Genomic DNA, 72,089 nt, shown 5'->3' with positions numbered 1-72,089 from the left:
AGAAGTAGATAGGGAAAGATGAAAAGATGAAAAAGATGATCCAGAAGCTAATTTTAATTTTAATTTTAACCAATCACGAAACTGGTACTATTATCCAGGTATAAACAAAATAACTACGCATTTCGTGAGTTTTACGACGCATAATGCCTTAATTATGCAAAAAATAAAACTATCGAAAACTAATTTAATTATCAGGTCAATAATTTCTTTCTAATGATATGTTTTGTATTTTAAAGAAAACTGTTGGTTATTCCCATAATTACAGATTTATTACAGTTTATCGAAAATATCGATGATGCTAAAAAGTGAAAGTTTTGATAGTTATTTGTATACCAGGAAATCAAGTAAATGCCTTAAGGGAGACATTCATAAAATTCGTAAAATTCATAAAATTTATAAATATTAACATTAAACAAAACAGCAGATGTAGGTAGCGACTAGCGACCATAGCCTAGCTAAGAAGTAGAAGATGAACTTAAGAGGAAACAGTAGCGATCAACAGGTAGCAAAAACGCGTTCCAAGATTGCGGCTGTAATTTTGAATATTTTTTCGAGATATTTGGCACACGTATTCGTAATATAATAAAGAATGGCGGTACAGAGCCCAATTTGAAAAATATATTAATATGTGGAAATTACTCTGTAATTAATAATTAAAATATTAAAAAAACGAGTCTACCGCCATTAAGAAGAACAAAAAAATACACTTTCTTCAAATCAACTTTTTTATCCGATGCCTAGATTTTGTGTCATTTTGGAACTACTAAAATTTTTTATTTCATTAGTAGTTCCAAAATGACACAAATTTAGGCATCGGATAAAAAGGTTTATGTGAAGAAAGTGTGTTTTTTTGTTCTTCTTAATGGCGGTACAGGCTCGTTTTTTTAATATTGTATTTAATTACAGAGTAATTTCCACATATTAATATATTTTTCAAATTGGGCTCTGCACCGCCATTCTTTATTATATTACGAATACGTGTGCCAAATATCTCGAAAAACTATTCAAAATTACAGCCGCAATCTTGGAACGCGTTTTCACTACCTGTTGATCGCTACTGTTTCACCTTAATGAAGTAAAACGAGAAATGGGCCAAGACTACGAAATAATAAACACAATAAAAATAAGAAAGTTACAATGTCTGAGACACGCAATGATGGGGCAGCGTTATGAACTGATAAGACTGATAATGCAGGGAAATATAAGAGGAGGAAGGAATATAGGAAGAAGGAGAGTGTCATGTTTAAAGAATTTAAGGGACTGGTTTAAATGCATTTCTATAGAACAAAGATTCAAAAGATTCAAAAATTTATTGACTACGTTTACAAAAAAAAATTTTTGGATTGTAGCAAGTCAATTTGATATATATATAGGTCTGGGTCCCGCGTATGAAAAAAAAGTTGATTAATAGGAAGCTGAAAATTTGTTAATAGCTTAAGGGTGTCTTGTCGGACATACTTTGATATATGGGAACACTGGAACAGGGGAAGTTTTAATTGTGGAACAGGTTAAAAATTTGGAACGGTCAGACCACGAAAACGGCACATGTATTTTGTCCGACAGACCAGAGTTAAACTCTCTGAACAGAGATTAAACTCTCATGTAAAAATCAGACTGCTATTTATTACCAAATGGGCGTTTTAATGAGTGGAACATGTAGAATATGTCAAATGACAGAAATTATGACAGGTGATAAATGGCAGTCTGATTTTTGCATGAGAGTTTAATCTCTGTTCGGAGAGTTTAAGTCTGTTCTGTCGGACAAAATAAATGTGCCGTTTTCGTGGTCTGACCGTTCCAAATTTTTAACCTGTTCCACAATTAAAACTGCCCCTGTTACAGCGTTCCCATATATCAAAGTTTATCCGACTAGACACCCTTAAGCTATTAACAAGTTTTCAGCTTGCTATTAATCAACTTTTTTTTCATACGCGGGATCCAGACCTAATATAAAATATATAAGATATATAAGATAATGTGTATATACAAATAACATATAGAAATATAAATACATTCACGCACATTCACAAAATGAGACATCGGAAAACACAGTGAGTAATATTCATGTCCATGATACTGCTTTAAAATGATCAAAATATTCACTAACAGAGTAAAAAGCAAATCTCAGAAGATATTTTTTCAGAATGACTTATTTATTTATTGATTGTAAGGTTTTTAAAATCCTGAGGTAGGACATTATATATGTTAAAGTCAATAGAGTTTTTTTGTGATTTACTCAAACGATATTTGACTGTTCTGATATTATTTGCACCTCTTGTGCTGTAATTATGCAAGTCAGACTGTTTAACTAAAGTATCTGCAGTTTTGTGTGTTTCCACGAGAACATTGTATAGCCATAGTGTTGGCAAGGGCATTATTTTATATTTAATAAATAATGGTTTTCAAGATTCCAAGTAACCAACTTTTGCAATTATTCTAATGGCTTTTTTTTGCAATTTAAATATTGTTAGTGCATTGCAAGAGTTTCCCCACAAAATAACGCCATAGCTTCTTAAAAAAGAATGGAAAAGAGAAAAGTAAATTGTTCTTAAGGTATCAACACTTGTAACAAGTTTTAGTTATCTAAGCAAAAATAAAGTACTTGAAAGTTTACCTTTGAGATGGTCAATATGGTTATACCAAGTCAGTGTGTTGTCAATTGTCATGCCCAGCAATTTTACAGTATTTTTTCCACACGAGCATCGAATGGATTAGATGAAATGAATAAATTTTGAGTTTTGTTGTCATTTAGTTTATTTGCTGCGAACCATGATTGAGCATTTGAATTTACATTTGTAGAAGTGGTTTCTAAAAGAGAACGATTTCTGTCAGAAAAAATAAAAGTAGTGTCGTCTGCAAATAATACTGTTTTACATGGAGCCATAAAATTGGGCAAGTCATTAACATATATAATAAATAATAGAGGGCCCAAAACAGAACCTTGTGGAACTCCATGCTTAACATGCTTAAATTCAGAGAGACAATTTCCGTATCTGCCGCTTGGTATCTATCACTTAGATACGATTTAATTAATTCTAGAGGGGTACCTCTGATACCATAAAAGTGCAGTTTTTTAAGTAAAATATCATGAGAAACACAGTCGAAGGCCTTTGAAAGATCACATAACGTTATGGCAGTTTGGCTATACTTTTCCAGGCCATCCACTATGCCACTCATCACATCTAAGAGTGCATGAGTTGTGGAACGATCTTTTCTAAACCCATATTGAGAACTTGTAAGAAAGTTATTGGTTTCAAAGTACGGTATTAGGCGTTGGTTGCTTCAGAATTTTTTCTATTATTTTACTGAATATGGAAACGATAGAAATTGGTCTATAATTGTCTACAGGATCACGATCGCCCTTTTTAAAAATAGGAACAATTTTGGAGTATTTAAATCCAGTTGGAAATATACCAATTGAAAAAATGTTATTAATGAGATGTGTTAAAGGTTCAGTAATTATTTCACAAGTATTTTTTATAAAAGAAGCGTTTAGCTCATTTGTATCCAAACAATTTGAATTTTTTTAATGAGTTAATAACCTCCGATACTTCTTGTTGAGTAGTTGGAGATAGAAAAAATGAACTCGATGGAGCTGGGAAGTTTTGATAGTTCAAGATTATGTCGTCTGATGTATTAGGAAGGGTTTTTATAATGTTCTCAGCAATTTCAACAAAAAAGTTATTGAAAGTGTCACAAGATATATTGGTTGTTATATTATGTGAACTATTTGTTTAGTTACGCTCATAGTTAATTATCTTCCAACACGTCTTGGATCTATTCTTTGAAGTTAATATTAGTTTATCATAAGCCATCTTTTTCGCGTTTTTCAACTAGGCATTATAATGATTTTTGTATTTTTTATATTCGTTGTAATGTATTGGATTTTTACTAGAATCAGCACGTATTTTATAAGAGTGCAGATAATTTCTCATATTTTTTAAGTTGTCATTGAACCAATTTACAGGACATTTTTTATTTTTAATAACCAATGTTTTTAGTGCAAAATATTGTGATTCTGCATGATTATAATTATCTATTAAAAAAGTTGCTAAGTAATCTACATCGAAATCACTATTAAAAATGTCCCAGTCTAACACTGATAAAAAGTTTCTCATTTTTAAAATACCTTCCTGTGTAAAGGCTCTACTCTAGTGCAAACACTTGATTTAAATTTATTTGATGTTCGATCACTTTGACACAATTTGCATTTGAAGCTCTTTTGTGGCGCGTTTTACTTCAAATTTAGCAAATATTATGGAAAAATCTTTTAAAATAAAACTAGAATTTTATTTTCCATCAAAATAAAAATACATTATCGCGCCACGTAATATTCATATCAGCTCTTTTGTAGTTGGAATATTTTATGCGCCACTCATTTTTACGGCGTTTAGCGGTTATTTTATTCTTGTATCAGGAGTTTTTCAAAGTTATTTATAAATTAAATGTATGAAGTTGAATGCAATGTTTGTCGAATACACGTTAAGCTTTATACATAGTGTCGCATGCAGGGATATTATGCGCCACTGGCGATAACTGCCGTTCTCTGGTAATAAGTTTTTAACGTACACCATACAAAAAACACCGCTAACTTACATTGTTATGCTTCCAATTGGATTTTTCCATTTTTTTTTTCAAAAAAATTTATTAGTTTTTTAACACTAACTTTTTTATTTTTTATATTAGAAAGTTTGTTTGTTAAAAATTTTTTTGTAGGTTTTTATAAGATCTATAAGACTATTAATATTAAATCCTTTTAAAATCCTCAGTCGCAAAAGGAGGTGACTTTGAAAGGTTTTTTAAAGGCGGTTTTTGCATGTTATTACAAGTTATAATTGTCTGTAGCTCACTCAATTTTTGTCATAGAAAAAATTTTCGTAAACCAAGTTTTTAAGAATTAAACAAGCTACATTTTCATATGTAAACATTTTTTTGCATCTCTGATTCTAATCTTTATATTCTGAAGAAAAGGACATGTTTTACCAAACTACAAAAATTCGTTATTTGCTTTTAACTCCAGTTTTTTAAAAACTAAATTTTTTAAGCCAGTCAACTTCTGTGATCTATTAAAAATACATAAATGAAAAATACAGAATAAGGTCGATGACTAATTTTAATTAGGGTGGTAATTAGGGGATTGTTTCCGATAACTTTTCGACTGAAAAAATAGGGAGTGACATTATTTTCATTATAAGTCACTTAATTTTTAACCTACAGACTTTATTTTTTATTTTTGATGATAGACCTTTTTAAACATTTAAAATTAGTTTCTATAAGTTATCCTCGAAAAATACATAGTTTTTCCGTCTTTTGACTTTGAAACTATAATATTTAGTATTTGACGAAGAAAAGCTAACATATTATAATAAAGTACAGCTCGATTACTATTGGTCTTAAAGAAAATTAAAAAAAAACACTTTGTTTCTTTTTTAAAAGGTATATATTCGTTAAGTAAAGTTGGAAGTAAATGGAACGACAACTTACTGGAGGCACATTAAAAAACCAAACGGAATCATGTCTTAAAAACAAAGGATGTAGATCTTTGAAACACACTCAGTGATCAAAAGATTAAAAGTTACTGGTTTGGACGACCACTCCTCGTACGAAAACAAACAAATGAAATAGAGAATGCGGAAAAATCCCCTTACGAATAATTCATAAATTTTTCCCAGCCCGAAATAGTGGATGTGTGAAGTAAGGGGATTTTTCCGCATTCTCTATTTCATTTGTTTGTTTTCGTACAAGTGGTCGTCCAAACCAGTAACTTTGGATCTTTTGATCACTGAGTGTGTTTCAAAGATCTACATCCTTTGTTTTTAAAACATACATTTTACTTTAAGTAATTAGGGAATTAAAACTTGAGACGGTCATTGTCAGATTGGGCGTAAATTTACGCTCCTGCTATCTCTAGGTTTCGAATGTTGTTTTTTGATTGGAATGTGTCTGAAGATATTCAACCTCTCATCTTCACTGATGAGCCCAGAGAGGTTGAAGAGGGCGAAACACATTTCTAAGAACTGGTGTTTGGATCTTTGATTCTATTCGTACGGGGATTTTTCCGCATTCTCTATTTCATTTGTTTGGAATCATGTCTATACAGAAAGAAGAAGAAGAAGAAGAAGAAGAAAAAAAAACACAAAAAATCAGGTAATAAAATCTTCACAGAATTTTTCAGAATCATTTTCATTCTTTGAAAACAATCTCCGGAGTGGAAATCGAATTGTCAAACATTAGTTAATTAAAAATGTAGTTTTCATTACACCAATAATTGAACCTTGTATACAGTGCTAGTCAAAAGTCCGTACCCCCCCTCGTATCTTTTGAACGGTTATACCCATAATAGTGAAATTTGGAGGGAGGAAATAAACGGACTTAAGCTTCTTAACTAGTCATGACAGGTGACGTAATAGTGACAGATGACGTTACAGAGCCACTGTGACCGATAATTTTAAATGGGACCTTATGGCAAGTGATACCTCGTTTGAAAGGTATTTAAAATACTTATTCAGTCATACTATTTTTTTTGGTTTAAGTTGATTTTGATTTTGGTGACTAAGTAAATAAATATAATATTGTAGTTTCGCATTTAATTAATAAAAATTCAAATGTCCGCCTATGGTTTTTTTTTGTCAAAAAAGTTGACTTTTTTAATTCTCTAGTAGTTTTTACGTCAACGTGAACCTTTTTGACAAGTAATATAGGCGGAATTTTGAATTTTAATTAATTAAATGCGAAACTACAAGTTTATATTTATTTCATTTATTCATTAAAATTAGCTTAAACTCAAACGAAATTAGTATGAATGAATAGGCATTTTCAATACCTTTCAAACAAGGTATCACTTGCCATAAGGTCCCATTTAAAATTATCGGTCACAGTGGCTCTGTAACGTCATCTGTCACTATTACGTCACCTGTCATGACTAGTTAAGAAGCTAACGTCCGTTTATGTCCTCCCTCCAAATTTCACTATTATAGGTATAACCGTTCAAAAGATACGAGGGGGGGTACGGACTTTTGACTAGCACTGTATACTATACAATATGTTATCAAACATTTGTTATTACATAATTAATATTTGGTAAATTAAATTGTTATAATAACACATAAATTATATCACATAGATACGGCACGCTCTAGAATTTTGAAGGTTACTGCAAATTACGAATTGATAGATACTACTTCATAATACATTTATGGTAGGGGAGCTCAAGCGGGGATTTTTGCAGTTACTCGAGCGCGTCAGAAAATCACATGGGGAGAGACCTTGTACGCTGCAAATGTACCCCTAGCATATATTGGCTCTTAATACAGGGGACTTTGTTACGGGGGGTTCGAAAAAAATCTATCCTTGGAAAATCTAGACCAGGACTAATCTGTAAAAAACGTGTATTTTTGGATGTGAGAGGTGGCATTCGGATTTTTGCAGATAAAGTTAGGTGACACCTTCAGTAATAATAATTGACTTATAATAATTGACTTCTCAAATATGCCCGGAACATTAATAAAAAAATTTAAATATTTAAAAATTTCGAAAAACATCGATTTTTTCTGCTTTATTAGCTTATAACTTTAAAACGGTTCGTTTTGGAACAAAGTCGAACAGAAATAAAATAAAGATAATTGAATTTTGTATGATATACGACTGGCCAAAAATGTCTTAAGAAGGTCTTTTCTGCAATATAGCAATAAATACAATTTACATATAAAGAGGTGCTCAACCTATCTAGGCTACGGTTACATTGGATGCGTACTCTGACGACTAACGAGTCGGACCTACTATTGCGTAGTCGCACAACAGAAACAAACACGGGCAAATAAATAGGAATGGTTATATTGAATAAGAATAGCCGTCAGTTTACGCACGTGTATAGACGACTAATTTCACAAAACAAACTTGTTTGTTTTTTCCTGCGGCAACGCGCGTCTGAAGACGGATCTTGAAAAATTAATTTAAGGGTATTTGAAAGAAAGGCATTATGGGACCAAACTAATAAAGATTATCACAATCGAGATAGGGTTTGTAAGATATGGATATCGCTGGCGACAGAAATGAATGAAAACAGTAAATATAGGTAGGTATAGATATTTGCATTATTTTTAATCTAATATTCTTATCTATCCAATTTAATCTATTTAAGACGTAAAAAATTATTTTCTAATAAAAATATTCTTCATCCTTGGTTTTCTTCATCCTCGGTTTTCTGAACACACAGTCGCAGTTAAACGCATGCAATCCGACCACCTAGTCGCACTACCAATGTCGTCCGTTTATGTCCGACTGATTGGTCGTCAGACTACGCGTCCAATATAACCGTAGCCTAATACACTTTACAGAATTAAAATCGGATTATTTAAGGGGCCTCAGCAATGTTTTAAAATTATAAAAAATTTTTTGGCTTATAAACAAATATCTTTGTTTAATAATAAAAAAATTAATTTTTAGCAATGCAAATAATTAAAAACAGTATAATTTGACTTTAACTTTCAAATACTGTCAGCAGAATTGCTATTTTATTTTTTAATCAAAAGTTATTCTCGTTCAAAAATAGCAATTTTTCGATTTTTTGAATGTTCCTCCGCGTTTATCTCGAAAACTATGCATCCTACGAAAAAACTTGTAAGAACATTTTTTGCTTAGAATTACCCAAGAAATACAAAAAATGTTGTATTTTGCTAAAAATCGATGTTATGTAATTCCTCAAGTTCTTTGTTTAACAATCTTATCGACATCCGGATCAACTGTTACCCAAAAAATTCGTGTTCTACGGGTCAAAATACATAAGAAAATCTTGGGTAAGTCCATCTAAATAAAAGAGCCCCTAGCACCCCCTCTTGGACACAGCACTAATTTGTTTATAAGCCAAACAATTGTTTATAACTTTAAAACATTGCTGAGACTGCTTAAATAATCCGATTCCAATTCTCTAAAGTGCACTAGATAGGTGGAGTGCTTCTTTATATGTAAAAAAATTGACAAATCTTTGTATATTCTAGTTTCTGTTGTGCAAGATTTAAAAAAAAATTAATTTTTTAAAAAAAGTTTAGATTGCAAAATTATTATGCAAAATCTAGTAAGTCAATTTTAATGAAATTTGGTGGACGGTTTTAGCACATTACAAAAATTTTCTAAGCGAATTAGGAAAGTTCCAAGTGTAACCTAAGTGGAAAAACATTGAATAAAGACAGGCTTGTTTTGCCCCCTTATTTTATATTTATTGCTATTTTGCAGCAAGGGTGTTAAATTAAGACATTTTTAACCCATCGTATCTGATAGAAAATTTATTTTTTTTTATTCCTATGTTTTATTTCTATATGACAGCAAGGGTGTTAAATTAAGACATTTTTAACCAATCGTATCTGATAGAAAATTTAATTTTTTTTATTCCTTTGTTTTATTCCTATATTAAATTGTTCCAAAATAAATCATTTTAAAGTTATAAGCAAAGAAAGTAGAAAAAAAAAACGAAATTTTTTGAAATTTTTAAATATTTTATTTTTTTCATTAATGTTCCGGGCATATTTGAGAAGGAGCACAAATCAATTATTATTAACGAAGTTATCACCTAACTTTATCCGCAAAAATCCGAATGCCACCTCTCACATCCACCTAAAAACAGATCCTTCCTGGTCTAATATGGAAATCGTCAGATTAAGATATGGTACATTCAGAGCAGTGTAGGTATATATATTTCAAAAATCTGACGATTTGAGAGGGTGGATGAGTCACAAAGTTTCACAAAAAAGCGAATATTTTGCGAAATGAACGTCAGATCGAAAAACTAAAAAATACGTGTTCAATTTTTTTCAAAAATCTTTCAAATGATACCAAACACGACCCCCACGGAGAAAGGCGGGAGTAAATTTAAAATTTTAAATGAGAACCTTACGATATTTCGCGAACTGAACATTAGATCGAAAAACTGAAAAATACATATTCAAATATTTTAAAACATCTATCGAATGACACCAAACACGGAGGTGGGGTGAGAGTTGCTTTGAAATCTTAAATAGGAGCCCCCATTCCTTATTGCAGATTTGGATTCCTTACATAAAAGTAGAGTACCTTTTCTTCAAGAAATTTTTACGAATTATGGATAGATGGCGCTATAATCGAAAAAAAAGATTGTTGGAAATGGAAAATTAAATTAAAAAATGGAAAACATACTTTTATGGTTTTAGGATGATCTTCACAACCCAAGAGACCCTCATAACGCTTTAGTAACTAGTACGTTCTTTAAAGGTAAAATATTGCAAAACCTCTAAATTTTAAAGAACCACTTGGATTGACATGAAATTTGGCATACACATAGCTAACAAGTCATAGAAAAAAAATAATATTGTGCCGATATGTGCTTTTGCCCTAGGGGTGAGTTTCACTCCTTTTTGGGGGTGAAAAATATATGTTCGAAGTAAGTCCGGAAATGGATAAAATGACTAATTCTAAGCAACTTTTGTTCTATAAAGTTTTTTCACCAAAATAATACTTTTTGAGTTATTTGCGAGTGAATATGTTAATTTTTCTTTGATTTTTTGATTGTAATTTTTGTTGGGGTTGATTTCATGTAATCGAATGAACTATCTTTCAGTAAAGTCGTCCCAGGAACGCAACTCATAAATATTGGCAATATCATTTTAAAGTCTTCTACTTTAAAATGTATCATATGTATCTGAATTGCCGATATAAATGAGTCAAATTAAATAAATTATTAGAAGAATTTTTTTACTAAGCAACAACATTTTTGTTTATATTAATAGTATTTTGTATTTTGACAACGGCACCCGATTTGGGCGTCGAAACGTTAATAAAAATCATTTTTTAATAATATTGTGGCTTACTTCCCATTCTAAATAGTTAAAATTGTAAAAATGCCACAAGAAAATAGCTTCAGAACAACGTTAATTTTTCTACAAAATAACCACGTTTTCAGACAGTTTTTCGCAAATAACTCAAAAAGTAAGTATTTGGCAGAGAAAATAATTCTTATTAAAAATGTAGCACGTAAGAAAATGAAAAGCATGGTGTATATATTAGGTCAGTATACCTAGTAGAAGCAGAGTTAATGAAAAATAGGTTTATATTCGTCAAATTCCAAATCGAATATTTTAACGTGCCATAAACAAAAAACGAAGTACCTTTTTTGGGGAAAACTCATTTTAACTTTTTTAAAGTGTTTAAAAAAATATTTATTTTTATTAAAAAAAAAAAAAAAATTAGCATCAAAAGTAAACAAGTTACGCTCAAAATAAAGTTGGTCCCTTTTTTTGGTAAGAAATCGGGAAAATCACCCCCTAATTAGCATTTCAAATGAACTTAATTGTTACCAGTTCACAAGTTTTTTACTCGCGTACGTATTGATCATATGATCTGTAAGTTTCATCGGTTCAAAGTTCTTATGTCTGAAAGAGCTGTAGTTAAAAGGGCTTGAACGAATCACTTATCACGAGTGTATGCAAATTTAGAAACACCGAATCTTAACCAATTTTTGTCTTACAGAAAAACAAACAAATACAAAATAATCAGAAAAGTAAAGTTGACTTTTTTTATTGTTTAAGATTTTTGGTATCTCTAACAATATTTAAGTTATTTTTAAAAAAAAGCATTTTTTTTCAAAATTAAGTTTTTTAAAGATTTTACTTTAAAACCAAATTTTTTCAAAAATGATCACTTTGAATCAATGAAACTTACAAATCATATAAACACAACATAAGTAAAGTAACTTGTGAAGCGGTAACGATTAATTTCATTTAAGTTGCTAATTGGGGGGTGATCTTCCTGATTTTTATTTGCAAAAACAAAAGGGACCAACTTTATTTTGAGCGTAACTTGTTACATTCGATACTAGAAATTTTTTTTATAAAAACAGAAATAAAGCTTTTTTAAACACTTTAAAAAAGTTGTAATGTGTTTTCCCAAGAATGCTTCATTATTTGGATATTTCAGATTGAATTATTCTACTTGGAATGTTTCGAATATGAACCTATTTTTCATTAGCTGTAACTATGCTTTTGCTAGGTATAGAGACCTAATATGTATGTTATAGTCAAAGCCCGAATTTCAGGCACTCCTAGGTTTGACGAGGCAATCCTCAGGTCTGACTGACGATCTTAGTCAAAGCCCGAAATAAATTACAGTTTCGGCCTTTGACTAGTCAAACTTAGGAGAGACTAAGTTGGTCAGGCAAAGGTCGAAATTTAATTTTATGAAATCGGGGTTTGACTAGTCAAATCCCGATCAGCTATTAAAATGTCGTAATTTGTTAGATAAGGTTTAATAAAACGTAATTTTTTAATTTTAATATATATTATTTTTATAATAAACCATTCTAAATGGGAAATAAGCCACAATTTAACTAAAAAAATGATTTTACTAATTTAGTAATATTTACATATTTTGTATTTTGACAACGACATCCGGTTTGGGCGTCGAAACGTTAATAAAATCATTTTTTTAGTTAAATTGTGGCTTATTTTTTCCCAATTAAAATAGTTTATTACAAAAATGCCATAAGGAAATAGCTTCAGAACAATATTATTTTTATATTGTCGTAATTAAAATAAAAAATTAGTGTTTATTCTCACATGTTGAGGCATTATGTCATTTATGCCTGGTTGCACCAACAAATCTTAAGCTCCAGCTTAGCTCAGCTCAGCTTATAGATAGGGTCGCTAAGTCTCACTTACGTTGTACCATAATTTTTGATTCTTTAAAATGCAATCCGCTTGGCAATCCATTGTAGCCAGCTGACCCAATGTTTCGTAAGCTGAGTTTAAGGCACGTCTTAGCTTAAGATCTGTTAGTGCAACCAGGCATTAGAGTTGCACAATATGTTAGGTTAGACCTTATACACTTACATAATTTTGATGAGCATTTTTTATTGCAGTAGCATTTTATAAAACTTTGTCCTCCAAATTTAGAATATTTTGTACTAATTTCTCTTAGAGACAGCTTAACGTCTGGAAAATTCTCTTTGCATTCTCTTATTTGATTTCTTGAAAAAAATGTGTTTATTGTTTCGTATTTCGGACCGTCAATAAACCGTCAATAATTGCTTTTCGTCAGGAAATTTTTTTTCACTTAATTGTTTCATAGCATTAGCGTGGGCATGAAGACCTTCAATCGCCTCTCCTTTATTTATTTTAATTTTTTCTGTCTGTGCACAATGCATGCATGTAACTTTTTTTTCAAAAACTTCATAGGGTGCTCTCAGCGCACACAACATGTACCACCTGATTACAAATTATGGACGTATATGCATCAGAGCTCTCTTTTTGGCAAATACAACAAACCACATCTGAAGAAGTATTGTGAACTGTGAAAGAAGATATTGCAATCGGAGGAAAACTAAGGATCACCACAATACTAACGAAGCCCCTGGACCGTCGTCACTAGGAGAGGAAGAAAATTGTTAAACAATTCAGCCTTAACATTCAATGCCATAACGTCTCAACATGTGAGAATAAGCACTCATTTTTTTATTTTAGTTACTAGATAAAAATAATAAACATTAAAATTAAAAAATGACGTTTTATTAAACTTAATCTAACGAATTACGACATTTTAATAGCTGATCGGGGTTTGACTAGTCAAACCCCGGTTTCATCTCAAGTTTTGAGTTATTTGCGAAAAACCGTCTAAAAACGTGGTTATTTTGTTGAAAAATGAACATATTCACCTGCAAATAACTCGAAAAGTATTGATTTGGTGAAAAACTCTATAGAACAAAAGTTGCTTGAAATTAGTCAGTTTATCCATTTCGGGACTTATCTTGGACATATATTTTTTCACCACCCGAGAAGGGTGAAAGTCACCCCCCAGAGCAAAAGCACACATCGGCACCATATCACTTTTTTTGACATATAAGCTATGCGTATGCCAAATTTCATATCAATCCAAGCGGTTCTTTAAAATTTACAGCAAAAACCGTGAAAGAATGTACTAAATTGCAAATTTAGCATTCTTGCCTCCCCTACTATTATGTATGCTATTTCAATTAATATTCATATGTAACATTTTTACTATTTTTATAACGACTATATACTTAACGACAAGAAGTAAACAAACTCTAAAATTTAAACTATGTATTTTATTTGACGTCTAGAATTTTGTTTGTTTTTGTTATTGCGATTAATAATTATATGTAACATTTTTACTGTTTTTATAAGGCAATAAAAATAAATTTAACCAAACCTCAATGGATCTAGAAAATAATAGTAGATATAAAATGTCGTTCTATACAGACGAAGTTCTAAGAGATTAAATTTTATATTTTAACTGAATGGCAGGTGGCAGAAATTATAATGACACTAAAACCAGGAAAACCTCCACAAGAAGCTTCTTCATATAGGCCTATTTCACTGTTACCTATCATGTCTAAATTATATGAAAAACTACTCTTGAAGAGACTAAAACCGATTATAGAGGAAAAAAATCTAATTCCTAATCATCAGTTTGGGTTTAGAGAAAACCACTTAACGATAGATCAGGTGCATAGAATAACAGATATAGTAGAAAAAGCTTTAGAAGAAGGAAAAGTCTGTTCTGCAATTTTCCTCGATGTAGCGCAGGCTTTTCACAAAGTGTGGCATGACGGATTATATCATAAAATGAGATGCTACTTACCAAAACAATATTCTGAACTACTAGAATCATATATATCCGACAGATACTTTCGAGTTAAAAATGAGGAAGCATATTCAGAATTAAGAGAAATTAAAGCTGGAGTTCCACAAGGAAGTGTCCTGGGGCCAGTGCTATACCTGCTCTATACCAGTGATATTCCATCATTAGAACCTAACACAATTGCGACATTTGCAGACGACACCTGCATTCTAGCAGTCGGACAAAACCACGAGGAAGCAGCAACCATGCTACAGAATTCTGTTGAACTAATTAACATCTGGACCAGGCGATGGCGTATCAAATTAAATGAAACAAAATCTGTTCATGTCAATTTTACTAACAAAAGAGCAATATATCCCAGTTAGTATAAATAGAAACCAAATACCTTATGCAAATACGGCAAAATATTTGGGTATGGCATTAGATTCCAAGATACGTTGGAAAGCGCATATTAAGAAAAAAAAGGAAGAATTAGAAAATAAGTTCAGAAAGATGTACTGGTTGATGGGAAAAAAATCCACTCTGTCGACTTATAACAAATTGTTATTGTATAAGCAAGTCCGTAAACCGATATGGACATATGGGATACAGCTAGGGGGCTGTACAAAAGAAAGTAACATCCAAATTATACAGCGATATCAGAATAAAGTATTAAGGAACATCGTCAAAGCTCCATGGTACTTCAGAAACTGTGATCTTCATCGAGACCTCCAGATGGATACGGTTATTTATAAATATTATTATTGAAGTTATACTTCTTTACCGGCGATAGAGGGTGAATTTTTGTATGTTAAAACCTATCAGCCCGGCGCATGCGCATTATAACTTTGTTCTGATTGGATGTTCAAATGACATGACAAAAATTATCCGATATGGCAGCTGTAGGACAGCTGTGGTTTGGAGGTAAAGGTAAAGGTAAACAAATGTATAATATATTAGTTTTATTGTTGTGAGGACAGAAACAAAAAAGTTTATAATATTGTAGTGACTTTTAAATAGTTTTTAAAAGCAACAGGTACGTAATAATTGTTAATGTATCATGGGTATAAACCTACCTATTTGATCTGCCAAAATACATAGTATGTAATACTTTTATTTATATAATTTGATTACCATCAAAATTTCTATCAATATTCACCTAATATATTGTTTTCTTACTCTATGTTTTGTTGTATTTTTTCAATTCTAAATCATTTCAATTCAAAATTAAAACAATTTGATCAAAATTTTCAAAATATCAAAATATCACAAGTTTAATCCGTTTAGTTAGTCGATCTTCGTAAATAATGACACATAGTGTCCGTGGCTAAGCGTTGAAGGCGAATGAATTCCAATACCAACCGCGTTTATCAGCGCTGGTTCGAGTCCCAATAGAAACTTTCTTTTTTGTTTTTTTTTTAATATATTTTATGATTGTAAGTATATTTATTATATAATTGTATTTTCAGAAAATACGTATTTAGTTAAAAAATTTTTCGACAATTAATGTTCAGACATCATTTGTGGCTTGTTTAATGTGTTTGTGTGTGTTTTATTCTTTTATTATTTTAATTTTTGGCACTGTTCTAATAAAAATGTTTGGGAAGTAGTAAGTATAAATTAGTTTAATATTTAAACAAAATATAAATAAAAAGTATATTAATTTCGTTTAAATCATATAATAGAAGTATAACTTCTTACGTGCGTACAAAGTACACACACATTCTTTTTTTTATAAACACAGGTCTCTTGTGATTTTTCTCTAAAATTAATTGTGGTTGAGTTATACGCGATTTAAAATTTGAAAAATGCGAAAATGACTATTATTTTTAAGGCTGAATAACTCATAGCTTAGTATAGGTGAAATTTACAATCATGTATTTTAGTGTTTGGACACATTTCAATGATTGCATTCCTTGTCAAAATCTTCAAAAATTTTACTAGCATTAAACTCAATTTTGAGAGCTTTAAAAATTTCTGATTTTAACAAATAAAAAATATTGTTGTAAATTTCTGTTTTTTTGTTTGGCAGTAAACAGTATAATAAAGAAATATAATGCCCATTAATTAGCCCATGAATAATGAATAATTGCAATGTACCATCCATATAATAAAATTCAATGTGGCTAAAAGTCTTATATTTGTTTCACAACTAAATACAATTATCCTACTTTTGACACAGTTTTATAAAGAGAAAATTTTCCCTCTTGGTTGTTTTTTGAGCACACCCCGTCACAAATTCTTGAACCTCATCAATATTGGAAGGAAGTCGACCAGGCATCATTTTTCGTCGATAATTATATATTTTTTCTTATGTAACTGACAACAATCGTAGTAATTGTTTCAGACAAATTAGCTGCAAGTGCTTGGCGTATAATTTTTGCTGGTTTTTCAATTCTCTTCGGCTTTACGTTTACAATATGTAGTTAGAAACAATTTTTCGATCTAGCTTCTGACAATCTGGTTCATGATTATGTTGTCGGCTACTTCTAGATATTGTAAAAGTTGCACCAATAGTAAAAAATTTCGAACTGCAAGTTGTTTTATCCTCCAGAACACTTCTTCACTTTGTAAAACTTTCACTTTATAAAAAATAAAATTTTCGAATACCAATACCGCGTAAGGTTTACAGCGATCACTTTCTATTAAATATGCCATTTTTGTCAAAATTCCAATTGTGACTAAAAATAAAATACTATAATTAATTAATTAATTAATTATTATAATTATAGGTACCTACTGTAATTTAATAGTAGATAAATAATTCAATTGAATGCCTTTTAGTAAAATGTACCTGAAATAACTGAAATAACCATTTTGGTCTTGGTGAGAAAAATACCTGTGGGATTATGATATACCCTTACAAACGCAGGCAAAAGATTATTTTGGTGAGGAAATTACACCCGCCGAAACTATTATTATAATGTAAGGAAATTAATGTCTTGTATTCGGATTTCGGATGCTTTCATAATAGACATTATACCTATATTTTTATTTTATTACCTGAGTGAGTTGGTGAGGAAAATACCTACCGGATTAACAGGAACCTTTAAATTTGGTGAGGAAAATACCTGTCGGATTAAATGTTTTTACTGGTTGGTGAGGAATTTACCTCCGCCCACTGATACGTAGGTACTCAAAATATGGATATTTGGGGCATATACTAGTTCGCTCCGGCGGCTAGATTTTAATACCCTACAGAAAAGGGGCATAGGTAAATTCGCTCCGGTCATATATTTCTTAGAAAAGATAGTTTAAGAAGGCCTTTACTGGGTACACAATGAATAATAATGAATAGCCAGGGTCAGCGTATATAGACAATGTTTCCTTCATAAAGCAGGTAGGTACTTTGATACATTTTATTAATACAATTTTTAATAAATATTTCTCAAACTTTATATTTACCTAAATATAAAACTACTTCTTACTTAAAATTATATTAAAATTGTAACCATATTATCACTAAAGTATTATGATGTTACAGCTCATATTTCCTTGTTCAATATTTGATTGGGTTTTTACGTATAAGAAATTGCAAGTGATATATTTCTTTGAAAAGATTGGTAATTAGTAGTCACCTGAAATTTTATGATAAGATAGAGGGGTGGTGCAAATCTCATCATTATTACTTTAGTTACGGTTTGAATGTCTTTAGTTCACGATGGAGAAATATGAAATAAGTGAAATGGGAAGTCTATATTATTTATTGACAATTACAAGTATAACTTCCATAAAATGCCTGCTGATAATATCAAACGTTGAAGAACGGTGTAGAAAGAAGTTGCAAAGCATTTGTTAAAACTTTAAATATTTGTAACAGTATAGTTGAATATAGTGATAACCACACTCATGAAAGTTTATCAAAAACAGCGTTAAACCGGCAAAAATTAAGTAATGGTGTTAAGCGGAAGGCAATGGACGATTTGTGTGAAAAACCATTGAAATTGATACACAGCGAAATTAAACAAGCTGTATTTTTGCTAATCATATTATTTTGTCAACAAAATACTTATTTTTTCAATTATTTGAGAAAAACCGCACGAAAACGTATTTTTTTTTTGTCGAAAAATAAACATATCTACTCGCTAATAACTCGAAAATATTAACTTAGTTAAAAAAACTCTCTAGAACAAAAGTTGCTTAGAATTAGACAATTTATCCATTTTTGGACTTATTTCAAAAGTATGTTTTCTCAACAATGATAAGGGGTGCTTTCACCCCCCAAGTAAAAGCAACCAACGGCACAAGTCCAGCTTTGAAGTGAAGGGTAAGCACAACCTAAAACCAAATTTTCAAGCAAATCCGTCGTAACGCAGAAAATTACACTCAAAAACGGTCATTTATTGGGCTAAATCTAAATAATCTAATTCCACTGTCTCATATATTTATATAAATATGTAACAACCAATATTTTATACAATTTCTATATAAAATACAAAAGTCACAGTACCAATTTTGCCCATATTAATTTTCCTAGAACTTAATAGATAAATACTTAATCCGCTTAACAATGGGAGCGAACTAGGTTATGGTTTTCGAAGCGAACTAGTATGTAATTAAGAGGGTTTTTTGACCTTGGGAGCGAACTAGTGTGCTCCGGATATTTGTGCACTAATTAAGCATTTAGTGCATTACTAATTTGATTTCTTATTGTTAAAGAGTGCATTAGTAGTACCGGTGTATAATCTTAATTATTTAATAAAGATATTATTAAGCACCCATAAAATAATCTGAATAGGTATATTTAAAAACCCAATTATTATAATATTAAGTAGTAATTTAAAATGAATCAAATCACAATTAAGATATTTTTGTTTGGTTTTACCGTTTAAGGCGACGGAAGTGCTTTATTATTAAACTAATATCCTATTTTTAACACAGTAGTTGAATTAATCAGGAGCCTAATATGCCGCAAAGCTGAATAACTTCTTCTTTTTCTTCCTACTTTATAAATAGGCTCATGCCTGTTTTACTTCGGTTTTTAGCCTCAATTGACGTTGTCTGACCATCTTTTCCTCGGTCGTCCCAATTATCTTTTTCCATTTGGCGAATTGTCTCTTGCTATTCGTACTATTCTATTTTCTGTAATTCCTTCTATCAGAGGCGGATTTTATATCCACAATTTGCCGCCCTCCCTGCTTTCTATGTGTTGATTCCATTTTATTTTCTTCTTTTCGTTCACATGTTTATTTCCTCTATACCACATCTCGCTCATAAATATTTCCTCACTCGTTACTCTGTCTTTTAGCGTTTGGTTTGTTATTTTTCGTAAGACTTTCTTTTCTGCTGTTGCCAGCAGTTTTTTTCGCCGTATCTGCTCTTTTTACCGCTGTGTAAGTTATTATCGATTTTATTATTGATTTATACCGGGTGGTGAATCGTAAACCGGGCCATAGGAAACTCAATTTAAAATTCTAAACTGTTGAATTCCTGCTTCTCTAATTATTTTACATCAAAAGTCATGAGAAGCTATTTGTAGAGGATTGAAATCTGTATTAAAAACAAAAGTTACATTTGTTTTAAGATTTAAACGCATTCCAAAATTTTGAAAAATATAATACATTTGCCACAGTAGGTATGTGTGTACAAGTTAGGACACACGTTACATTTAACTGACAGTGTGCACACTATTGACTGAGGAAAACATCTTTATTATTAATACCTTTTCGTCAACTGAGGGTACCTTATCAACTTTATTGTTTTTTAAACAATAAATGATAAAATAAATAAAATTTTGACAGTTCAAATTGTTAACTTTAGTTAAAATCTTTAGTGTCGCCGAACGTAACCGTTATACACATTACTACAGTGTGTGGCCTAATTGGCGTAATATTCTAAAAATGTATTATATTTTTACAAAATTTTGAATAATTATTGTTCGTAGAAAAATTTTAACAGTTGTTTTCAATACAGATTTCAATCCTCTACAAATAGTTTCTTATGACTTTTGATGTAAAATAATTAGGGAAACAGGAATTCAACAGTTTATAATTTTACATTGAGTTTCCTATGGCCCGTTTTTCAATTCACCACCCAGTATATCCTGGTTTTCGTTTCTGTTGTGAGGTAATTGTTTCTCCAGATTGTGTTGTAGAGACATTCTGATTTTCTGGTCGCCATGTTTACTTGCTTTTGTATTTCTTCTTCCACTTTCCGTGGCCTGACAGTTTTATTCCTAAGTATTCCGTTTCCATAACTGGTTCTATTATTTTGACATTTACGACCACTTTACACGGTCTAGGTCAGGGGTCACCAATTAGTTTCCGTGAGGGTCCGTTCCGAAAACCTATATGTCACTTCCGGGGTCCGGATTTATGCTGCCTGTGTCTGAATATTCTGATTCGGTTTCTTTGTGGATTCTTGTTAAAAATATCACCTATAAACAAATCAGAAGGATGTCGGGCGAAATTTTTGGACAGAAATTGTTTAATATTTTTTTTTTAACAAATTCAAAACATCACCTTTTTTGCCTGCGAAATATTATATTTTCTTAGTGACTTTTTTTTGTAATTTTTATGAGATTCTTTTCTTTTTTGATATATTTTTTTGTTCTTAAATTATTTCTTTTCTTGTGTTTTTTTCTTTTTTTTTATGACATATTTAAATTTTTTAATTTTATGCATATTTATTATAGTCTAAGTTTACAGAAAGTTATATATTCGTAGAGACATTTTAACGCCTGATTAATAAAAACAACTTTTATTTAAATTGATAGGTAAAGGACAATTTAGGTCAACAGTTCAACTAATTCTTCATACATTATTTTAATATTTTGTTTGTGCTGTCCACACACCAATAATATATCAACTCATATATTTTATATATATTTTATATATATCAACATATATGTAGATCTCATATTTTACCAGAGGCTCAATGTGGGTTATCAGTGATATGTATACAATAATAAATTACATTAAATTACTTATATAGAAAATATTTATTAAAATTGTAGGTCTCTACATGAAAATAAAATATTTTTATTGCTTAAATGGGAATAATTAAATCTAAAAAAATAAATAAAAATCGGTTGTAGTACACAATTACTTTATTTTTATTATTACTGTAAATATTTACAAGATCTTCACATTTACAACATTTAATCTTCAGTCATCTCGGCTTTCATACTACTGCCAATGATTTTTCTCAAATCGAAATATTTAATTTTCTTAAAGAACCATCTTCCATTTCAACAAAGTATAAATTCTCTCATTTGGTCACTGTGGACATCTGTAACAATAAGAAAATACATGTTTAGTAAAACTATTGATGAGAAAAAATTAAATTAGGTTTTTTATATATTTACAAAAATAACCAAAGTAATAATAAGTATCAGTATATTATACAATTTTTTTAGAATTCTGCGCTCTTTTTAATCGATTGTTCTGGAACAAATACACTATTTAGCTGATACATTACTTTTTATTTTATGGAGTCAGTTAGACATTACGAACCATAATGATTAAAATATTAGAAAAAATTATTTGCAAAATCTAAATGGAAATGGGCAGGACATGTGGCAAGAGAAAGCAAAAAGAAGTGGGCAAAGAGAATAATATAATGGCGACCAAGAACACATGAACGAGACATAGGAAGACCACAAAAAGATGGATTGACGACATTAAAGAAACAGCAGGAAAAACTGACACCAGATAGCTCCAAACAGGCGAAGATGGAAAACACAATGGGAGGCCTATGTCCAGGACTGGACCAGAAGCGGCTGCTAAATATTAAAGTATTATTAATAAATAAATGCCAATAAAACTTTTGCGCTTAAATATTTGTCAAAAATGTTTTAAAGTTTCAATTTTAATTGATAAAATTTAAATAAAAATAAAATAATCGTAAATTTTTTTGGAAGTCAATTCTAAAAAAAGAAAAAAAATATTAGAACGTAAAATAAAAATTTACCAGTTTGGCAGCATTCTAAAACGAGGACAGGATTTAAGGCATCCAAAAAATTTAACGCAGAAGACATTTTAGTTGAATATTAAGAAATATTATATTTTTATACAGCAAAAAAAATAATACAATGGAAGCTGAGAGGAAGACGAACAAAAGCAAGGCTCAGAATCAGATGGTTGGATCACGTGAAAGATGACCTGAAAACCATGAATATAAGACAATGGAGGAAAAGGGCATAAGAGAGATCTGAATGGAAGGACATAGCCATATAGGTAAAGATCCATTCAGGGTTATGATACCAAAATAAGTTGAAAAGAATATATTTTATATTTATTAATATTAAAAAGGCTTACCAAAACTTTGATCCAGGTTAATTTAATACGAAGCACACTATCTAATAATTCTGCTGCAAGCATTTTTCGATTTGCAGCTCCAGGTACTACTTTTCGACGATGAAGAACTGACAGAATTGTCCGAACCATATCTCTTGATCCCATTCTTGGGGCAAACCTTGAGGGTCTTCTCCAAAAATCGGTCAATAACCTGACGAACTTGGCAATGAGTACGGCTGAATGGGTTTGTATACATTTTGTATGTCAAACAATAATTTACACGATCACTAACACTGAATTTGTGGTGGGATTGTTGTATTCGGTTGGCGACAGTTTGAATTTTGACGATAAAATGTGCCGGCAATGTTTTTATACTCGATTTGATGTTACGTCAGTAATGTTAGACTCGATAAAACAACTTCAGTCGCGTCAAACGATTAACTTTTATCTATTATTGATAGGATAAATATATAGTTCGTTAAACATAGTGCATGGATATTACGTCAAGAATAAAAAAGAAATTCCCCTAGACCACGCAATAGCAAATTTTTGTTTATCTACTGTTTATTTGTGAGAAATATAGAATAATTCTAGAGAAACCGTAAGCTCTCTGTAGAAAGAAAAAGAGATACCGCAATGAGTTGAAATTAACAGAGATAGAAGAAAAGTTAAAAAACAAAGAAGTGAGGTCGTTCTATCTAGAAGTTACGGTGATGAGAAACTGTTACCAAAGCCATTGTAGTTATATGAAAGGCAAATACGGAAATTTAATTATTGATTCGAAGCTAGGACAAATAATCCCCGGACAAATAATCCCGGACAAAAAATCCCCACAAATTATCCCTGGACAAAAAATCCCCGGACAAATCTGTTACTCCAGTGAATAAGTGGTTAAGTCGATTTTTTGCCAAAATAGGTTAAGTGCACCAGTGGGTGCAGAATGACTTCTCAGATGTTGTGAATAAGCAGTTACGCTGTGAGCGAACTCTAGCCAAGGTTATACGTATGTGTATCTCTGTCCATCTTTAAAATTGATTTACTATTTAGATTAAGTCGACTTACCTAAAAACTTAATAAAATAATATCTTAGGAAATAAATGGTTTAATTGACCTGCCCAGTTATGACCAATAATAATTTACTGTGCTTAACAGGTTAACTCGAGTTAATGTCTTTTGGTCCACTCTGACCACTGTGCATAACTGGTTACTTATAGTTATTACATCACGACATTTTATGAATAATTTACAATCTAAAGCAGATATATTTTGCCATTTCCCACTTACCAGAGCCACTATTGTCGAAATCGAACTAATAAAGAAATTTTACCGTACAATTTGACTATTTCAAAAATGTTTGGTTTGTATAAAGAAGGACGAGTATCTTCCGCTTACCTAACTATTTACACTAAAATCTTTCGTGATTTAGGTTTAGCTTTTAAAAAACCAAAGCAGCACACATGTCATAAATGTGACAATTTTAATGTACAAATTAAATTGTCCTCAGGAGAAACTAAAACCCAATTAATAGCCGAAAGAGAAGAACACCATAGCATGAGAAAAGCAAGCAAGAGCAGAAATTCAAGACAAGGCAATTGCTAAAGAAAATCAATCATAAGGAGTTTATGCATTTCAGTTGCAACAGTGCTTGCCTACCCCTTACCTTATAACCTCAGTTTCTTTCCACAAAAGGCAGCTGTGCAGCTTTAACCTCACGGTGCATGACATGGTAACAGACAATCAGACAAAGCAACTTGCTATTTGTGGGATGAAATCGCCTCATACCTTAATCATTTTTAACACACTGGTTTTATGAAAAACGGAAGTAAAATTTTATTCCGATACGTGTGGTGGTCAGATTAAAAATAATGTCGTTGCATTAATGTTTCTTAATTTTGTTAATCAAAAAGCAACCTGAAGATCAACCACAAATTTTTGGTTAGTGGTCATACGCATATAGAGTGTGATACTGACCACTCCGTTATTGAAAGAGCCAGGAAAAAAATCAATTTAAATAAATCATCTTAACCACTGGGTACAGGTAATCAGAATTGCTAAACAGAAAAATCCCTTTGAAATTGTGATGACGTTGAAAGATAACTTCTTCGATTTCAATTCACTTGTGATGATGGCGAGAGGTTTCTGTGGAAACCAGTTCAATGGCTTCAATATGTTAAAAGTGGCGCCCAAATTTCATTTAAATGCTCATTAAAATAAGAAGATCTTTTTAAAACAGTAAATTTTGCTCATAGAAGACGTCCAACTATATTATTTTGTTTACCTAATATTAACATCGAATCAGTGGCTATAGCCACAGACAAAAAAAAAGATTTATTGTCTTTATTGTCTTTAATAGATCCTTCGTTCCATGCATTTTATCAAAATCTGAAAACGAAAAAGGATGTCGAAAATGATCCTGAGCTACAGAAATTGGATCCTGACCAAGATATATACAAGCTAATTCAGAATAAATCTGTTTTAAACTATACCGAAAACTGTTTTTTTTTAAGTTTTAAATAAAGGAATATTCTTTTTTAAGTCATTAAACCGAAAAATTAAATAAATAGATGGACTTATTTTCATTAACATATTGAGGTGAATAACTGGGTAAGTCGACGGTGAATAAATGGTTAAGTCTCATATCTCATTAACCTAATCACTTAGCAGTTACAGAATGAGACCAATAATATGTTTGTATTCTATCTTAATTTTATGTAAAGTTTTAGCATTCCATCATATAAAATCGATTTATGACATGTTGTCAAAACTTGTAAGTCGTCTCCTGAAAACTATGCAAAATTGACTTAACCACTTATTCACTGGAGTAACAGAAATAATCTCCGAACAAAAAATCCCCACAAAAAAACCCGAACAAATAATCCCCACAAATTTTTTTGTACAAAATATCCCTACAAAAAATTCCGGACAAAAAATCCCCAAGAAATATTTGCTGTCGAATAGTTCTCTAAAAGTTTTCCTGGAATTTTAACAAATTTAGAATTCCAATTCCATGCTGAAAACTTTATTTGTGTTATATTTTTGTTAACTTTATTTGTTTATACATGACAAAAAAGTGAGTATTCTCAAAAATCGTGGAAAATAGGGGGAATGAGCTAAGGCGCTTAACGCGCATTTTCATAACGCACGATTACAACTACATTTGAACTTTGAAACATTTTACTTGAAACCGTTCACATGCCAACGGGGTCTTAGCTCATTCCCCATATCTTCCACGATTTTTGAAAAAACTCACACTCTTTTGTCATATAAAATTTGAAGTTTTCAGCTTGGAATTGGAATTCGAAATTTGTTAAAATTTCGGGAAAACTTTTAGATAATATTCGGCAGCAAATATTTCTTGGGGATTTTTGGTCCGGGATTTTTTGTGGGGATATTTTGTCCAAACAAATTTGTGGGGATTATTTGTCCGGGATTTTTTGTGGGGATTTTTTGTCCGGGGATTTTTTATCCGGTATTATTTGTCCGGGGATTATTTGTCCGGACCCCATTGATTCGGTAGAAATAATGATGGAGTGGAAGTACGCTTCGAAGAGTTATTGAATGGTGAGGTGGAGCGTTAAGCAGTAGAAAACTGGGCAGTTGGAAAAGAAGAAATAGTTGAAAGGAAGCGTACACAGGAGGGGATTGTGATAGCAATACAAGAAATGAAAAATAACAGAAGTTCTGGGAAAAATGACATATGCATAGAAATGATCAGGTTTGATGGAGATCAACTGCACAGATGGATTTATCAACTAATAGTGCAAGTATGGGAAAATGAAATCCATCTGTCTGAGGTATGAGGCCCGCATATCCCCGCTGCATAAAAAGTAGATAAATTTAAGTGTGACAATTATAGAGGTATAACCTTACTAGATCATCATTCAATCTTCGCTTGTCCACCGCTGGAGATAGATCTCCCTCATAATTTTTTATCTGTTTCGATCTTGTGCCTCTTGCATCCAAATCCTATGAAAACTTTAATCATCAGTCCAACGTGTTTGTGGACGACCTCTGCTTCAGTAGGTATTATCTTTTGATCTTCATTTCAGTATCCGCTTTGTCCATCTGTTACCTGTTAATCGAGCCTCGTGATCTGCCCAGTTCCATTTCAGTGTTGCTGTTCTCTCTACTCCATCAGCCAATCATGTTCTTTGTCATAGCTGGCGGTTTGGGATCTTGTCTTGTAGTGAAACGCCGAACATGGTAAGCTCCATCACCCTTTGAGCTACACGGATCTTTTGCACTGTTCTCCTTCTCATGGTCAACGTTTCCGTTTGATGGCAAAACACACTATTAAAGGTTTTTCTTTTAAGACACTTATATTATACCTCACTAGATACTGTGTACAAAACATGGGCAAGAATATTGAGAAATAGACTAAATACTATAAGGAAATATACCAGGAAAGAAGGAAAGACGTACCAAGTCGGCTTTAGAAAGGAGAGATCTACAATAGAACAAATTTTCTTTTTAAAGGAGAACTTTATAATGAAGGTAAAGTTCCTCTGCACGTTTTGTTTGTGGTTTTGAAACAAGCATATGATAGAGCTGATAGAGTCAAAATGTATCGACCAAAAAAATTGCTTGATAGTTTGCATTTCAGATCAACTTACGGTTGCTAAAACTTGAGAAAGGTCTACGAATATTATAATACAGTAATAATGCCCATAGTAAAAAATGTATGCGTGGCATGGACATTAAAAAATAAAGAGGAGGATACTCTGAAAAAATGGAGGAAGAAATTGAGGTACGTTTTCGGAGGAAGGAAGACGGAATATGGGTGATAAATAAGAACCAACAACGAACTAATGGCTTTGTACAAAGAACCTACCATCGCTAGGTTCGTCAAGTCGCCAAGAATCAGATAATTGGGACAAGTAGAAAGAATGGTAGCTAAGAGGATGCTTAAACTAATTATGATAAGAAAACTAATCGGTCCTAAAAAAAGAGATATACTCAGAACGAGGTGGATTAATAAAGTGGAGAAAGACCTTAAACCCGTGAAGGTTAGGGACTGGAAAAGAAAAACGAAACAGAAGTGAATAGAGAAATATTTGAAGGGATAAAGTGTGCATCTTTTGATTCGATATTACAAACTTAATATAAAATATTAAACTATGCTAAAGGATAATAAAATGTAGTCATAAAATCATAAAAAGCTTTGATTTGCTTTTACAATTTAATATTGATCAATTGTTATTGCATAATTAGCGCTTAAAGTTGAAGCTTTTTTAAAACCATCGGCACATAATTCGCAAATATTTTACGGATATCCCTATTTTTTCTGTCTTTACACGGCAAATTACGTGTAGTAAAATTCACAATGGTATGGATATGTAAATATTACTAGAATGTCATTCTACTTGAAAATGTCATCAGTAACTTAAAGAGATGGCTTTTGATTGTTCTTGCATAACCGTTATTTGTATAATTGCAAATTATTAATTCAGTTAATAAATGTGATATTTTTTTCACTAACTATATATTCAGTGATTGTAATAATTTATATGTTCAACAAAAACTAATACTCAATCGAGAAAAGAGGAAAAGTGTTAAAGTGATTTTTTAATAATATATTGTTACTATGGAACGCTTACAATTTTGAACATCTTTAACAACAAATTACTTTGATCACAGAATATATTATCCTAACGTATTCTCTGCTTGGATCTTCCACAATTAATACACGATAAATAACTTTTTATTAAGTTCACGTCTTATATCAATTATCTATCAAATACACTATATATCAATATTATTTAATCAACAACTCAAAATATTCCCGATGACAAGCCAAATATTTAAAATTGTCACTGATTGTTACTGTCTGACTGACAATATTCTATTCAACTGAGTGCGTTGTAAGCCAAAGATAGATTTGGAAAATATTACCACGGACATTGTGTTCATTTTTTTCGAATCCTGAAAAAACCAATAAATATTTTTGAAAAATTTAAACGCAGAATGAAAGAATAAATTATTACCGAGGGCCAAAAGTCCCTTAGAATAAATAAAAAGTTTATTTTGAATGAGATATTTGAAATTAAAAATCACACTTTTTCTCCTAGTATTTCACCCCTGTAACTTATTAAAATAAACAATATAGAAGTTCTCAGGGACTTTCGGCTCTCGCTAATAACGTAATCTTTCATTCTGCGTTTAAATTTTCAAAAATACTTATTAGTTTTCTCAGGATTCGAAAAAAATAAATCCCCAATTGAATAGCATTGCAGCCGAAAATACGTAGCCATCCCCTTAAATATATTCTCGTTTCATGTCTCGTATGTTATTTGCTGGTTAGGACATTTTACGTTTGTCCGTTCTATTTAAAAATCTTTTACTATTCATACAACCAAATCACCTGCTGAGCTAATAAACGATCACAGCAGGGCGTTTTTGGACTCCAGACAGTCAATAACCCATTATTTTAAAAGGTATGAATGACGTTAGTGGTTGATTTAGCAACTCTAAATCTCTGCGGATTTTCGTGTATTATTCGGGTTTTATTTAAGATAAATTGATAAACAAGCATATATCAGTGAGGCTGGTCCAATGACGCAAGTGAAGGGGCTTTTCGCAATTAAAATTGGACAGAACGCAATTTTTTTTATAATTTTATAATTTTAAGTGAAGTTTACCTTTGTCTGGGTAACACCTTCAATATTATTTTTAAAAACTGCATCTCTATATCCTGTGCTCTTTTGCTGTTCCGTAGTGCTCATGATTCGCTGTTAAAAGTCACAATATGTCTATAAATTGCTTTGAAAATTTTCATTTTTGTATTCTGTGATAATTATTTTCCGCATATAATATTATTGTGTTTAATTTTTTATTCGTTGTATGATACACTTGCAGAGTTTTCTCAATTATGCTATTGATTTGATTTCGGCTTCTAGAAATCCTATTTTTTCTATTATCTTGTACTTATTAAGTTATGTACTCAATATGTTCATGAACATGAAAATATTTTTTACAAGATCGGGCCTTAGTGTAGAGCTCAGAATCCGAATGATCAAGTGTTAAGTATCTACGTGTTTTCTGTTTTGCTCTATAACTGTGAAAGTCAGTGCCGGATTAACCAATAGGCAAAGTAGGCAGTTGCCTAGGGGCCTCGGCCCCAATGAGGGCCTCGCAGGGCCCAAAATGAAAAAATAATAATTAGATTTAAATAAAAACTATAAATCATATGTTGGGCAAATCATATTATTATAAATATCGCGCAATTCGCGATTGAAACGGAATATAGAGGGCAGGTCGAATACAGGAAAATGGTCGATATAAATGGTATAAACAAACATTTAATCGAGGAACAGAACAATACCGATTTGATATAAAATATTTTAATGTACCCATAATGCTAAAATTTACTAAAAATTTCTTAATTTTGATCAAATTCCATTCAAATCAACAATTTTCTGGTTTGTTTATACCACTTATAGTAGTTTAAATTTATTCCACCACAGGTCAGATACTTTGTTTTTCATCGCGAATACCATAGAAGTGGTGGTGGACGTATAAAACTACATTACAATGCATACTATTTACTACTTTTGTTCACATAGAAAGCCTATGTTGTGAGAATAAGTCGCTAATGAATGCCGTTTGGTAGAAGCAACAGTACTGCTGATCAGTCTGCATGGTTTCTTAGAATAAAAGTAGTAAGAGCAAGACCAACAAATGAGTCAAACCTACTCTTCATACTCTTTCTTGCTGAAGACCCTAATCAGAAAGCTAAAACAGTTCATGAAGCTAAGTGTTTGTTGAAAGAAATGTCAAAATGGAAACATTCATAATGAATGAGTTTTGGGCAACAATTTTAAAACTCATCAACCCTGTCAGTAAATCATTACAGAGAGAAGAAATTGAACTTGAAACTACAGTTTAGCTTCTAAAATGACTTTTGGAGTTCTTAAAATCCCAAAGAGATAATTTTGCTTACTACGAGCAGAAGGTCTGCGATCTACAATACTCTGAATATACCGACGAGAGTAAACAAACGCGAGCAAGAAAAGTACTTACATTTTGATGATGCTAATTTCAATGAGGTTTTTCTACAGGGTGGAGAAAAGTTAAATGTTGAAATGAATCTACCAATTTTGGATAAGCAAATTATTGAGCTGAGTCGTCAGTTGACAGCGTACGAGTCAGTGTATTTGGTGTTTTGTGAGTTTTTCCAAAACTGAGTGATAGGTACTCAAATAAAGGAGTGTGTTTCAAAACTACATGAAAACTATACTGATGATATTGAACCTAAAATTTAAGATGAACTACTACAGTTCAAATATTTTATAGTCCATCTTCAGGACTTGTAGCGAAAACAATTATTCCTGCTTCATACTTACCTACTTCATAGCCTTTTTGGGTTATTTATGAGAACAAATGCGAATCGAAGTTTCGAAATTTGTCAGTAGCTTGTAAGATTATTTAACGTTAATAATTACAAATGCAATAGGCGAACGGTCATTTTCAAAAATGAAAATTATTAAAAACTGTCACCGTTCGACAGTGGCAGAAAATAGACTAGCATTTCCCTGAATTATGGCTATTGAGAATGATGTGGTCAAAAATTTGTAAGTTAAAGGTAGTTTTGTTTCTATGGAACTAGCAACTAAAAGTTGCTTTATAATAATTATATGGCTTTGAAAACTCAAACTAAATATAACCCATAATTATTTATTATTTCATAAATTATGTAATAAGTAATAGGTAGTATATAATTCAACGAGCATGTAATGATGCGTATTACTCAGGTTGATAAAGTTTGCCACCCGACCCGAAGGCGAGTGTCGATATTCATCTGAGTGAGTAGTAGCCATTACATGCGAGTAGAATACTATACTTTTTCTACGACTTTTTTTATTTCATTATTAGAAAAATTATTGTCTATGCTTTATAAATGAATCGTTCGTTTATTGATAACTATAACAAAAAAAAGTAAAATAATTTTTTATTGGACAATTTAAGCAAATTTATATAAATAAACAGTTTATTGACTATTTGTTTGTTTTATTTCTTCAAACAACACGTTTTACAAAATGTAACAAAAATTTAAGTTTAAATCTACAAAATGTCCACTAATAGGTATATCAAAGGGATACCGGATCATTATTAGAAACATTATTATCTATGCTTTAAAATTAATCGTTCGTTTATTGATAACTATAACAAAAAAAAAGTAAAATAATTTTTTATTGGACAATTTAAGCAAAATTATATAAATAAACAGTTTCTTGACTATTTGTTGGTTTCATTTCTTCAAACAACACGTTTTACAAAATGAAACAAAAATTTAAGTTTAAATCTACAAAATGTCTACTAATATATCAAAGGGATACCGCTCGGAGATGGAGGGGTTATTCCAGGATTTGGAGAAAAAAGACAAAAGATTTTTAAGGGGCCTTCTAGCTTGGGTTGCCTAGGGGCCTCAAGATTTTTAATCAGGGACTGGTGAAAGTTGGACAATGGACTCTACAACAGAAAAAAGAATAGATGACTTTGAGATGCATATATACATACGGCTGCTGATAATTTCAAAAAGTTACTAACAATGAAATACTTTGGCGCTTGAGCAAACAAAAAGAACGACTAAGAATAACCAAAGAAAGAAAAATACAATACTTGGGCCATGTGTTGAGAAGGGAAAGATATGAACTACTACAAATCATATTGGAAGGTAAAGTACAGGGCAAAAGATCAGTAGGAAAATGCCAGAACTCATGGCTGAAGAACCTGAGAAGATGGTTTGACTGCTCATCCGCAGAAATTTTTCGTGCGGCTTTTTCATAAGCTACAAGAAGAAGACGTGCTTAATATATTTATTTTGGGCATGCCAGGTTTCCCCAACACGACTCTACCTTATCAGCAGAGTCTACGAAAAGTGTACGGTAAATTGAAGCTGTAATTACAAAAAAAGAAATATGTATGTCTGTGTAGGTACTCACTTTATAATGCTCAAAAAATTACAGGATCTGGATTTCAATGCATATTTTTTTTATAATTCTCGTATCAAAGTTACGCGTGAAGTTAGTCGTATTGATGACAGTTGTTGGGGAAACCCGGGCGACCCATTTATTTTATGATATAATAACAAATCTTCTATTTGGAAGGCCAAACCATGTATACGTTTATAGTAAGGTCCTGAAACTGCTTTAAGTTATGCTTATATGGGATTGAGCCACAATTATTAGTCCAATGAAAATAACATTTTTAGTTGTGAAAAAATATTATTCTAAAAAATCTGGAGGATAAAAAATCTTCCCAGAATGTTAAAATTTTGAGAACGATTTCCAGGGTGGAAATCTAAACTTCAAGGATTAGTTAATTAATAATGTAATTTTCATTACACCAATAATCATGGCTCAGTCACATAATATAAACATAATACTACGTTTATGGTGTTTATTTATTAATAAATTTGTGTAACATAAATAAAAGTTACAACATTTTAATAAACAATTTCTTTATTATTATTCATACAGTATTTATTTACATGGTAAATAAAGTAATCTTGAAGCATTATCAGCTTGTTTGTAACTGCGAATGAGTTTTTTCAAATCGCCAAATGGAAAACGCAAAAACGTTCTTCACGAATGATTCTTCATTTCACAGCAGCAAAAATTTTTTCATTGGGTCACTTTGGACAACTGTAACAATAAGAAAAAATACATTTAGCATAAATTATAAATAAAATAAAAAAATAGATCAATAGGAGTATTAAATGTATTGTTGACATAAAATTATTATTCCTTGTAGAAATAGACAATTGTATTAAGAAACCACAAGAAAATAGCTTTAAAATAAAATTATTCAAACAAGGACAATTATGAGGGATTAAAAATTAGTTAGAAATATCACGATTTATTCTATATACGAAATTATTTATAATTGGCTATTTTTGTTGGGAATAAGACAAAACTTTACTTTAAAATTAAGTTTATTTGAAGTTTCGATTTCCACGGAAATCGTTCTCAAAATACAAAACATATTAAAAATTATATCTACTCTGCTAAGTTTGTCTCAAACATAAATTATTTTTATCATTACTGTTGAGAAATAAGGAACTGTATATTGGTATACATAATATACCTAACTTTGATAAAAAATATTACGTCTTAGATTTTTGTAAAAGTCTTTGCGATGTTGAAATTTGGACTTTAAGTTCATTTGAATGAACCCGACGATTAGAACAGAGTAGCAATACCAGTTTCAAAATATTCGTAAAAGTGGATCCAACTTTCAGACAAAAAAAACTGAATACTATAGATAATTTGAATGAAAGTAAGTAATCACTTACTGATTTAACGGTACATTTTTTATAGAAATTTTGCAACAAAATAAAAACAAACTTACCATAATCTTATTCCAGGGTTAGGCGTAACTGAGAGCTCTATTTTAAGATCTTGTTGCAAGCATTTTTGGAACTGCAACTCCAGGTGCTACTCTTCGACGACGAAGAAGTCAAAGAACTGTCCGAACCATATCGCTTGGATCCATTCTTGTTACCAACTTTGAGGGTCTTCTCCAAAAATCGGTCAATAACCTGGCGAACTTGGCAATGAGTGCGGCTGAACGGATTCGTATACATTTTGTGCGTTGATTAAAAAATTTCACGACAACTAACACTGAACTTGTAGGATGTATTCGATTAGACAACGTTTAGATTTTGACTGTCTTGGGTTTCGGTGTCGCTTATATACTCATTTAGGAGATACGTCACTAATGTTAGAGTCGTCAGAACACATTTTGCGTCAAGCGATTATCCATCTATTCTGACTTTTGATTATTTTGAATATTTTTGGTAGTGTTTTCAATGTTTTCAATATTTTTTATGATATTTAGGGGAACGTTTCCATTGAATCTTTGGAAAATGTGTTTCTTTTTAGAGGAAACGATTGTGATAAGCAATAGTTTTAAGTACATAGGATCGGTATTACAGAGTAGTGGAGAAATACATGGGGATGTATGCAGTAGAAGTAGGGCAGGATGGATGAAGTGGAAGAAAGCGAGTGGTATTTTGTGTGACAGAAAAGTTCCAATGAAGCTAAAGGGAAAATTCGATAAAACAGCCATAAAACTTTCTATGACGTACGGAACTGAATGTTGGGTAGGGTGAAAGAAAGAGAAACAACGAATGCGTGTGGCGGAAATGATAATGCTTAGATGGATGAGTTAAGTGAAAAAAACAAAGGATAAAATTAAAAATGACTATATTAGGGGAAGTCTAGGTGTGGCATCAATTGATGCCAAAATGAGAGAAGATAGGTTAAGATGGTTTGGTCATGTTCGACGATAATCATCCAATACGAAGAATTGCTGAAGTGCAGATTCCTGGAATGAGTAGGAGAGGCAGACCAAAGAAGACCTGGGAGAGACGCTTAGGCAGGTCATGTTGGTAAAGGGGATTGATGTTGATATGACCCAAGATAGAAACTTATGGAGAAATGCAATTAGAGAAGCCGACCCGCATAGGGATAAGACAAAAATAATGATAATGAGGGGAACTTTTCTATTATATAGAAGATGGATTACATCTTTGAAGCTTACTCTGTCATATTTTTTCTTTATGTCAATCAGACATAGAAATGCTGCTATATTATACTCTAGTGATTTCTCAGCATTGTGAATTATGACGAATAGTGCATCTGCACACAATCTCTCAGTCATTTGCGGATCTATGAGAAGGAGAAAATAGGGAAAATTTCCTCCCCAACAAGGACCAAAATTAAAGAAAAAAAATCGTTCACACATAAAAAATATTAGCTGACTCTGACATAAAACTTAAACCATAGACAGCCTAATTCAATCCAATAAACCCCCTTCTTCTTCTTTTTCAGCCTTACGTAATCCAACTTTGGACATAGGCCTCCCCCAATCCAATCAAGTGTTTTATATTTTGCGCCATTTGCTTCCAGTTGGGTCCTCCAATCTTTTTAATGTCATCAGCAGAGCTCATCAGAAACATTAACTAACCCCCTAATTAGGAAAATTAAGGAAACTTAATGCATGTAAGTTATTATTTATGTTTTTTTATATGGTCCGAGTTTATCTTTTTTGTCTTTTGGCCGTCCATGGCAAGGTCCCCTCCCCCAAGGGGAAATGCCTAAATAGATCTGCCACATTCAGTAGGTACGAAAACACTGTTGTTCATTTGCTAAACTTATCTTCTGATTCACCAGTTCTTGTAAAATTTGAGTTGTAAGTTTTGGGGGTAGTATTTAACAAGTTTATACATAATGTAGTTTTATGGCTGTTTTTTATCTTCTCTTTTTATCTCCATTCCTCCGGTATTTTATTGTGTTACAATTTTGTTAATGTTGTTATGTAATTGTTTTATCACGGCTGCTCAATGGTAGTTCTCTCAAGTTTGTTTGGTACTCCGTCTTTACCTATAGCTTTTCAGTTCTTCGGCTTTTCGAGTATTTTTCGAACTTTTTTTGTATCTATATTAACTTCTTTATTTGTGGCAATTTTTGGTCTTTCCGATTCTAGCTTCATTGGTTCTTCCTCTGCATAGAGCTGTTTTACCTAGATACTCAATCCATATTATATCCTTTTCAATTTCACGTCACAAGAAATGCTTTCACGAAGATGGCACTAGGTGGAATTTGTAGCTGAAGATGTGAAGTTTCGGAAAACGTACTTGTAAAATAGAAAAGAAGTAGTCTTACATGTTTTAGATCGATTGTAATGAGAAAGTTTAAATTCAGCGTTTTTTAGGCGCATTTCAAATGTCATATTTGTTTACAAAACTCAAAATCGAAATTTCATGATATAAATTTTGAAGATGAATGAAAATTCCATAGAAATTGGTCAATGGAAGTGATAATTTTTATTGATCTGATGAGAATCGTAAAAATGGCAAAATTCGCCCAAAATTTATTTTTTTAACAGCTTTATAAAAACTGACATTATTTGAGGCCAAAGGGAAGAATTGCATACGAAATTTGCACTTTTCACCTTTTAAAATGTATTGTAATTTTTGTCAATAGGACACTCTGATCAAAAGACATCGAATTTTTACAGACGAGTTGATATCTTCTTCTTCAAGTACCATATCCACGACGGAGGTCAGCAATCATCATAGTAATTCGGACTTTAGAGACGGTTGCTCTGAAAAGTTCATTTGATATACACCCATACCATTCTCTCAGGTTGCACAGTCATGATATTCTACGTCCAATATGCTTCTATTTCCTTGGACCTTTTCCTTGCATAATGAGTTGGAGCAACTTGTGTAATATGTCCGAGATATTCACATTTTCTTGTTTTGATTGTACTTAAGATTTCCATTTCTTTATTCGAGTAGATATAAATTTTATTAAAATAGCTATTTGTATAACAAGGGAGGAAAGTGCTACTTTTCCTCCCGAGAATGAAGTTTACTGCCCGACGCGTAGCGGAGGGCAGTAATCATTCAAGGGAGGAAAAGGCACTTTACTCCCATGTTATACATATGGTTTTTCCACCTTCCTCAAATAACAAGTCATTTTTTCATTTTTACTTAATTTATTTATGTAACTAACCAACAAAATTTATTAGAACTAAAACTAACAAGTAGGTACAATATAACTGTCAACTGTCAAATATAAGTCAAATTATTAATGTAAACATTGTTAAATCAGAATAACAACTTACTGTTTTTTACCATTCTGCAAAATAGAGAGTGTTTATAAATAAACGTTAAAATGTATAGATACTTACGTAATAGAAAATAGATATTGTACAGAGCGCCAATAAGTTATATTTCATGAATGATATACCATGACGTCACTTTTACTTTTCCTCCCTAGGGAGGAAAAGTACAACTTTGCTCCCTACAATCAGGTCCGGAAAAGTATACTTTCGGTAGAGGTAGGTGGAAAAATATATTTCGCGCGCGTAACTGACATTCAAATTCATCGGTCGTTCAAGCGTTGTTTCTGAGAAAACGGTTCATTTTTTACAAACGGAGCACACTAGTTCGCTCCCAAGGTCAAAAAACCCCCTTAATTACATACTAGTTCGCTCCGAAAACCATAACCTAGTTCGCTCCCATTGTTAAGCGGATTAAGTAATTATCTATAAGTTCTAGGAAAATTAATATCGGCAAAATTGGTACTGTGATTTTTGTGTTTTATATAGAAATTGTATAGAATATTGGTTGTTACATATTTATATAAATATATGAGACAGTGGAATTAGATTATTTAGATTTAGCCCAATAAATGACCGTTTTGGAGAGTAATTTTCTGCGTTACGGCGAATTTGTTTGAAAATTTCGTTTTAGGTTCTGCTTACCCTTTACTTCAAAGTTGGACTTGTGCCGTTGGTTGCTTTTACTTGGGGGGTGAAAGCCCCCAAGGGTCTCATGGATGAGAAAAAATACTTTTGAAATTATTCCAAAAATGGATAAATTGACTAATTCTAAGCAACTTTTGTTTTTAGAGAGTCTTTTTAACTAGTTATTACTTTTCGAGTTATTAGCGAGTAAAAATGTCTATTTTTCGACAAAAGAAGAACACGTTTTCTCAAATAACTGAATAAATATATTAAATAGTATAATATTAAATAGTATAATATAATAAAAGTATTTTGTTGAAAAAAATAATGTGCTTAGCAAAAATGCAGCTTGATTAATTTCGCTGTGTATCAATTACAATGGTTTTTCACACAAATCGTCCATTGCCTTCCGCTTAACACCATTACTTGTAGTTTTTGCCGGTTTAACACTGTTTTTGATAAACTTTCATGGGTGTGGTTATCGCTTTATTCAAGTATACTGTTACAAATATTTAAAGTTTTAACAAATGCTTCGCAACTTCTTTCTACACACTGTCAACCTTTAATATTATTAGCAAGCATTTTATGGAAGTTATACTTGTAATTGTCAATAAATAACATAGACTTTCAGATTTCTCCATCATGAACTAAATACATTCAAACCGTAACTAAAGTAATAATGATGAGATTTGCACCACCCCTCTATCTTATCATAAAATTTCAGGTGACTACTAATTACCAACCTTTTCAAACAAATAAATATCACTTGCAATTTTTTATACGTAAAAACCCAATCAAATATTGAACAAGGGAATATGAGCTCTAACATCATAATTCTTTAGTGATAATATGGTTATAATTTTAATATAATTTTAAGTAAGAAGTAGTCTTATATTTAGGTAAATACAAGTTTGAGATATATTTATTAAATTTTTTATTAATAAAATGTAATAAAGTACCTGCTTTATGAAGGAAACATTGTCTATATACGACGACCCTGGCTATTAATTATTATTCATTGTGTACCCAGTAAAGGCATTTTTAAACTATCTTTTCAAAGAAATATATGGCCGGAGCGAATTTACCTATGCCCCTTTTCTGTAGGGTACTAAAATCTGGCCGCCGGAGCGAACTAGTATATGCCCTTTACAAAAAGTGCTAATAAGCATTTTTGTTCAAAATCATCTCGACTACACTTCTTGTTGGAAATATTTTTTCTACGGCTTACAGATTATTGGTAAATTGATATTTTCCGACTACCCTCCTTCGAGTCGGGTTTTAGTGGAAAGCCCGGGGGTAGGAGTGTCAAAATTTTTTGCATCTTTTTTCTAGTCCAAAAATTTAGATTCCTATCAAAATTTAATTTATAAAAGTTTATCAAAAAAGTTTATATGTTTTTGTGCAACGTGTATGTGGCCGTTTCTTTCTGTTTTTTTGCTGTTTGCTGTTGTACGGAGGACTAAGTTAGCATTCACAATTTAAAAATCAAATTTACATTCCTAAGATGCACTTGTTTACACCTCTATGTAGCGGTACTTTTTTAGTATTTGACCATTAGCTCCGATGATGACGTTTATGTCGAAAGCGCTCAGCTAAGGAAATAAATTATTTACACACTTTGACATACTACATTTTCATTTTCCCTTAAAATTTAATTTGTTTTTATAATTTTTAGAGATTCAGCGGCAAGTTCGTCTTTGATGACTGGACTAAAAAATTTCTATTCATTTTTAATTTACGAAATATTTTTATTTACTTATTTCTTGTATCTGATTATGAATGCAAATATTTTTATAATTTTTCTAGTTCTTATATAGTATATAATATCTAATATATTTATTTTATGATGTAATAATAATTTTTTATTCTATTTAGAGATGCAGAAAAAAGCATATATACATTAATAGTATTTAATTTATTACTAAATTTGTATACTGTTGGGTTAGCGAGGTTGGTGTAACATAAATAAAATTAAAAAATTTTAAGAAACAATTTCTTTATTTTTATTCATGTAGTGTTTATTTACACGGTAAATAAAATAATCTTGAAGCATATCAGCTTGTTTTTGACTGCGAATGATTTTTTTTCAAATCGTCAAAGGCAAAACGCAAAAACGTTCTTCACGAATGATTCTTCATTTCACAACAGCAAAAATTTTTTCATTGGGCCACTTTGGACACCTGTAACAATAAGAAAAAATACATTTAGCATAAATTATGAATAAAGTAAGAAAAATAGATCAATTGCTGTATTGAATATATTGTCGAAAAAAAAATATTATTCCTTGTAAAAATAGTCAATTGTATTAAGAAGCCATAAGAAAATAGCTTCAAAATTATTCAAATAAGGACAACATGAGGGATTAAAAATTAGTTGGAAATATTACGATTTATTCTTTATACGAAATTATTTATAATTGATTATTTTTGTTAGGAATAAGCCAAAATTTTACTTTAAAATTAAGTTTATTTGACGTTTCGATTTTCACTTCGGAAATCGTGCTCAAAATACAAAACATATTAAAAATTATATCTACTCTGCTAATTTGTCTCAACCATAAATTATTTTTATCACTACTGTTGAGAAATAAGGAACTGTATATTGGTATACGTATACCTAATTTTGATTAAAAATATTACGTCTTAGATTTTTGTAAAAGTATTATACGACGATATAAAAATTATTATAATTAGAACAGAGTAGCAATACCAGTTTGACAATATTCTTAAAAGAGGATCAGGCTGAAATAAACTGAAAACCATAGATATTTTGAATGGTAATAAGCACTTAGCAAGAAAAAAATTGTGGTTAATAGAATGAATTTACACTTACTGATTTAACAATACATTTTTCATAGAAATTTTGCAACAAAATAAAAAAACTTACCATAATCTTATTCCAGGGTTATGCGTAACTAAGAGCCTTATTTTAAGATGTTGTTGCAGGCATTTTTGGAACTGCAACTCCAGGTGCTACTTTTCGATGACGAAGAAGTCAAAGAACTGTCCGAACCATATCGCTTGGATCCATTCTTGGTACCAACTTTGAGGGTCTTCTCCAAAAATCGGTCAATAACTTGGCGAACTTGGCAATGAGTGCGGCTGAACGGATTCGTATACATTTTGCGTTGATTAAAAAATTTCACGACAACTAACACTGAACTTGTAGGATGTATTCGATTAGACAACAGTTTGAATTTTGACCGACTTCGTTTCGGTGTCGCTTATATACTCGTTTGGAAGATACGTCACTAATGTTAGAGTCGTCAGAATACATTTTGCGTCAAACGATTTTTACATTTCACCTGAATTTTAAAACATAAACAAGCTGTTCAAAGACCACACGGTCTCTGGTATTATGTCACGGAAGCAGACTTTGGATTTTCTCGTTAGAGATAATGGGCTATTAATTTATAACACCATAATTTATATTTTGAATAAACTTATTGCTATTTTTGAAAAATATCGTAATGTGCTCTTATTTACTAAAACAAGAAGAGTGCAATACAATTTTATTTTGGAATGATAAATTTGGTAAAAACAGGAAGAAAACTGCAGTATGTTTTGAAGTATAGGTATATTGTAATACATAAATATTGATTGTTTGCTGGCATGTGCCTCTGAACAACAATTTATATTATTATTCGCTTACGCAGAATTTATTTTGGATCATTTAAAAATAAAACGAAAAATCTAGATTGTTTACATTTTTATTATTTTCGTTTTTAATATATTATCAACAGGTTGGCGACCTCTGTGTCTCTTATATGAAGTCCAAATGAATAATGGAAGCTTGGAAAAACTACCAAATACTTGGGAAATATGCAGGAAAACTTACCAAATACAATAAATGGAAGAGAAGTGCAAAAAGGGGATCTTGCAGGAGGTTTTGCTGGAGTGTTTCACATATACCTGCCAGCACTTAAATCTAAAAGATTCTTTTCAATGATTCGGGACAGAGGAAGCGGGGCATAGGAACCAGACCTACTTAAAAGACTTAATAGCTTTGATCGCGCTGGACAACCCGAGGGTACCCAGAGGGAGAACGCCTGCGCATTACAAAATCGAGCGTTCGCGGAGGTCGAATGTTTCCCTCTGAACACCCTCCGGATTTTTAATTCGGTGTTCGCGCAGTACAGAAAAAAGATCCTGAACGTGTCCGGAATACCCTCTCGACGTTCGAGGATTTTGTTTCGGATTTTAAGTTCGCACAGGCGCACAAAATATTTGGGAAAAATTTCTTGACATTTCTGTTCTTACTCCTTCCAATTCTTAACCTAAAATATTGTTTTGTTAAACAACTTGTAGATGTAGATTCTGGTTTTTAAAGTTTTGAAATTATGTAAAGTATTGTATCATTTAAATATTCTTCAAACAAATTGTAATATTTTTTATAAAGCTTTTTTAGTTGTTTTTGTCAATGTTTTCCATTTCGTATGTTTATAAATCATTAGGTAACTTTTTTAGTATTATTTTCATTCCATATTCGATAATTATCTATTACGGTAGTATGTATTACCACCGAACAAGTATTACAATAAATTGTACTCTGTTTTTACTTAATTTCTTCTATCTAGATGAGCTTATAAGTACATACCTACATATTCTTGTGGTTTATTTTTCAGTTTGCAAAACTGAAAATAGCAATAATTTTTACAAAATTATTGCTATTTTGCAACAAGGGTGACTATTGTTTAAATTTTTAACCAATTTTATATTGTAGGAAATTTAATTACGCAACTTTTATGTCTATACAACTTTTCTCGGAAATGAATACTTTTAAAGATCTAATCAAAAAACAAAGAAAAAAATCGAATTTTTTCTTCATTTTTTGACATTTTGATTATTTAAACATTGTTCCGGACCTTTTTGAGTAGGAGGATAACTCAAATATTATTATATGCGTTGTTTTCAAGCAATTTCTGTAAAAAAAATATGAGTCACCTCTCAACGTCCAAATGTACTCATATTTTTACAGATACCCTGGTCTATAGAAAGACAGAAGACTAGAAATTCTCTGCGAAAAACATCAATCCAAAGAATATAAAGTGGGTCATAAGCCAGTTTGCTCCATTTAAATGTCCAGGGGAAGATGGAATATCTCCTGCCCTACCACAAAAAGGATTTGACATCTTATTGCCCATCTTTACAAAGATCTTTAGCGCTAGCATAGTACTAGGTTATATACCAAAGACTTGGACAACTGCAAGGGTGGTGTCCAAACAAAATAGGACGACAAGATAACGCCCTACCTACATCCTAGAGGCGGATCAGTTTTACATAATTTCTGTTGAACAAAATAGAAACATTCAGAACTCCTTAGAACTCCCAATGGCAACCAGCATGTACCTATATCAGAAACGAAAATCAACAGAAACAGCACTAGACGAAGTAGTTCAGAAAATCAGGGACTCTAATATGATAATATTAAGATATAATACATAAGACTCTTAATGGCTTACATGAAATACCCTTTTGGTAAGAATAAACAACAAAGCAGATCTTTCCCTTTGGCCATGTCGAAGAAACCACATTATCTGACTGTAGTAAGACCTACTATTACATATGGCGCACTAATATGGTGGTATAAATGCCAACCAAAGACCATCAAATATAAGCTAAATAAGCTTCAACAACTAGCATGCATGCTTAATCATAACAGTGGCGTTATCGACTACCCCAACCGCCTCCATGGAGTTCATGCTTGATATGGGCACTCTCAAGGGCACATAAACAAATCGGACTAATGAAAAGATTAGTCGTTTGGTAAAAGATCATTTCCAGAGGTCTCCAGCGTTTCTATTTTTCTATGATCTCTTTCTCTATGGTCTCCTTCTATGGTTTCTTCGTGGATTTGGAAACATTAACAGATATATTGGTCTCCTGATTTCCTACTTCAGGGAAATATTGATCACATGGTAAACATAGTAACTTTAAACCAAAAATGCTTCGCAAGCAACAATTAATTTATTCCTAAGAACGAAATGGTTGACGCAAATCATCATGATCATTAATCAGCCCTGATTTATCTATTGTTGAACATACTCCTCTAGATATTTCCATATATTTTTGTTCTGCAGCTCTGCTATCCAATTGGTCACAATTTTTTTGAGGTCGTCGGTTGGGGTGTTGATGCAGATACTTAGAAATAGAAAAATACAAAGTCATTCGAGTTGATGGTTTAACAGCAATTGAGCTTTGTTACTTTTTTATTTGCTTCAGTATCTAGCTTTGTTTATGCTTCACGCTTTCTGCTCTAACGACTTTGCAAATTTTTGCGTACTATTTGCATATTTTACACGTTTTATCAACAACTATTGTAAATAAATTTGACCTTAATGTTTTTTAATGATTGTGTTTTTCTTTAATTTTTCCTGTTAGTATAATGTGAATATTTAATAAGTTTCAAGTAACAATGATTAATGAATGAGGCGAAAAATTAGCTAAAGATAAAACACTAACGAAGAATAACAGAGCAGCAGAGTCATTAAATACACTATATTGACGACATTTATTTAGTTATTGGCGTTATTGCGATACATTGCATCTTAGGAAGGAATAGAATCAGATGGGCCAATGTGTAACTGGCAACCTGGTGACGTGGTCTCCAATATCTCTAGAAAAGAGGCACCTTTAGAAGAAAAATTGCGATACAGAAATATAAAGAAGAGAAATAGGGAAGTGTAAACAAGCTTATTAATATAATATATCGACTTTAGTTTTTCGAATAGGAATCCCATAGTTTTGCAAAAAAATCTGTGGGATTTTTTGGAACACTCACTCTTCAACAATGTGATCAATGACATGGTTCTCTCCGCAGTTATATTGTGGTGACGATTGCTTATCCATTTATGTAGAGGATAGTTGCATCTACCATGGCGAGTTGGGATACAATTTACAGTGGACCATGTTATGCATGGTGGTCCAAATCCAGATGGCTTATGGATGCGTTAGTCATGGTGAATTTCTCTTCTTGAAACCATTAAAACCGTTCTTTTGTAAAACACGAATTAATGACAAAATATTTACAAGAGTTGGGATTGGATGACAAGTGATAAGAGTTATCGCCAATTTTTATTGGAACCAGGCAGCAACAATACGTCTTCAAAATTTTAACGAAACGAAAGATTTCTTAAGGAAAAAGGGTGTAAGGCAAGGTTGTATACTTTCTCCAATGTTGTTTAACTATACGTAGAAAAAACATTCTTATAAGCAGACTCCTATAAGGGCAATAAAGTAAGCGGAATATTTAATAACATTAGCTATTCCGACGACAACGATAGTGGTAGATAATATCGAAAATGTTCAATGTCTTTTAAACGATCTAACTCTTGCAAGTAAAACTTTAATTTTGAAAATAAATATCAAGACGACAAAAACAATGATTATAGGTAGAAATAATTACCTAAATGCAAAGATATATGTAGCTGAAGAGAGAGGTAAAATAGACCAAGCCAGAAATGCATTTTGGAAACTTTGTGAAACGTAAATTTTGGTAGAGAAGCCCAAGCGGGCATTTTTGCAGTTACTCGAGCGCGTCAGATTATTACATGGGGAGAAACCTTGTACCCTGAAAATGTACCTCTACCATATATTTTCTCTTAATGCAGCTGAGTTCGTTCATAGGGGCCGAAAAAAAATTTATCCTTAGAAAAACTTGAAATCGTCAGATTAAGATAAGGTAAGTTAAGTACATGCAAAACAGTGTGTATTTCAAAAATCTGACCATTTGAGCGGGACGTAAGGAAATGGGTGAGTCCCAAAGTTTCACAAGAAAAAAGCGAATATTTCGCAAAATGAATGACAGATCGAAAAACTAAAAAATGCATGCTCAATATTTTTCAAAAATCTATCGAATGATATCAAACACGACTTCCCACGAAGAGGAGTGGGGGGTAAATTTAAAATTTTAAATACGATTCCCGCGATATTTCGTGAAATGAACATCAGATCGTAAAACTGAAAAATACACTTATTCAATATTTTTGAAAAATCTATCGAATGGCACCAAACACGACCCCCCACAGAAGTGGGGTGGGGGTTACTTTAAAATCTTAAATGGGAGCCCCCATTTTTTCGAGACTTTTTTTTCGAATTATGCATAGATGGCGCTATAATCTAAAAAACGATTGTTGGAAATGGAAAATTAAATTAAAAATGGAAAGTCCCTACTAAAATGGAAAACTTTACTTAATTTTTTTTGGTTTTAGGACCTACTCTTCACAACCCAATAGGGCCCCATAACGCTCGAGTCACTGCACATTTAACATACTTTGCTCCCCTATCATTCTAACTGATCGCAAACTGGATTTCAACCTGAGATAAAGATGCTAAAATGTTTGGCCTATTCGTTTCTTTTGTACAAAATGGAAGCATGGACTTTAAAGACAAGAGCAATCAACAATTTTGGAATATGGTGCCTGCGCCGAATGCTTAGAAAATCATGAAGGTACAGAGTTAGCAATGAGGAAGTATTAAGAGGAAACAGTAGCGATCAACAGGTAGCGAAAACGCGTTCCAAGATTGCGGCTGTAATTTTGAATATTTTTTCGAGATATTTGGCACACGTATTCGTAATATAATAAAGAATGGCGGTACAGAGCCCAATTTCAAAAATATATTTATTTGTGAAAATTACCCTGTAATTAAATAAAATATTAAAAAAACGAGCCTGTACCGCCATTAAGAAGAACAAAAAAATACACTTTCTTCAAATAAACTTTTTTATCCGATGCCTAGATTTTGTGTCATTTTGGAACTACTAATGAAATAAAAAAATTTAGTAGTTCCAAAATGACACAAAATCTAGGCATCGGATAAAAAAGTTTATTTGAAGAAAGTGTATTTTTTTGTTCTTCTTAATGGCGGTACAGGCTCGTTTTTTTAATATTGTATTTAATTACAGAGTAATTTCCACATATTAATATATTTTTCAAATTGGGCTCTGTACCGCCATTCTTTATTATATTACGAATACGTGTGCCAAATATCTCGAAAAAATATTCAAAATTACAGCCGCAATCTTGGAACGCGTTTTGACTACCTGTTGATCGCTACTGTATCACCTTAAGAAGAGCGGACCTACAAACAGGATAGGCAACTTTTTGATTATGTAAACAGTAAGAAGGGGGTACTAGGGGTACTGTACTAGGGTACAAAAAGGGTAAGAATTATATCGGACAAAATAAGATGTCATGGCTGCGCAATATTCGGCAACGGACAGAAATCCACATGAAATGCTTCGCAATGCTGTTAAAAATAGAAAAAATTAATCCTGTGCATCTAACATCACTATACGGATGTGAAACCTGGATCATGAAGGTTAACATGATGAACAAGTTGGAATCCTTCGAGATGTGGTCATATCGTCGAATGCTCAGAATATCTTGGGTTCAACGCATCAAGGCGAAGGTGACTTAATCAAAATGATAAAAAAGAGAAAACTTGAATATCTCGGGCATATAATGAGAGGTAACAGATACAGGATGCTGCAGTTAATACTCAACGGAAAGATCGACAGAAAAAAAGGGGATGGAGAAGAGGCAGGCGACTTGAGATTGAATTGTGTTATTTCGTTCTTGTGAATCTTCAACCACCTTGTCTTCTCTGAGGTTATTGGTGAATTTCCTGGAGTTGTTGAATGGACTGTATTATTTGGAGTTTCTATTTAGTACGTAAAAGATAAGAGTAACACGATACAAACTTTTATTTCTTTACGTACTATAGGTAACAGGAACAGGTATACTAGGTTAATTTGTTGATTATAATATCTAATATGTTGTTACACTAATCTTAAGTTTTCGCAATCGCTCTGACAAATTCTGGTTCTTAAATTTAATATTTGAGATTCAAAGGGGAGGAGATTTTTCGGTGAGACTTTTCTAATGACAGACTTTTTTCTTTTCACCTTATTTTATAGCGACATTATCATACATAAGTACATATAATTAAAATCCATTAAAACATTTTTCATAATATAAAACTTTCCACGTTATCATAGATAAATATGGCAAGGCACGTGTGATAAAACTTCACTGTCAGCTTTTATTACAAGACACAGATTAACGGCAAATTGATTTAAGGTTTAAAAGATTTTGTGTTCTAAGCCATGAAAAGGAAGGACACTTTGACATCGTTGTGGTATAATACACTATTTGAAAGTAATTTGGAAGTAATATTGGCAAAGAAAAGATATTAATAATTCTTCTTCTTAAAATGCCCTCTCCTCAATGGATGTTGGCTACTACAGATTCAAACTCTTCTTTGTCTTCATCTGTTTTTATTAGCTGTTCAAAATTTTGCCCTGTCCATTGTCGGATGTTTCTTAGCTACGAGAGTCTTTTCCTTCCTAGTCCGCTCTTTCCCTCGATTTTTCCTTTCAATATTAGTTAAACAGATTGGTACTTACTTATTATTTCTCAGTATGTGGCCTAGGTATGTATGATGTTTTTCTAACTTTCACTGTCACTGTGTTTCTAGATATTAATACTATTAGTATAGTATAGTTGATCCAAAAGATGGCATAGCCCAGACATCCAAAGTGAAAGTTATCCCTCCGCACCAAATTGTTCTATATGGTCCACACAATGCCCAGAAAAAAGTCACACCATTTTGAGCGTCGGGTTTGGGGGGCGAGGGGGGAGAAATCGGTAAATTCGTAGTTCTTTAAGTTTTTCGCCAATATTTCTAAAACTATGCGGTTTAGCATGAATAACCCTTTATACAAAATTGTTCTACATTAAATTTGAAATCAAAAAGGCCCTATGCATAATCTTTCTAAAATGAATGGTTCCAAAGTTACGGAGGTAGTATAGTATACCTGTTACAAAAAATGCCTAACCCTAACATCCAAAGTAAAAGTTTTCCTCCAACACCAAAATGTTCTATATGGTCCACATATTGTTCAGTAAAAAGTTACACCATTTTGAGCGTCCGGTTTGGGAGGGAGATGGGAGAGAAACCGGTAAATTAGTAGTTTTCTTAGGGTTTTCGTCAATATTTTTAAAACTATGCTTTAGCGTAAACTATATTATATACAAAAATGTTCTACATGAAATTAAAAACAAAAAATGTTCTATACATAATTTTTATAAAGTCAACGGTTCCAGAGTTATGGAGGGTGAAAAGTCGAGGTTTTCGATACTTTTTTATATTTTTTGGGCAATATTTATGATATAACTATACCAAAAACCCAGACATCCAAAGTGAAAGTTATCCTCCAACAGCAAATTGTTCTATATGGTCCACATAATGTTCAGAAAAAAGTCACACTTTTCACCCTCCGTAACTCTGGAACCGTTGATTTTATAACAATTATGTATAGAACTTTTTTTGTTTTAAATTTTATGTAGAATATTTTTCTTTTAGAACATTCCTTACGCTAAAGCATAGTTTTAGAAATATTGACGAAAAACTTAAAAAAACTACTAATTTACCGACTTCTCCCCCCTCTCCCCCCCCCAAACCCGACGCTCAAAATGGTGTGACTTTTTTCTGAACATTATGTGGACCATATAGAACAATTTGGTGTTGCAGGAAAACGTTTACTTTGGATGTCTGGGTTAGGCCTTTTTTTGGACCAATTATATTATACTACCTCCGTAACTTAGAAACCGTTCATTTTAGAAGGGTTATGCATAGGGCCTTTTTTATTTCAAATTTAATGTAGAACAATTTTGTGTAGAGGGTTGTTCATGCTAAACCGCTTAGTTTTAGAAATATTGACGAAAAACGTAAAAAACTACGAATTTGCAGATTTCTCCCCCCTCTCCCCCCCAAACCCGACGCTCAAAATGGTGTGACTTTTTTCTGAACATTATGTGGACCATATAGAACAATTTGGTGTTGGAGGATAACTTTCACTTTGGATGTCTGGGTTTGGGTCTAACTATACCATACTATATTACCAAATGCCAAATATTGTTCAAAGTTTCATCAGTGTTTGATTAAAGTTTTATGGAATCAATTTAATAAATATTTTCTGATTTTGTTTTGTAAACAACATTCGTTAGATGTCCCCACATAAAATAATAACCTGTTAGGATAAATGATATATCAAAACTTTTACGACAAGCTATAACTAGAGACCAGAATATATTCTAAATTCATTATTTTTGCATATCTGGTATATTTTGTACGTTCGTCTATTTTACTGACCGTTGCACGTCATTATCTACGCCAGAGATCTAAGTTGACATAGTTGCTAAAGTATAAAAAAATCCTGAATCCATTTTAAATCAAATAGATCACATAAATATTCTAAACGTTGATTACAACAAAACAAATTAATATTCAATGTAAATAAGTAAAACCTTAAGAAATAGAGAACTAGAATTAAGTTATAATCTTTTAAGATTTGCAGTGCAAGCGTTTTTGCACTGCATTGTTAATAATTAAAAAACGGCTCCGAACTCTTGGTATGAAGCCGGTAGGTTTCTTTGTATATGTCTACAATAATAACTAAAAAAGTTGTCAGATACCTCGATTATTCCAAGTCGTGATAAAATTAGGTGAAATTTATATTTTTATAGTAGAGGATGTTTTTATAGCAAAGTAAATAGTTAATAAAAACAGTAAATATAATAAAACAGATACTTACAGTAAAGAATATAAACAAATATGAAGTGTCATCACCGTAACTGTCAAATAAATGTTACCAATTTATTCTAAAATGTCACCTTCGTTCGATTACAGTTACAGTGTGATTCGAGTAAATGTGCTTCACAAAAACGCTTTATAATCCATTTATACAAATTAAATGAAACATATTATTGTGTATTTCTTTAGGTTAACATTAATAGAGATCTTCAAATATTATTTCTACGCGTATATAATAAAATATGTCTAGTGGCTGTAATGCCAGTGTACTCGGCAAAGTGATTATAAAAAAGAACACACCTACCGCCTAAATATTTCGTGTTGGTATCATGTGACGTCACAGGCTATGACGCGGATGACGTGCAACGGTTAGTAAATTAGATGAAGTATATATTTTACTATACGCTGTGAGCTCGTACGTAGAGGGGATATTTATAAATTCGCGAACGCCAGTAGTAGCAAGTCTGTAAACGTTTACCGGAAATTTGACATAAATGTCAAAGTGATTAATTTAAAATTAAAATTAAAAACATTAATTATAAAAAATATTAGTTGGTCAAAGCTGTGGTATATATTTTTACCTTAAATATACTTCGTTTTAAATACTGAATTTACGTTTTTTTAATGTTCCGTAACATGTAATATCTATTAATCTTACCGCCATCTACACGATAATTATGAAAGTATCCGAAGTAAGAAATTAATATTTCATCAATAGAACGTCAAAATGATTAGCAAAATCTTAAAAAAATGTATTACAATTTAATTACTTTTTAGCGTTGTAAATATTAAGCGATAACAATTAAATAATAAATTTAAAAATTACCGGTGAAAGTTGAATTAGTAATCCGCCAGGAGCGACACCAGCGAAGCTCAGAGCGTATACCCTATTTATAAACCAGGATGAGTAAACTCAAAAGCCAGATTCACACCCGATAATGTCACTATGATGATGTGGCCTTCGACGGTAATCCATAAATATTATATTATACTAATACGTCGCTAACGAGTTCTAAAGACAACTCTTTATTATAAGAGTAGACTAAAATTCTAAAAATTAAAGGAATAACGCAGAAAACACAAAAAATCGCCGATATAACTTAATTAACCTATAAAATCCCAATAGTGTCAAAATTTCAGTAGTTAATTTCTATTTTGAGGAGCAAGACTATGTTAGAGCAAAATTATGTTAAAAAATGAATACATTTTTTTTCCAAAATTTCTGTGTTCTCTTTGTTCAGTCAGGTACTTCCGGAACCACTACTAATACATTTTACAAATCTTTACATAACTATTCGGACTTTAGACTGCGGCTCTGAAAAGATAATTTGATGTATGTACATCTGTACCATTCTCTTAGATTGCGCAGCTATGATATTCTACGTTTCCCTATGCTTCTTTTTCCTTGGATCTTTCCTCGTATAATGAGTTGGAGCAAGTTGTACCTATATCTCTCTTAGCTCTAAAGTCAAATCTCTGGTGCAGACCACTCTTCTTATTTTGTTAAAATTTGCTGTAGCCTTTTTTACTCAATTTTAATTTTCTGGAAGTTATCATCTGTGGAGTTAATCATTGTTCCGAGATATACATATTATATTGGTCTACTTGTTCGACATTGGTTCCGTTTATAAAGAGATTTTCATTATTTCTTCGAGTTTTAGATATTTTCATAAATTTTGTCTTCTTGATGTTCAATGTTAGACCGGATTCTTGGCTATACATGGCTATTCTGTTCACCAGTCTTAGAAGATCTTCAATATTTTCGGCTAAGATGACAGTGTCATCCGCGTATCTGATGAATCCATTTACGTTAATTCCAGCTATTCACCCTCAAGATCTTTTCTGAGATCTTGAGATCTACAGCTTGAGATCTTGAGTCTTTTAGGATCTCTTCTAAGTAGGCATTAACATAATTGGCGACAATACACATACCTGTCTCACCCCACGTCTAATTTCAATTTCTTCTGACAGCTGTTCGTTAACACATATTTTTCCTCTTTCAAATACCACCTCATTATGTCAAAATTTAAAAAACATAAATAAGTGCTTTTTTAGTATAATTTAGAGATAGTAAAATACGAACTAATTCATTTAATTAACTGTTTTTCTAACTTCCGATAATAATTGTATCAGTTGTCATAGAAAAAGATACGCAATTGTGTGCGTAGTATTATTTATTTTGTCTTAATAAACATTTGTGTGACGAACTTCATACGCTAATAATTGTATATTGTTATTGCAATCATATTGCAATACATCATTTGAGAGACACCCTTTTTGTTTTGAAGTTGATAAGTTCCAAGGTTTTTTTTTTCAATTACGTTCTGACGCCTCAAAGTTAAATTAGTAACATTAGATTGGAAATAAAAAATTGCGATTTAACTCCTTCTTTCTAATATGTACACACACCCAAGCTTATGTGGAATCGTCTGATATTTCTTATTATTTCGGGCGAATTTAAAAAAACGAACACATGAAGTTAAACAATATTTGTTTAAATTGTTACGAATTAAACAAATACAACAAATACAAAACGAATAATGTTTAAATTGTTTTTTTTGTATTTTGTGGTAGTCACTGTTATCACCTCTAGTCCTTATGCAAGCTTCAGTTTGCGTGGGCACGCTCCTAATAAAATTATCAACATTTTGTTGTGGTAGGTTGCTCCATCCTTTAAAAGCAGCTTGTACTATCCGTGCGGTGTTTTGTGGATTATCCCGTCGAGCTCTAATTTTTCTTTTAAGCATATCCCATAAATACTCTATAGGATTAAGCTCGGGTGAGCAAGCAGGCCACTCCAAACAAGGGATACCTTCTGCTTCAATGATGTCCGTAGTCACTCTAATGGTATGTAGAGGTTCATTATCATGCAATAAAATTACATTTTCTCCTGTTGCACCTCTCCAGAGCCTGACTACAGGTTATCAACATACCTGTGAGCAGTTAAAGTTGATTGGATGAAAATTAAAGTAGTTTTTTACGGATCACAATTCCTCTCCAGAACATTACACTTTCCCTTGTATATTTGTGAACAGATCTGACACTTTTCTTTCTTGCTTGTCTTCCTCGACCTCTAAGTACACGATTTCGTGGGTCATCTGATTTTCCATCTGATTACATTAAATCCTGAATGTTTTTGAAAATAGCACATTTTGTCAATTCCCAATGTTCCAGTTTTGGTGGTGTAGACACCAATTTAGGCGATCAATCTTGTGCTGCCTTGATAACTCGGGAACCCATAGCTGTCTCCTGCTGTATACTTCTTGGTACGAGCTCTTCTTCTTATCGTTTCAACTGAAAGAGTTACACCTGTAGCTTCCAAAAGCTGCCTTTGGAGCTGCAGGTGAGAAATGGTTGGGTGTCTTCCAGCTGATTGGACAATTAAATGATCGTGGAGAACCGTTATTACTTTTGGCGACTTTCCCTTGCTTTATTTTTGAGCTTTCCTAGTTCCTTTTACCTAGCATATGTTTTGGACAGAACGCCCTCTATTACGCCTAGCTCTGCAGCTATGTCCATCTGAGAACATTACTTTCTCCACAAGACCAATAATCTTTCCTCGCTGTAAGTTTTATAACCCCACATGAGGCAGTTCTAATATTGAGCAATCGAAAAAAAAAACGTAATAGAGCAGACCATGGAATTTGCTTTCCTTCTTTCGGATGGTTCCTCCAAAGTTGCGCACAAAGAATCTGCAATAAATGTAAATCAACCTTTCCATAACCTTGTACTTTGAATTGTAAATTTAACGAATGGACACTAAATAAAAAAAAAAGAACGGAAGAACCACCTAAGCAGAATGGGGAAGAACCGTGTGGTCAAAATAGCACAAGATAAATCACCAATCGGTGGAAGTATCGGTCGAACCCAGGGGCGTCATTTGGCAGGGTCCAGGGTCCAGGGCATTTGCCCGCCCTGACCCTGAAAATGACTGCAATTTACAAAAAAATACATCAATTTTCATCATTACATCATATAATGTATTGTATATATAATGCTTGCCTCCCAATCAAAATTTCAAATGACGCTCCTGGTCGAGCCTCGCAAAATATAGAGTGTCAAACTTCCATACAATCCGACAATGAACACGCAGAATTGCATTTGAGAAGGAAGAAGAACAAGAAGAAGAAGGCCAAAGATTGGTGGGAGTAATACTAAAATGTGAAGGTTAAAATGTGAATAAAGCGAAAAGGCCAAGATAATTTCCACAACTAAATATAAAATCAAGCAATTTACCACAAAAGTCCCGGATCAAAAATATTTAATAACAAAAGTGGCTCTTGCATTTTTTAAATCATGGGAGCGTGCAGATATCATGTTCCGGCTATGATGTACGGAACTGAATATTGTAGGTTTTTATTTAGCGTATGGACTTTCCCAGTACGATAAATACACAAATATAATATATTATTCAAACACTAAAATATAATAAATGAACCTAAATATTAATGTCTAATTTACATAGCCATTCATTTGCTTCTGGGGAGCATTCCACAAAGTCCTGGAGGTTTCCACGGTAGGCACAATCTGAAACACAATGGCTTATGGTCTGTCTAGGTGATACGTAATCGCACTGTGGACTTTCCGCACGACCCCATTTGAACAGAGAATCAGCACATTTACCATGTCTGGTACGTATGCGATTCAGCCTCGCCCAGGAGGACCGGGGCAGATGTGATCCGATGCAACCCTGAGTTGGGGTGGATATCTGAATATAGTCTGCTGCTATTGTTGACATCCATCTTGTGGACCATTGCCTCTGTATATCATAGGAATCGCCAATTTTTCGGGCAGATCTGATTGGAGGATTTCTAGATCTCAGTCGCTGGGGCTCTTTTGAGATGTCTGCTATGTCTTGATGGATTGGTAATTGTACGTTGGCTACAATTTTCTGGTACTCTCTCGCTAATGCTGCTGTACGGCGTAGATCTGGTGGAGCAATATTGATTAAAGTAGGCAGCTATCTCACTGGGGATGATTTTATTGTTCCAGTGATTATTCTCATGGTTTAATTAAGTTGGACATCGATTTTGTTTGTATTTGCACTATTTAACCATACTGGTGTACAATATTCTGCCAATAAAAAAAGCTAGAGCAGAGGTTCGAAGAGTATCTGAAGAAGCACCCCAAGTTGTTCCAGCAAGTTTTGTATATTATTTCTTGTTCTCAGAATATTGGGCAGTAAAAAAAGAAAGAGGAACAACGAATGCATGTGAGGGAAATGATAATGCTTAGACGGATGAATGAAGTAACAAAAAAGGAAAAAATTAGGAATGACTATATTATGGGAACTCTAGGGGTGGCACCAATTGATGCCAAAATGAGGGAGCATAGGTTAAGAAGTCATGTTCAACGTCTAGACATGAAGCACTCGATACGAAGAAATGCTGAACTGCAAGTTCCTAGAAAAGGAGCAGGAGAGGCAGACTAAAAAAGACATGGTGGAAGACGCTTAGGCAGGACATATTGGTAAAGAGGATTGATGTTGATATGATCCAAGATAGAAACTTATGGAGAAATGCAATTAGTGAAGCCGACCTCGCATATGGATAATGCTAAAGAGAATGATGCTGATAGGAACGTGTAGAAGACACTAATTACACAAATTTGAACAAAACAATATCTACGAGTTTTACTTAATTCTTTTAGTAACAATAAGATATACAAAAACGCACACAATAGAAAATTTATAATCATAGTGAAATAATATGAAATTTGCAAAAATTCCATGAATTTTTGTCCTCACAATTATACAGGGTGTCGCGAAAAGATTGGTCATAAATCATACCACAGATTCGGGGGTCAAAAATAGGTTGATTGAACCTCACTTATGTATATACAATAGTGCACACAAAAAAAGTTACAGTCCTTTGAAGTTACAAACTGAAAATCGATTTTTTTTCATATCTCGAAAACTCTTAGAGATTTTTTATTGAAAATGGACATATGGCATTTTTATAGTACCAACATCTTAAAAAAAATTAAAGTGAAATTTGTGCACCCCATAAATATTTTATGGGGGTTTTCTTCCCTTAAACCCCCCCAAACTTTTGTGTACGTTCCAATTAAATTATTATTGTTGCACTATTAGGTAAACACAATATTTTTAAAACTTTTTTGCATCTTTGTACTTTTTTGATAAGCCAGTGTTTATCGAGATATTTTGAATATTTGTCGAATACACCACATATTTGTATATGGTTAAGTACGATTATAGAGAGCTGTTAATCTGAAAATTTATTTATAATTTACATTATTAGGTATATTTTGAAAAAGAAGCCACATCTCGATAAAAGGTGACTTATCAAAAAAGACTAAGAGGCAAAAAGTTTTAAAAACACTGTGTTTACCTAATGGTACCACAATAATAGTTTAATTGGAACGTACACAAACATTTGGGGGGTTTAAAGGAACAAAACCCCATAAAATTTTTATGTAAACATATTAAAAAAGAAGCTGCATCCCGATAAAAACTGGCTTATCTAAAAAATACGAAGAGGCAAAAAAGTTTTAGAAACGTTGTGTTTAACTAATGGTACCACAAAAATGAATTAATTGAAACGTACACAAAATTTTGGGTGGGTTTAAGGGAACAAAACCCCCATGAAATTTTTATGGGGTGGACAAATTTCACTCAAATTTTGTTTTAAGATGTTCCTGTCATAAGAATGCCCCATGTCCATTTTCAGTAAAAAATCTCTAAGAGTTTTCGATATATTGAAAAAAAATCGATTTTCATTTTGTAACTTCAAAGGGCTGTAACTTTTTTTATGAGCACATTTGTACTAAGGTAAGTTAGGTTCAATCGAACTATTTTTGACCCCAGAATGTGTGGTATAATTTATGACCAATCTTTTCGGGACAACCTGTATAACGCAACTATTTTTCACGCATTATCAGAATGGGAAAAGAATAGTTCAACATATTGGAATCAATAAATTTGGTAATCTGGGGAAATTAATAGCCAAATTTTTAAATCTACCCAATCCAACATCATATTTATACTGGGCATTGTTTTCGCAAGAAACACCTTCTTAAAGATGCGACAGTTAGTCACTGTCCGCAATCTTGATCTGTCCCTACGATACCGCATGATAAAGTGTTATGTATATATAGTATAGATAAGATTTCTGTTTGCGATCTGTGATGTTGCCAGGATCTTTTTTTTCGATCGTCTGCCGCCAAATTTTGCCGGTTCTTTTAGCTTTACCCAGGGTGCACCACGTGGAGGCGAACTTGCGTTACATCCCAAGTAAGACACACCAAGTAAGACAGATTCGCATTACCATAGTCTACCGGACATCATAAAAAATCCTGGCGAAATTTGAACGTCCCGTAAAATTTGGGCAGCCCTTAATCGAATTCGAACAAACTGTGGAAGATGCGCCGACTCCCTCTACAGATGGGGTAAACTTCCCTCGCCTTCTTGTGACTGAAGCGCTGGAAGACAGACGATCTGACACATTGTTCAGGACTGCCCACGCAGAGCATACACAGGCGACCCTATAGACTTTGTAATGACAACCGAATTGAATATATAAATAAAAAATGTGTGTGTACTTTGTACGCACGTAAGAAGTTATACTTCTATTATAATATAATTTCAACGAAATAAATATACCTACTTAACAGTTACAATACAAAAAATTAACAATAATTACCAAAAATGAACCAAAACTTAACAATGTCAAATATTAAAAAAAAAGAAAAAATATGAATCGTCCGGGATTTGAACCCGTAATCTCGCGATTTTTTGATCTCTGGTCCAATGCTCTACCAACAAGGCCATCAAGCCGCATGCTACTTACCTTTCAGATATACATAATTATACATCACGGTGACAAGTGAAATATAAAAATAGATGTTTTATTATTTTACGCCCAAGGAAGACAAATCCAAAGACACAAAATTATAATAAAAAACCTTTTAAACCACCTTTTTTAAATTGCGCAAGTTGTATTATTAATATTAATGTTAATAAATGAAATATAAATATTTTGACGTTTCACAATTTGACAATTCACTTTTAACTGCAGTGCCTTAAAATTTTTAAAGCACTAGTGCCTTAAAGTTTCATTTTTAACGCTCCTATGGAGTCCTAAAAATTGCATTTTTAACACGTTTGTAGAAAATATATATTTAAAAACACTAATATATTCTTTCCACACCTTTTCTGGACTGATACATACATAAATTAAAACATTTTGAAGTATAACTTCAAAAATATAATATGAAAACTATTTAAAAAGGCAGTATAACTATTAACTAACCTTTGTTGTTTCTCTTCCCACAAATTTTAAAACGCAACAACCATACATAACCAAACCGTCAACCGTCCAAACCACAGCTGCGCTACAGCTGCCATATTGGATAATTTTTGACATGTCATTTGAACATCCAATCAGAACAAAGTTATAATGCGCATGCGCCGGGGTCGTAGGTTTCATCATATAAAAATTCACCCTCATATCGCGCGTAAAGAAGTATAACTTCAAAAACTGGATATCTGTTTATGATGCATTGTATAATGCATAAATCTATGTAAATATATTCTGTGATGTACTTAAGCCATACGTTAAATAAAAAAATAAAAAAATGTATATAGTGTACTATTACACGGCGTGGAAGCTTGGACGTTAACAGTCAGCTCATTATGACGTTTAGAGAGCTTTGAGATGTGGGTATTTCGTATGCTGAAAATTCCATGGACCGACCGCGTGAGAAATGAAGAAGTTTTAAGGCGTATGAATAGAGAGCGTGAACTCAACAGAAATTATCAAGAGACATAAAACATCTTATCTTGGACAGATATTTAGACACAATAGGTATAACTTCCTTCAAGTTATTATAGAAGGGAAAATAGAAGGAAGACGCGGCCCGGGTAGACGACAAATAATGACCTGGCTGCGCAACATCAACGAATGGACAGGATTAGACTTTCATAGTTTAAGAAGAAAAGCCCAAAATAGAGAAGACTTTGCAGAAGTCATCGCCAACTTTCGCTAAGAAGACGGCACCCAAAGAAGAAGATTGTTTTTGTCGCAGTTCCACGACAATATTAGTAGATTTTGGTGGTGATATCATAACATTAAACGTCACGGTAGATGGAAATCCACATCGGTGGCGGAAACTTATATTGAAAAACTGTTCAAAATAAAATCAACATGCTATATATGTTATAGTCAAAGCCCGAATTTCAGTCACTCCTAGGTTTGACTAGGCAATCCTCAGGTCTGACTGACGGTCTTAGTCAAAGCCCGAAATAAATTACAGTTTCGGCCTTTGACTAGTCAAACCTAGGAGAGACTAAGTTGGTCAGGCAAAGGTCGAAATTTAATTTTATGAAATCGTGGTTTGACTAGTCAAACCCCGATCAGCTATTAAAATGTCGTGATGTGTTAGAATAGGTTTAATAAAACGTCATTTTTTAATTTTAATGTTTATTATTTTTATATTGTCGTAATTAAAATAAAAAAAATATTGCTTATTTTTACATGTTGAGGCATTATAGAATTCAGAGTTGCACAATACGTTATACCTTTTACACTTACATAATTTTTAGGAGCATTTCTTATTGCAGTAGCATTTTATAAAGCCTTGTCCTCCAAATTTAGAAGTATATGAATTTTATTTTAGCACAAACAAACAGATGGAATGGGAATGTGATCGTCAACTGTGAAAGAAGATATGTATTGCAATCGGAGAAAAAACTAAGGACCACCATAATACTAAGGAAGCCCCTGGACCATCGTCACTAGGAGAAGTAGAAAATTGTCAAACAATTCAGATTACTTCTTCAAAAGTGGTTTGTTGTATTTGCCAAAAAGAGAGCTCTGACGCACATACGCGCATAATTTGTAATTAGGTTGTACATGTTGTGTACGCTGACAGCACACTTGGTGCATACTATGAGGGTTTTGACAGAAAAGGTACCTGCATGCGTTGTGCACAGACAGAAAAGAAAATAAAGGAAAGGCAATTGAAGGTCTTAATGCCCAGGATAATGCTATGAAACAATTAAGTGAAAAAAAATTTCATTCAATTTAGATCGGAAAAACTGTAACAATACCTTTCCCCAGCTTTGATAGGGCACAGGAGATGCTCGAAATATTTTGGATATCATACAAGATAAAACAATTGACGTTTTATAAAGAGTTGGTACGAAATTAGGAACAATATACACAATTTTTTCAAGAAATCAAATAAGATAATGCAAAGAGAATTTTCTTAATTTCGAAAATGTTCCAGACGTTAAGCTGTCTCAAAGAGAAATTAGTATAAAAATTCTAAATTTGCAGGACAAGGCTTTATAAAATGCTACTGCAATAAGAAATGCTCTTCAAAATTATGTAAGTGTAAAAGGTCCAACGGATTGTGCAACTCTAAATGGCATAATACCTCAACATGTTAGAAAAAACACTATTTTTTTTATTTTAATTGCGACAATATAAAAATAATAAACATTAAAATTAAAATCTAACGTTTTATTAAACCTAATCTAACAAATTACAACATTTTAATAGTGAGGTTTGACTAGTCAAACCCCGATTTCATAAAATTTAATTTCGACCTTTGCCTGACCAACTTAGTCTCTCCTAGGTTTGACTAGTCAAAGGCCAAAACTGTAATTTATTTCGGGCTTTGACTAAGACCGTCAGTCAGACCTGAGGATTGCCTAGTCAAACCTAGGAGTGCCTGAGATTCGGGCTTTGACTATAACATATATACTAAATCTACAATCACGATGCAGTAGAAATAAACAAACCAAGACACGTTAAATGCTACTAGGAGCACTCCCTAATCATAATTTACAATGTATAGGTAAACTTTTGAAATCATGATTTGGGATTTACAATATATATACATTGTAAATTATGATTTGGGAGTGCTCCTAGTAGCATTTAGCGTGTCTTGGTTTGTTTATTTCTACTGCATCTTGATTGCAAATTTAGTATAGGTAGGTAATCAAATTTCCAATTGCATCGAATACCACCAAATTAATAAAGAAATTCATACAGTGTGTATGCGTAACTTGGAACCATATGGGAAACTATTTTAATATCAATTTTACGAAAAACATGTCATTTTTTATAAAGTGCTCTGCATAGTCTAAAACTTAAGATGCAATCATCAGATATCAAATATTATCAACAGTATACGAGGTATGTCAAAAATATCAATTTCGCTCAAGACTAAAGTGCCCTTATATTTCACAATATTGAAAATTGTTATTGAGAAAAGTTGTTTGTAATTAAAAATTATGTTATAATCTGCATTTACACTCTTGTAATTGAAATTTTTTTTTTGAAAATTTTCCTCATATCACGGACACCCAACATCATCTTTAATTATGTTATTATTAATTTAACGAAAAAAAGTTATTCTTTATAAAAATGTCTGAATAGTCAAAAAACTAAGATGCTATGATAAGATATCATTTTTTTTTCAATTTTATACAAGGTATGTCAAAAAATATGAATTTCGCTCAAGAGTAAAATACTTTTATAGTTCACAATATTTCAATTAGAAGGATGCAATTGTATATTGAAACATAGTTTTTAATTCTGAACAACTTTTTATAATAACAAATTTCAATATTGTGAAAAATAAAGGTACTTTACTCTTTAGCGATATTCATATTTTTTGAAATACCTTGTATAGACTATTAGACTATAATTGTCAGACTATGCAGAACTTTTTATAAAGAATAACTTTTTTTCGTAAAATTAATAATAACATAATTAAAAATGATGTTGGGTGTCCTTAATTTGAGGAAAATTTTCCAAAATTTTTTTTCAGTTACAAGAGTGTAAATTCAGATTATAACATAATTTTTAATTACAAACAACTTTTCTGAATAACAATTTTCGATATTGTGAAATATAAAGGCAGCTTACTCTTGAGCGAAATTGATATTTTTTTTTCACTATTATTTATACTATTGATAATATTTGATATTTGATGATTGCATCTTAGGTTTTAGACTATGCTGAGCACTTTATAAATAATGACTTTTTTTTCGTAAAATTGATGTTATAAAAGTTACCCATATGGTTCCAAGTTACGCAGACACACTGTATACCATCATCTCATCAACCAGCGCAAAAAAATTGTCGCCTGAAATACATTTTAATAATTATTGTAATATTCAAAATATAAATGTGTCAACAAAATCATTAATTTACATGTAACCATATAGCTACCTAATTTTTATTACGAAATAAATAAATTTGAATATATTTTTTTATTGGGAATAATCGTAGAAAAAATCATGTATGCTACTCGAATTTAATCAAAATTATGACGCCATAATCTCGAGATCGAGATAATCGCCATTATGACGCTCGTATTCTATACGACATTGACCGCTATGCGGCTTATGTCGTATCTCTCATACTCGCATCATAATGACCATCATTAAATGCTTGATGCATAGAATACTATTTTAAAAGCTTAAGCTTTTTTATTTTTTAATAATTTGTATCAAGAATGTAATTTTTCGACCAGCGTCATACTTTTTTATTTGTACATATTATACTTGTTCATTAGCAACAAAAACAAATTATTATTCTCATTAGTTTTCATATTCAAAAAACATTATTAACACAGATGAATTTTACAATTTGCAAACTTGATAATAAATTGTAATTTTTTGTATTCCATTAACAATATTTAAATATTCCGACTAGACTACAATTTGCTGTAAATTTATGGATGATCCTTGTTAATTTATTACTAGCAAATTAAAGAGAATAATTTGAAAATATCGTACTGATTTCGTCATTATTAAAGATATCTAAATGAACAAACTAAATGGTATAAAACGATGATGTCTGTCGATCTATCTGAACGTTATCCAATAAGTAGGAATATTTTAATTATATTGAAAAATACAATATATAGTATTTTTACTACAAAAACGTTATTACGTAGGTCAAAATTTTTGACGTAAGAGAACTGTCAAAACATTAGAATGTGACTTTTCATTATTGCCGTGTTTATAATAAACATAGCAATAATGAAAAGTCACATTCTAATGTTTTGACAGTTCTCTTACGTCAAAAATTTTGACCTACGTAATAACGTTTTTGTAGTAAAAATACTATAACAATATACAACGCTAAATATTTAAAGCAGGTATAATACACCTTATTATAAAAATTTAAAAGAGGTAAACCCTATAGTTGGTTGTATACCATCGCTAAAATAAAGTAATATTGAAGTAAAGACTTCTTATATGAATTTATTAAAATTATTTAAAAATTATCGAACAGATAATGGAAAATCACAACGTTTTCGGTCAAAACTGACCATCTTCAGTGTGAAACGTCCAGTCTACACGTATGAAACGTTGAAACTAGGTAGGGAAGAAGGTGTCAAAACCTTTGTCAGTTACATTGTTACGTAGGATACTGAGCCCAATAAGTGAAAACAACAACTGGCGAATTAGATATAATAAAGAAATATACGAACAATATAGCGAACCAACACTAGCAGAATACACTAGATTGCAGTGATTACGATGGTTAGGACACGTGGTCCGCATGCATGAGAACAGAATCTCCAGAAAGTTGCTAAATGCAAGAATGCAAGGAAAAAGACCTGTTGGAAGATCAACAAAGAGATCGGATGATGAAGTACCTAGATGAGGATGCCAAAAACCTTCTAAAAACGGGTTCATGCAAAAGAACAGCAGTAAATCGAGATGATTGGAGAAGCTAGCTGAAGGAGGTTAAATCAAGGCCCGGTTTGGGCTGTAATAACATTGAGGTCCTTCATTCTTCTGAGGTCCTCAACTGCACAGGACAGTGTATGCGTGCTTAAATGAGTAATCTAATAAAAATTGTGTTCATTTTAAAACCGTCGTAAATAAAAATTTCATGAGTGCCATAATGTGTTTTGTAACAATATCTTAGTATTTTAATTGCAGATCTATTATTTGTTATTAGGGAAAGAGCATTTGGCTTATAAAGTAATTTGACTTTATATGGGCTTGGGACAATCAAGAAAACATGTCTTTTAATGATAATTTCCGGAATAAACATAATAGGTCTGGATCCCGCGTATGAAAAAAAAGTTGATTAATAGCAAGCTGAAAATTTGTTAATAGCTTAAAGGTGTCTAGTCGGATAAACTTTGATATATGGGAACACTGGAACAGGGCAGTTTTAATAATTGTGGAACAGGTAAAAAATTTGGAACGGTCAGACCACGAAAACGGCACAGCATTTTGTCTGACAGAATAGACTAAAACTCTCCGAACAGAGATTAAACTCTCATGCAAAAATCAGACTGCTATTTATCACCTGTCGTAATTCCTGTCCTTTGACATATTCTACATGTTCCACTCATTAAAACGCCCATTTGGTGATAAATAGCAGTCTGATTTTTGCATGAGAGTTTAATCTCTGTTCGGAGAGTTTAAGTCTGTTCTGTCGGACAAAATGCATGTGCCGTTTTCGTGGTCTGACCGTTCCAAATTTTTAACCTGTTCCACAATTAAAACTTCCCCTGTTCCAGTGTTCCCATATATCAAAGTTTGTGCGACTAGACACCCTTAAGCTATTAACAAATTTTCAGGTTGCTATTAATCAACTTCTTTTTCATACGCGGGATCCAGACCTATAAATTTTCTTTTGAATTCAAACAATATTGTAATTGCTACCAGTATAAAAGACTGATAATCTAAATATACTCTAACTCTAATACATATTTATAATGTAGGCACTTTGTACGTAGTATTAAAATAATACTAAACTGGTTTTGTACTGCCTAAAAATAACAATTGACCAACAATGGAGCTATAAATATAATTTAATAATACCACTTTACTTATTTCCTGACACACATCGTTACAATTTCCTTATTAAGCTTTAATATGGTATCAGCAATACACAATAAACGGAAATGTGACACCGTGGTAAATCCCCAATGCGTTTAAAGTGATGCTTTAATTATCACACACATCAGTAATATACAGAAATTATTATCAAATGCATTTTTCGAAAAACTGCCAAATATTTATTACGATGAGATAAGCCTAAAAAAATTTTGAGCGAAGCAATTTCGGAAATTAGTTTTTTTAGTAACAATTTCCGACCTTCTACGCTAGGATAAATTAAAAAAATATCCACAAGGAAGAATTTCCTGTTGCTGGCTCTATACCATTAATTACAAGTAAATTTAATGAAAAATTTGTCTTGGTAAAAGGTATATTATATAAAAATCCCATAAAAGCGCTACAAATATTAAAACAAAACGTTTTCGATCTGTAACAAGAGCATCATCAGTGTTACAAGAACATGCTAAGCCCCCCAAAAATACTAAGGTTAAAACTTTTTAAAAATAGACTACATAAATGTCTTATATAAATACATACATAATAAAATCGAAAGGATGGATATAATTCCTATGAATGTGGCCTAAGGGCAACAAATACCTAGCAACTCACGTACCACGTGTGGGAGTCATATATGTTGCTCTAAGGCCATATCCATAGGGATTATATCCATCCTTTGGATTTTATTATGTATCTATTTATACAGTATGTCACTGTAAGTTGTATCCATATGGAAAACTTTTTTATTATTAATTTTACGAAAAAAAGTTATTCTTTATAAAATGTTCTGCATGGTCCAAAACCCAAGATTCAACTAGATATCAAAGTTTATGAATATTATACGAAGGTATGTCAAAAAGTTTGAATTTCACTCAAGAGTAAAGTAGCTTTATTTTTCACAATATTGAAAATTGCTATTATGAAAAGTTGTTTGGAATTAGAAACTATATTCTAATATGCAATTACATCCTTCTATTTGAATTTTTTTTAATTATGGATAACTAACATTATTTTCAGTTATTTCAATTCTGATAACTCTTTTATTATTAATTTTACGAAAAAAGTGAATCTTAATAAAAAGATAAATTTAGATCAAATAAAGTAAAGCAACTTTTTTGTTCAGAATATTTCAATTAGAAGGACGTAGTTACATACTGAAACATAGTTTTTAATTCTAAATAACTTTTCATAATAACAGTTTTTAATATTGTGAAAAATAAATGTATTTTACTCTTGAGCGAAATTCATATTTTTTGACATACCTCGTATAAAATTGATAAAATTTGACATAAGATGGTTGTATTTTAGTTTTTAGGCCATGCAGAACTTTTTATTAAGAATCACTTTTTGTCGTAAAATTAATAATAAAAGAGTTATCTGAATTGAAATAACTGAAAATAATATAGTTATCCATAATTTTTCAAAATATTTTTTTTTTTCAATTAGAAGGATGTAATTGCATACTTGAATATAGTTTTTAATTTCAACCAACTTTTCATAATAGCAATTTTCAATACTGTGAAAAATAAAACTACTTTACTCTTGAGTGAAATTCAAACTTTTTGACATACCTCGTATGATATTAAAACAATTTGATATTTGATGATTAAATCTTAGGTTTTGGACCATGCAGAGCTTTTTATGAGGAATAACTTTTTTCGTAAAATTAATAATAAAAAAGTTTTCCATATAGATACAACTTACAGGGACATACTGTATAAGACATTTAGTCTATTTTTAAAAGGTTTTAACCTTAGTATTTTTGGGTGGCTTAGCATGTTCTTGTAACAATGGCGATGCTCTTGTTACAGAGCGAAAACGTTTTGTTTTAATATTTGTAGCCCTTTTACGGGCTTTTTAAATAAATATACCTTTTACCAAGACACATTTTTCAATAAATTTACTTGAAATTAAAAAAATACATTTAAACTTTGGAAAATATATAGAATCGATTAAAAAAGGTTTGGTACGGTAGAAATTCAAAAAAATTGTCGATATATTCGTTTTTTTTTTAATTTTAAGGTTAGAAAGAGTAAGAAATGTCCAGAAATTCATTTGCGAAAAATTGAAAACTGCAAATTAATAAGTTGTAATAATAGGACCACCTCATATAGCTCGGTAGGATGTAGAAGAATTATTAAACTTCACCTCACTATGGGAGCCTACCGTCTACGCTTCGCCTAGCTCAGCCTCTCAGGTGTAAGTTCATCTTGTCTTAAAAATATGGACAAAGTTTAGAATGTGACAAATAAAACATAAAATTAACTAATTATATTTATTTATCTTCATACCATCTTCTTCAGAAGAAGATGTTGGTCTGATAATAAATGGTGAGACGATCAACAATATAAGGCATGCAGACGATACGGTTCTTCTATTGGGAACGCCAGTAGAACTACACTCGGTCAAAGTCTCAATATATACTGTAACAGTTACGGCTTGAAAATTAATTAAAAAAAACTAAACTTATGGTAATCGCGAAATCAAAGAACATCAGAGCTAATCCTGTAATACACAATACAGCGATGGAGCGTGAGTCCTGTTATAAATATCTAGGTGCTTGGACCACAGCCGATACTGATCAAAGAAAAGAAATTAAATGCAGAATAGAAATTGCTTCAGTCTTTAATAGAATGCGCCAACTCTTTTGCAATCGTGATATTAACATAAGTTACGAATACGAAGGCTGAGGTGTTATGTCTTTTCCACCCTGTTATATGGAGTTGAGGCTTGGACACTAAAACAGTCGACCACAAAAAACATCGAAGGACTCGAGATGTGGTGCTATAGGCGCATTCTCAAAATATTATGGATGGACCGTGTCACTAACACGCAAGTACTCCAAACTTTAAACAAAAGATACAAAATTATAAATGAGATAAAAACTAGAAAGATGGAATACTTGGGGCACATTAGGGGACATCCATCAACTACGTCGTTGAGAAGAGGGAGGGGGACTTGCTTATTTCGACGAAATACGACAGGGGGGAGGTGGGGTATGAGTGCACATTCGACGTCGTTTAATATATTGGTATATTTAGATTTGCCGCTATTGTCTCTATAAATATAATTTTTTACTAGCTTTTACCAGCATTAAAATATCAGATATTTATATAAAAACGTATAGTTTTTGAAATGAAATCGAAAATAAAACAAAACGTTTAAGAATAAATACACCTGTGTTAAAATTAAAAAGAATTCTCTTATAGATACTTTTATCGCATACATTTCGTTTTTATCAGTCACAGCCTTAAAATAATATTAGGTAGCACTTTTGTACAGGACAACAAACAATAAGACATTGTTCTTTGGGTTTAAACAAGCGCTTCTATATATACAGAACAATGTCTGGAAGCAAACAATATTAAATTGTTAGTTCATTTATGTGCTGCATACTGTGTGTGAAAAAATAGTTCTGAAAGAATGAATGAAAATAAAATATTGTGTTCTATTTAGTTACTAACTCGTATTTATACTTAGAGAAGATTTATACGCAAATCTTGGTCCAATGATATTTAAATGCATTCAATTATTTTCGAATAGGTACTCAGAAAACTAATAAAAATTTTTGAAAAATTTAAACGCAGATTGAGAGATTACATTATTACCAAGGGCCAAAAGTTTCTGAAAAAATCTATAATGTTTATTTTAATAAGTTACAGGGATAATAAAAGAGAATATTTAGTCTGATTTTTAAGTTCAAAAATTTCATTTCATTCAAAAGAAACTTTTTGTTTATTCTAAGAGACTTTCAGCCCACGGTAATAATGTAATCTTTTATTCTGCGTTTATATTTTTCAAATATATTTATTAGTTTTCTCAGGATCCGAAAAAAGAATGCATTTAAATAGCATTGGACCAAGATTTTGCGCCTACCCCCTTAATTGTTCTTGTTATGATACATTCGCAAATGAAGTTTCAAGGTTGATTAAAAAAACATAAATAACATTGAATTTTTTTAAATCACTGAAAGGGGGGTCGTGAACTGCAATGACGACGTCGATATGGGGGGAGGGGTTCGTCTGTAAACGACGAATTACGACGGAGGGGGGGGAGGGTATTAAAAAGTCCAAATTTTTTACGACGTAGTTTATGAATGCCCCCTTATGAGGGGTGAAAAGTACGATCTTTTCATGCATGGCAAAATTAAGGGCAAAAGAAGTGTGGGAAGAAGAAAAATATGGTGCCTTCGCAATCTACGTGAATGGTTTGGGTGCAGTTCGATTGAACTTTTTAGTCGCGTTGCTAACAAAGTCGCAGTGGCCATGATGATTTCCAATCTCCGCTAGGAGTGGCACGTGAAGAAGAAGAAGATTTATTTATCTTAAAAACAAAGTAAATTAATGTTTATGTTTGCAAGCAAACCCTGCCTATATCTTTACAAAGTTTTTGATAGTTATGGCATCGATGGATTGCTTGCTTCTGTGTGGAGGATGTTAGCTCCAGACGAAGTGTAGGCTTTAGAAGTGGATCATGTCTTCAAGTGGACGCTGTCTTCTTGAAGACAGCTGAGTTGGGTGCTTATTGCCCCATGGTGTTTCTTCGTTGACGATGTGGATTAAGGAGTGCCACCCGAAGGGGAATAGACATTTTTAAATTAGTACATACCACAAACTAGAATAACAAACTTGTATTTCAAAGAGCTATCAAAATGGATTAAAACTTCCTTACCATTTCTTCAAAATAACAATTAAATTCAAACAGCAGATTGGCAAGGATAAACTGAATAGAATTATTATCAAAATTAGTTAAATTTGTAAAATATCACACTGCATACCAAGGAGTTATAAAACTGAAAATGTAACTTTGGAGAGAAGTATTAATTTAATTTCCCTAAAAAAGACAAAATGCATAGTTATAACAGAAAACCTACTAAGAGGTAAATTAAAGCTGGAGGTTCTGATAATAGAACAATTGATGGGGTTTAAATATCTAGGCATCACACTATCTAGCTAAGGAAAGATCGAAACGGAAGTGGAAGATTAAGTGGAAAGAGCAAACAGAGCCATAGGTTGCCTGAATGAAACAATATGGAGAAATAAAAATATCGGGAAAGAAATGAAAGGCAGAATTTACAAAACGGTCATCAGACCAATAATGCCATACACGGCAGAAACATGACCTGGCATACAGAGACCAAAAAGAATGCTAAAACAGGACACTATGGAACAGAGCTAGAAGTACAGATATACGATGGATATGCAAGGTGGAGAACGTTAAGAACTAGCTAAAGAACAAATAGTAGAATGAAACGACCGTATAAGCCTAATGGCAACAAATAGAGTAGTACGGACGGCGAGAGACGGTTCCTTCCCCAAATAGGAAGACAATCAGTGGGAAGACGGAAGAACACGAAAACTATGGAATGACAACTTACTGGAGGCACTTAAGAAATTAAGAGATAGTGGGATACAGTGGCGTACTGACAGATCAGTGGGCCCTGGTTCCAGTTGGGATGCGGGCCCGCTCGCCAATAAAAACACACATTGTATATCAAAGTTTTCACATTGTTTTAAACATTCAATAAAAATTTAATGTTTATTAAAAAATAAAAAGTAATTTCTGAAGCTGTAACGATTAATTTAATTTTTGATGCTAATTGAGAGTGATTTTTACGATTTTTTTACCAACAAAAAAAAATTAACCAACATTCTTTTAAAATACCTACTTTAAAAATTTGAGTTTTGCCCGAAAAGTGATCCGTTTTTTGGTTATTTCACGTTGAAATATTCGATTTAGAATTTGACTAGTAAGAACTCACTTTTTATTAGCTACAACTGTGCTTCTACTGGGTCTACAGACCTTATACCTACACCATTTTTTCACTTTTTTATAAGCTATATTTTTGCTAATAATATGTTTTTTGATAAAATACTTACTTTTTGAGTGATTTGCGAAAAACCGCCTGCTATGTGGTTTTTTGTTGAAAAATAAACATTTTTACTCGCAAATAACTCAAAAAGTATTGACTTAGTGAAAAAACGGTATAGAAAAAAAGTTGCTTAGAATTAGTTATGTAGTCCATCCAATTCCGAATTTATCCAGTCCCTGTGTTTCTTAAGAAAATTTTTTTTTAAATTGTTTGATTTTGATATTGGTCGGTATTCTTCGTTTTTATTTATAAGTACCTACACTAAAATTAAAATTTATTAAGCAGTTAGATTTCCTAGTGCGTACTGTGTAGGTAACTACTTGTGTGGTTCAAAATGTCCATATCAAGTTAGAAACAAAATAAGCAAAAAGGGCGCTAGAGCGGGCCCCTGTGGGGCCCGGGCCCTGGTTCCACGGAACCCGCGGGACCATGCTCAGTACGCCACTGGTGGGATATGTTAATGAATATGGTAATATGTTAATGTGTTAATAAAGTTTTAATTTGAAATCTAATAAATCCTTTTTTTAAGTTACAAGTACTAGAATACTTAGAAGAGGAATTATTTGATAGCAGTAATGGATTTCTAATGAAACACAGTAACTGATATATGCGTACAAAATATATTTGCATATTCTTTACATTACATAATTAACAAACACATTACCAGTATAAACTATTTATTGGTT

General features: G+C 32.0%; 3 long non-coding RNA genes across 3 annotated transcripts; 1 reads left to right on the top strand and 2 right to left on the bottom strand.

The window, feature by feature from the left end:
- Positions 1 to 33,280: 33,280 nt before the first annotated feature.
- Positions 33,281 to 34,818, bottom strand: LOC126879908 (uncharacterized). Its single transcript, XR_007696329.1, has 2 exons — positions 34,188 to 34,818; positions 33,281 to 33,481 (listed from the first exon to the last, which is right to left on the bottom strand). It is a non-coding gene; the product is annotated as an uncharacterized LOC126879908 (long non-coding RNA).
- LOC126879909 (uncharacterized) lies at positions 34,183 to 41,145 on the top strand. Its single transcript, XR_007696330.1, has 2 exons — positions 34,183 to 34,270; positions 41,066 to 41,145. It is a non-coding gene; the product is annotated as an uncharacterized LOC126879909 (long non-coding RNA).
- On the bottom strand, positions 40,076 to 41,279 carry LOC126879907 (uncharacterized). The gene is made up of 2 exons (XR_007696328.1): positions 40,983 to 41,279; positions 40,076 to 40,276 (listed from the first exon to the last, which is right to left on the bottom strand). It is a non-coding gene; the product is annotated as an uncharacterized LOC126879907 (long non-coding RNA).
- Between the last annotated feature and the right edge of the window lie 30,810 nt (positions 41,280 to 72,089).

Source organism: Diabrotica virgifera, chromosome 2 (genome assembly GCF_917563875.1).
Source record: "Diabrotica virgifera virgifera chromosome 2, PGI_DIABVI_V3a".
Lineage (NCBI taxonomy): Eukaryota > Metazoa > Arthropoda > Insecta > Coleoptera > Chrysomelidae > Diabrotica > Diabrotica virgifera.
Note: the sequence above shows the minus strand (reverse complement) of the source record. Positions and strands in the feature narration are given on the sequence as shown.